At 42.8% G+C, this 72089-nt stretch overlaps 1 protein-coding gene across 1 annotated transcript; it reads right to left on the bottom strand.

Moving 5' to 3' along the window:
- Positions 1-12417: 12417 nt before the first annotated feature.
- On the bottom strand, positions 12418-55733 carry LOC124606589 (facilitated trehalose transporter Tret1-like). Its single transcript, XM_047138575.1, has 5 exons — positions 55410-55733; positions 41028-41297; positions 25236-25544; positions 20256-20364; positions 12418-12689 (listed from the first exon to the last, which is right to left on the bottom strand). The coding sequence occupies exons 1-5, from the start codon at positions 55731-55733 to the stop codon at positions 12418-12420; spliced, it is 1284 nt and encodes a 427-aa protein (XP_046994531.1).
- Positions 55734-72089: the final 16356 nt, after the last annotated feature.

Genomic DNA, 72089 nt, shown 5'->3' with positions numbered 1-72089 from the left:
ACCTTGGGGAAGATCAGTTTGGATTCCGTAGAAATACTGGAACACGTGAGGCAATACTGACCTTACGACTTATCTTAGAAGAAAGATTAAGGAAAGGCAAACCTACGTTTCTAGCATTTGTAGACTTAGAGAAAGCTTTTGACAATGTTGACTGGAATACTCTCTTTCAAATTGTAAAGGTGGCAGGGGTGAAATACAGGGAGCGGCAGGCTATTTACAATTTGTACAGAAACCAGATGGCAGTTATAAGAGTCGAGGGGCATGAAAGGGAAGCAGTTGTTGGGAAGGGATTAAGACAGGGTTGTAGCCTCTCCCAGATGTTATTCAATCTGTATATTGAGCAAGCAGTAACGGAAACAAAAGAAAAATTTTGAGTAGGTATTAAAACCCAGGGAGAAGAAATAAAAACTTTGAGGTTCGCCGATGACATTGTAATTCTGTCAGAGACAGCAAAGGACTTGGAAGAGCAGTTGAATGGAATGGATAGCGTCTTGAAAGGAGGATTTAAGATGAACATCAACAAAAGCAAAACGAGGATAATGGAATGTAGTCGAATTAAGTCGGGTGATGCTGAGGGCATTAGATTAGAAAATGAGACACTTAAAGTAGTAAAGGAGTTTTGCTATTTGGGGAGCAAAGTAATTTATGATGGTCGAAGTAGAGAGGATATAAAATGTAGACTGGCAATGGCAAGGAAAGCGTTTCTGAAGAAGAGAATTTGTTAACATCGAGTATAAATTTAAGTGTCAGGAAGTCATTTCTGAAAGTATTTGTATGGAGTGTAGCCATGTATGGAAGTGAAACATGGACAATAAATAGTTTGGACAAGAAGAGAATAGAAGCTTTCGAAATGTGGTGCTACAGAAGAATGCTGAAGATTAGATGGGTAGATCACATAACTAATGAGGAGGTATTGAATAGGATTGGGGAGAAGAGAAGTTTGTGGCACAACTTGACCAGAAGAAGGGATCGGTTGGTAGGACATGTTCTGAGGCATCAAGGGATCACCAATTTAGTATTGGAGGGCAGCGTGGAGGGTAAAAATCGTAGAGGGAGACCAAGAGATGAATACACTAAGCAGATTCAGAAGGATGTAGGTTGCAGTAGGTACTGGGAGATGAAGAAGCTTGCACAGGATAGAGTAGCATGGAGAGCTGCATCAAACCAGTCTCAGGACTGAAAACAACAACAACAACATGCTACAAATATAGCACCATTCTTATTCGTCATCTATCAGAGATCGTTGGGACAGCGGAAAGCTCCACAGGAGTGGAAGAAGGCCCAGGTCATAGCAATCTGTAAAGGGGATAGAAAATCGGATGCACATAATTAGCGGACAAATTTCACTGACATCGATTTGTTGTGGAATCACGGAACATATTTTGTGTTCAGACATAATGACCTTTCTAGACTCTGAGAAGCTCATTTGCAGAAACCAGCACGGTTTCAGGAAACAGCGGTCATGCGAGACACACCTGACCCTCTTTCTTCATGATATACAACAGGCTCTAGATACCAGCTCCCAGGTTGATGCCGTATTCCTCGACTTTCGAAAGGCGTTCGACTCAGTTGCGCGCTGTCGCTTGCTCCACAAAGTGCGCGCTTACGGTCTATCGGATGACATAGGCGGTTGGATTGAAAGTTTTCTAACAGACAGAGAGAAGTATGTCGTCCTGAATGGGGAGACTTCAACAGAAACAAGCGTAACATCAGGTGTGCCCCAGGGCAGCGTAATAGGTCCGCTACTTTTTATGATTTACGCAAACGATCTGGTTGATGGTATTGACAGCGGCATTGGACGGTCTGCCGATGATGCTGTCCTCTACAGGAAAGTAGTATCACACGAAGGTTGAGAACAAATCACAGGATTTGCAGAAAATAAGTGCCTGGTGTAATGACTGGCAGTTATCTCTCAATATTAGTAAGTGTAACCCACCGCGTATAACAAAGCGAAAATCCCCAGTACAAAATAAATGCCCAGCCTTTGGAAGCGGTAACATCCGTCAAGTATCTGGGTGTGACTACTGAAAATGATCTCAAATGGAACGATTAGATTAGACAAGCAACGGGTAAGGCGAACTCTAGATTGCGGTTTAGTGGTAGAATTCTGAAGCGATGCACTCCTTCAACAAAGGAAATTGCGTACAATACGTTAGTTCGTCCGGTCGTTGAGTATTGTTTGTCTGTATGGGAAGCTTACCAGTTGGGTCTGATTCAAGAGATTGAGGAGATCCAAAGAGGAGCGGCAAGATTCGTGACTGGTACATTTAGCCATCGTGAGAGCGTTGCAAATCTCATGGAAAGTTTGATGTGGGACACACTTGCAGATAGACGACGCGCTAAACGGAAGAGCTTACTCACTAAATTCCAAAATCCGATCTTCGCCTCGGATGTAGAGCATATATTACTACCACCAACTTTCAAATCGCGAAATGGTCGCCATTCAAAGATAAGGGAAATAAGAGCTCGTACTGAGGCGTTCAGACAGCCGTTTTTCCCTGGAGCGATCCGCGAGTGGAACAGAGGGGGAGAGGGGAAGGATATGACTTTGGCCCGAATTGTCCCTCCGCCACACACCACTTGGTGGTTATCGGAGTATATATGTAGATGTAGACCTTTAGAAAAAATTTATTGCAAAACTAAAACTTGTTGTCTGCCTATTAAATCATCTATGGGCCTACGATATTTATTTTTTGTAATAAATTTTGCTCTCCCATGTGATTAATTACTGAAACTGATAAAGGAATGGTAAAATCTATAACCTCTACAAGCAAGCCATGTGAATAGATAATTTTACTTATTCACGTCTCAACAATGAAATTAACTAACCCAGACCAATAAATAAAAATATTACTAAAACACATCATAATTACGCACAAGGAAGCAACGCAGAAACATCTGTGCCTATTAATCTTCACTTCGCAAATTAATCTTTATCAAATCAAATTTCAAAATTCATTTTTCTCTGTATCTATATCTCCGTGCTCTGCAAGCTATTTCACACCACTCAGTACCACGGCCAACATAATATTCCCCCGCTAGCGTCTCTAGAATGCCACTGCAAGGACAAAGCCACTGGCAACGAAGAACCACACTGCTTGTACTCAAAACCTCTGTGGCGTGATATATCGACTGCTGAAAACAACTGTTTGAAAAATATTTAACCTACAAATATGAAATATGATACATCCAATAAAACTATGGAGCCTTCATCACTTTCCCTAAATACCAATAATAAACTAGAAACCTAACAACGGTTTTGTCACTATATGCTCACGTTAGTCTCAGGTCCAGTATTTCGAGGGAGGCAGTTAACTGACGATGTCTGCTATCGTTAATGGAAATATATTAACGAAGTGCACCCATTGAGAAGTTTATAATTATTTTGCATGTGGTGAAACAAATTTGTTCCAGGTATATATAAACAAAAAAGCATTGTATACTAAGCATAAACCGAATGAGTAGTGCTTTGCTGTCATTGAGAGCATCGTAGATATTCATAGGCGCTTGCAGAATGTCCCACTGTTCTTACTTCTGCTACTTCTCACAACTTTAGTCTTTCTTCGATTGGTATTGTGTATTTAAATCGGGGACCTAGAAACGACGGGGAGGGTTCGTCCCACCGTAGCCCTCAGTGGTTCACAATCCCACAACAGACCACAGCAGTCCACCCACACCACCGCCGTCCCACACTGGGTCCAGGGTTATAGTGCAGTTCGGCCCCCAGTGGAAGATGTCTTGATTTATTTTCAGTCTTACTTCCATTGCCAATTGCAACATTAGGACTGCCTCTCTGGTGCCTTTACCTTTCCTAAAGCCAAACTGATCGTCATCTAAGACATCCTGAATTTTCTTATCCATTCCTCTGTGTATTATTCTTGTCAGTAACTTGGATGCATTAGCTGTTAAAGTGATTGTGCGATAATTCTCGCACTTGTCGGCTCTTGCAATGTTTGTAACTGTGTGGATGATGTTTTTCCGGAAGTCTGATGGTATGTTGCCAGTGTCATACATTTTACACACAAGCGTGAGTAGTCGTTTTATTGCCACTTCCTCCGAAGATTTTACAAAAATCTGATGTAATGTTATCGATCCCCTCTGCCTTATTTGATTTTAAGTCTTCCAAAGCTATTTCAAATTCCGATTCTAATACTGGATCCCCTATCTCTTCCCTATCGACTCCTGTTTTTTCTTGTCGTATCACGTCATCAGATAAGCCCTCCACGTCATAGAGACTCCACAGTTCACTTTACACCTGTCTGCTCTCTCCTCTGCATTTAACAATGGAATTCCCATTGCACTTTTAATGTTACCGCCCTTGCTTTTAATTTCACCGAAGGTTATTTTGACTTTTCTATATGTCGAGCCAGTTTTTCCGACAATCGTTTCTTTTTAAATATTTCATATACCCATTTCGCCTTAGTGTCCCTGCCTGGACTGTGAGTTTGTAAAGAGTTTGTACTGAAGGAAGATCAGGGAAGTCAGGCAAGTACATAGGATGGTGATAAAAAATTTCAACGTTTACATGACAGCAAGTTCATAGATAGTACAAAACGCTGTAACAGACATTTAATGGACCTAAAAGATGACGAATCGTTGATGGTGGGTCCGAGGAGACAGGTCAGACATGTAGACAGGCCATTTTTTGCGTAATGAAGGCTGTAAAACTTTATATCTCCGGGACACTACACTTCATACACATTGGCCTTGAGTAAAATCACTTGTGGGGTTGCAAATATTGCTCTGAAAATTAGTCATATATGCGTTAAATGAGAGACATTTGTCACCTCTGAGTGTGCTAGATAAGGTAGTTTGGTCTGCCCAGATGGACACTGATTTAAAATCTGAAGCAAGTCTGAACAGTGGTAAAAGGCAGCTGATGCCGCTGCCGAAGTGACTGTCACATAATTCGCCAGCAGCTCAGCACATGAGAGACTCTCCAGTGCAGTACAGCCAACGCAGAATATCGCCTCCACCTAATGGACAATGCAGTGCAATCTAGCATGCGGGTAAGAATGATACAGCTCGCGCGTGTACGAGTGTCTTGGGTAGCTTAAGCACAGATAGAATTAATGTACATAGCGTCCTTCAGAATGTTATCAGCTGTGGATAATGTCTTCATATGTAAATTCCTTTCAAATACTATTCATGTCCTTGCAGCCGATGCACATCGCAAATTTTATTAAATGCTGTTAATGCACTCAGATGTACGTTCTCAACAATGACTGGTAAATGGATTGTCTATAATCAACTTATGAACAACAAATGCAGTACCACAACTAGTACAGGCGTCCATTTTTACTGTAACTTGCATTCTAAGTCAAATCCTTAACGTCTTAGGCTATTGTTATACATCTTTAGATGCCGAATGTGTTTCTTGTCAAATGGTTCAAATGGCTCTGAGCACTATGGGACTTAACATCTTAGGTCATCAGTCCCCTAGAACTTAGAACTACTTAAACCTAAATAACCTAAGGACATTCACACACATCCATGCCCGTGGCAGGATTCGAACCTGCGACCGTAGCAGTCCCGCGGTTCCGGACTGCAGCGCCTAGAACCGCAAGACCACCGCGGCCGGCTGTTTCTTGTCGACAAAAAATATATTTTACTGAACGTTTATTTTGACACCAACAATGCTATCCTGTTGGTCCTTCTGTATTGTTATATCTCTTCTGAAATCCTCTGATTCTGACACTGGTCTGCAAGGGATCCGCAGGAGGTCACCTTTTATACACAAAATATACTGTGATAATAGTATTTCGGTGCAAGTCTAGAACGAAAAATGTTATGCATTTCTATAAAATATTAGGTACATTCTGTCGAACGCCACGACTTTTGTTAAGTGTTTCTTAAAACGGTTTTATGCCATCTACCTAACAGATCAGCCGATTGTTATTGGTAGGCATTTATCATCTTAAATGACGGATTCAACCTTTAGTTGCAACGGTTGAAGCTGAGTACCACGTTGTCCAAAGAAGAAAAAAAAGAAACAAATCGCTTGGAGTCCAGGTACGACCTGAACTGAAGAAAGAGGTTCAAATGGTTCAAATGGCTCTGAGCACTATGGGACTTAACATCTATGGTCATCAGTCCCCTAGAACGTAGAACTACTTAAACCTAACTAACCTAAGGACAGCACACAACACCCAGTCATCACGAGGCAGAGAAAATCCCTGACCCCGCCGGGAATCGAACCCGGGAACCCGGGCGCGGGAAGCGAGAACGCTACCGCACGACCACGAGCTGCGGACCAGTAAGAGGATGAAAACTCTCTATCAGAATTTAAGAATATACACTCCTGAATTAATGAAATTAAGCGTTGTCCTGGTAATACTGGGTATTTGCCATGTTTCTGATGCTTCTTTATTAATGGCAAGTATACTGTAATTAACTCTACTATAATAGGACGACAGCCACTAAGCGCAGTGAGACTTTCGAAATCCCAAGCGTCTCATAAAAGTGGGCTCACAGTATAATGAATGAAGATCTATATTTGATGAAGCTCAGCTAGAGTGAGTATGACGTTTTAGACTTCAGATCGAAAACCGTTTCAAGTAAGACACTCAAAATAATGTTTAATAATTCTGAATCAAGGAACAGTTGAAGCTCGTCCAGTATACGGTTTTTTTGACTGCGAGTGGTTTTTGTGTAAGAGGGAGAGCTTGAAAAGTATTATGTTTACAATTCTTGTAATGTAAATCTCTCACGAGGTTACCTTAGTATCAGTATCAAACTGCGGAAGTAGTTGTAAGATTTTTTTCGAACACAGATAGCAAATATATTTAATAATCACTTATTATATATAGTAGAAAATATCGCGACGAACAGCTGAAAAGAAAAATCGCAGCAGGATGTTGAAACAGAGACGCTCATAAAATTCGGTCATCTTCCCATACAATAAGCCCAGTCTTATCTGATATACGTAATGCATCAGTAACACATGGAAGTTTTCCAGAGAGATTGAAATATGCCACTGTTAAAACCGTCTGTAAGCACGATGATATGAGAGATGTCAACAACTATCGATCTGTTTCACTACTGCCATCATTTTCCAAAATTTTTGAGGTGATGAATTCCAGAATTGTATCTCACATGAGTAACAATAATATCTTCAGGAAATCACAGTTTGGATTTCAGAAGTGTTGCTCAACTTAGAAAGCCTTTTGCATGTTCGCTCACCAAATATAAAAGGCATTAAATAACAAAATAGCCCCTGCTGGTGTTTTCTACGATCTGTATTGAAACACGTATGTTGTGTGGCGGCGATGGCGAGGCATTGCAGGCATTGTCGTTCCTAGTCTGCGCTTGACCGCGCGAGTATTGCGAACAGTAGTCTGTGGGTAGTCTGTCGGCAGTGCAGTTGTCTGTTGCACTCTGTCGGTAGCAGTAGTCGAGTTCAGTTGCGAATGGCAGTCTGTTAGCACTAGTAGTCGAGTTACGAGACAGTTCAGTTGCGGGTTAGCAGTTGTGTGTGAGCAGTCGGCGGGCGTCGACATGGGTCTCTGGTCAAGATGCTGAATGAGGTATATTGTTAATTATGGTAACAAAGCTGCATTGCGCACACCAGATAATGTAATGTATTTTTATTGTAATCAATTCTCAACAAGTGCCCCAATAATAATTTTGTTTTCAATGCATTCTGACAAAAGAACCATTTAATTGAACGAACGAATTCCTTCCATTTCCTTTAAAGAAAAGTTTCAGTTAAATTTCAAAAAAAAAAAAAAAAATAATACTTGCAATGCGTTTCCTCCAAGCCATGGCCAACAATAAGAGCAGAACTTTGACATGCAGTTTCGAATGAGGTAAGAAATTAATTATGATTTTTTGCACAGGGCCAAAGACTGATATTTCGGTCTAATTGAGTTATCATTATCACTGAGATTTTCTTATCACTGAATTGACTTTCATTTTGTGGGGAGCTTACACTAGGGTCAGATTGCTAATTTTTATTTAATTGTCATTGTCATTAAATTTATTTGCTGGGAGGTTACATTAGGTTGTATTCTAGTTAACATTCAATTATTGTGTTTCAAAATTTCTCTGGGAGGTTAAACTTAGCACAATGTCCATTAGTATTTAAAATAATATCTTTTAAATTTTTGTGGGGAGGTTACACTTGGCGACCACTCATTTATTATTTCTGTCTTTCAAAATTTCTGTGGAGAGGTTACAGTATGAGACATCTGACTGTACGAATCACAATATTCTTCTGGATCAACTGAGGTTTTATGGACTCGACGGTACAGGCAAGAAACTGATAATTTCATGTCTAACCGAAAGAATGCAGAAAGCTGCACTTAGTAACTTAACCAGTGTAGTTAGAGGACATTATTATGAACGGGGAGAATAGCCATATGAGGTTTCTCTAATGCTCAAGATTAAGTCTGTTATAGTTCCTCATATATATAAATGATGTTCCTTCTAACATACAAAAACCAGAATTAGTTGTTTTTTCGGATCACACTAGTACTGTAATCCACTCAAGGGTACATAAAGCAACAGAAAAAACGATAAATAATGTTCTTAAAACTATCATTGTCTGATTGTCTGTGAATGGCCTCATCTTCTGTTTCAAGAAGACACAACATATTCATTTCTGCACATCTAGATATACTACACCAATGATTAGTGTAACACATGGTGAGCAAATAAAAAGTAAGGTAGAAATCTTAAAATTGTCATGTGTCCATATTGACAAGAATTTAAACCGGGAAAAACAAATATTTTGAACTCCTAAAGCAACTTAGTTCAGTAACATTTTCACTTAAGAATCATTGCGAATCTTGAGGAGAGAAAAATCAATAAGCTGACATATTTGGCGTATTTTCATTCAATAATGGCACATGGAATTACGTTCTGGGGGAACTCAGCTTTATATATGAGAGAAAACCTTTACTGCTCAGATACGTGTCCCAGGAATAATGTGTGTTGTGCACCCACAATCGTGTTGTAGAAATTTGTTTAACTGACTATTGCTTCATAGGATATTTATCCTGTTATGAAGTTTATTGTAAATAACCCATTGCAGTTCAGGTGGAACAATGATGAACACAATTACGTTCCTAGATGAAGAAATTACATTCTTTACACCACATCAATGTTGTCTCTAGCGCAAAAAGAGGTTCACAAAGCAGCAACCAAAATTTTTTATCAGTTACCAAACGATATCAAGTGTTTGTCAGACAGCAAAGTAAAATTTGAAACCAAACTGAAAAAGTTTCTCTTTGATGACTCCTTCTATTCCATAGAAGAATTTCTGTTATTGTAATGTGAAAAGGTGATGGATGGGAATTACTATCATACATCTGTATGCCTTTTCTTCTTAAAAAAAAAGAAATAAAGAAAAAAAACTTGTAAATGATCAACATGCAGCCATATTTACAAAATAGTTTTTGATGTGGATATAAAATGACTCGTTGCACGTCATTATGATTTACTGCGCAAATGATTCACGAAACATGAAACTAACTTACAAATTAGGTTTGAGTGCAAAAGGTCTCAGTGGTTTCAGTAAATGTAATGAAAAGCGTAAACCTACATTGTATTGAATTGAAGTGTTCATGCATTTAGGTAATTGAAAGTTGCTGATTAAGGAAAAATCCTTTATTGTTAAGTATTACAAGTATAATTTTTCATTGATAACTAGTTTCTGCTAAATTAACCATGTTCAGATCTTATAAAGTTTTTTTATAGTCTTCATTCTCCTGATGTGGCACATTGATGTTGTTGTCTGACATAGACAAATTGTATGGAATCGATCTGCGTTTATTGAATCAAAATGTTTATTCAATAAATACAGATCATTTATCTCCAATTTGACTACGTGAAATAACAACGTATTTTTTTCCTGCAGGTGTTTCTAAAGCAAGAAGCGCTGCAAATGTACATAACTACAGTTATCTGAAATATTTTACATTTCTCTCCGTTGAAAACATAAGACGTGTCCTACAAGATTCAGGTACCAATAGATTGTCACAACAAGGACTTTTAGCATTTCTGAAAATATTTTTCATTCACGGTTGTTGCCTTATGGAAGCTCACAGAAAATTCAAATGAAGATTCATTATTCGCATTGTTCCTTCAAAACAGATCATGAAAGGACATGTAGAGAAATTATATCATGAGCACAATGTTAACCAACGTCTCCAAACACAGCTCGCTGTCCACAGAATTTCTAAACTGTTAGTCCATTACTAATAAACAGTACTCAGAAACTGACTCGCCACCATTGTCAACAGCTTGGCATCAACACATCATGCGTGAACGAAGGCGTAAAGGCTGACATACACACATAATTCAGCTTGTTCAGAGTTTACTACTAACTGGATCAACTAGAGGTTGCAAATTAATTCCACATGCTGTTCGAAAACTCAAATTTTTACAAGAAGCTAATGGTAATATACGAGGCTGACCGTATAAAAGAACCAACCAGAAACCACTTTCATGAATATATTTTCTTGGCCGACAAGTGAGTTTGATGTGCAATAATTGCCCATAGTGTGTTCCACGTTTTCTTTCTTTTTTTTTCTTTCGAAAGTCAAAAAGAGAGTACCGGTGCTCTGACTGTTGAATCTTATCGACACATTCTCGACACTCCTTCCGCCATTGTTTGCTGTGGATGTTGCCTAACACGTGGTTCCAAAAAATTGGGCAACTGTTCACTGTGCCAGTTTCGAAGAGATGTTCCGGGAAGTGTGACTTCTGGATACGGCAACTTTAGCTGGCGGCCCGGATCACCGGATCTCACTATTCTGCATTGTTTTTCCTTTGGAGTCTTCGTCGAAGAAAGACTTACGGTCTTGAGCTGTCACTGTAAACACAAGAGAAGATCCAAGAATGTGATGTTTCATGAATTCTTCTATGTCGAGATGTAAATCGGGCTACACGCTTAATATTGTCCCTCGCACATAGCCCCATTTACCAGCCACTATCTGCTACTCCACTCAACTGCAGATTTTATGTTGACAGCCGCGAATAGTCATACTGCAGCCTTAGAAATCACAATGTATTTTGAGTTTTCTGAGTTGTCATCTATCAGCGGGAAACTGTGGCAATTCCTTGCTGTGACTGCTGTTTCTATCTGCAGTCAGAAATGGATACGATCCTTTACATTACGGCATCGAAGTAATGTCTTCACTCTTTTTTCTGCAGCTTCCTCATTCAGCCCTTACCGAGCTGCTGAAATGTGGCGGTCTAACACCCTACCGCATGGATTTCGTGGGCGATTCCCAACACAGTAAACGTGGCAGCAGCATACGTGGCAGTCATCTGTCCCCATTTCCCATGTGGACCTCCTCGAGAATCTAGATGCACAACGGAATCACAACCATTTGTTTACGGAAAAAGAAAATCTATTATGACTTGCTGACTCTGCATACAGTGTTACACGATGGAGCTTCTGTACAATCGGAAGAACAAAGCGATGCTGTAGCGTAGAGTGTACAACTATTCTTAATCCCAAATACGTCAGTCGAAAAAAAGGAAAATACCATTTTCTGCGCTAGAAGAGAGAGAAAACAGTGTGATATCTCAAGGATGAAAAAGTTTGCTTTCCATGATTGAGTCTATGGCTGCGACATCGCTCCACATTTAGTCACACAGCTACGAATTCTACATTTCATACTGCAGCCTGCACAGTAATGCGACGAACTTCTAAACAGCAGATTTTCTGTATTGAAGTCTTCTACTGGCCAGCGACGTTTCTGTGAAAATGGATTAAAGTTGAGTCCCTTGCTAGAAGTAGCCTTCTACAAGTGGCATTTTGTGGACCCTATGCTTATTCCACCGTATAGTATGCCTCCTACGAAAGTGTGGCGCGTGTTTGTGCTACCAGCAGTTTGCTAGTTCTCGCAATAGCCACCATACTCGTTCTGACGGAGCCTGGATACATCTTGTATAGGCGGACATCCGGCCTCTCTGTCAACACCAGAGATGGTGGCTCAGCATCCCCAGACGAGACTCTTCCTCTCTGTCGCACTCATGTACTGAATTATGCATCGTTAGATGACTAGCCTCTACTCCTATTTTCTAATTCTTCACACTGTTTAAAAGGACACCGTCAGTTTTCACGAAGTACAGAGCATGCTTGGTAACACATATACCGCTCCCTGAGTATTTTTGTGTTGTAGATCACACGAAAGCGTGATCCTTCTACCTTCAAAGACATAAGCCATATGATCCGCAGCAGTTAATTTCTTAACAGCGAACGCCGCATCTCTATTTTGCACGCATTAATGCATGCACTGTGCGTTATTACCATTCTTAGACGAATCATGTTAAGAAGTGTTGCCACCTTCTTATTCTGCATCCAAACATTTGGGAAAATGCAAAACACACTTCTTCCTCTCCATTTGTCAGTGCAGGTATCTGGCTCTCATAGCGGTGTTAGTTACCACACTTCGTATGTCACGATTATTCCTCGCCGAGCATATCCTGTATTTCTTCTAAAGTCTTCCCATTTGTTTCGGGCACTAGGAAGTACACGTAGAACGAAGCGAGGAGTGCACACCCGGAGAAGACGAAAAACGGGCCGTAGTTCCCAACGACGGCGACGATGTCCCCGAAGAATCTGGTGACCAGGAAGGACGTGAACCACGTCACGAAAGCGGCCATTGGCATCGCCACGGACTTTGCATTCGGCGGGAAGACTTCGCCAGTGACCGTGTAAGGAAGACAGCCGTAACCTGCAACAGACACACAACATAGTCAGAGAAAAATTAAAGAGACATCAGACTTCCGTGGCTCCTGCTGAAAACGTGGTATGGTGCGACAGTATTCCACACGAGAGAAGAAAGCAGCAACCCTGGTTCCCGAGGAGATTTTTATTTCTGTTGTATGACCAAAGTTGGGAAGAAACGTGCCTACGTATGGTCCTAAGCCTCCTGTGTGCTGATGTCCTGGGCTACATTCCACATCCACAGTGTTTTATAAACTGAGTGTACAGGGACCAGGAAGGGGCTGTATGGAAGAAGAGATACTTGTTCTGGGTGTACACACTATTTATTCATCACAAAATTCTCAAATATGTGCAGCAATGATCGTGTGCAATTCTACTAATCGACAGATATAAAAGTACCAAGCGTTACGGGAAATAATGTGGGTTTAGCAATAACTGCACAACTTGATTCATGTTGTGGTTGTCACAAAGTTGATAGGAAAGTACCCTGTTGTTGTTACTGTGGTCTTCAGTCCGAAGATTGCTTTGATGAGGCTCTTCACGCTACTCTTCAGGGTGAAAAGTATTTAAACCGACAAACTCTGGGAGGTTGTAGGGGACATCAAAACAAATATTTCTCCCTAGTGTCTTTTTTTCCTATGAGGAGTATTTAAACCGGTGGAGGCCGTATTACGCTCTTCAGCTGATAGAGGCCGTATTACGATCTTCAGTCGTTAGAGGGCGTATTACGCTCTTCAGCTGTAGGCAAATGCTGTCCACCAGTGTAGTAGTTCATTGTCTCTGTTTACTAATGGAGCGATACACCTGGAGTGAGTACACTGACATGCTTGGTGCGTACTACGTAGCGCACCACAACAGACGAGCTGCACTGCGGGCTTATCAACAAAAATATCCTAACGCCGTATCCCGCATCATACGACGTTTGCTGCTGTGTGCCAAAGTCTGCGTGAGACCAGGCCATTTAGCAGATTACCTGGACAGGGACGCCGTCGCACGGTAAGAACGCTGCAATTTGAGGAAGCTTTCTTGCAGCATGTGGAGCGGGATCCTTCAATCAGCACTTATGCAATTGCACGTAACGTGGGGACGAATCAGATGAACGTAAGAACTGTCCTTCGAGAGCAGTTGTTACGTCCATTTCACTAACAGCGTGTCCACAACCTGGAACCAGTTGACTATCCACCCAGAGCACAGTTTTCGCAGTGGTACCTGGAACAGTGTGAAATGCATCCTACATTTCCATCCTCTTTGTTGTTTACCGATGAAGCAGTGTTCGGGCGTGATGGAGTCTTCAGGATGCACAATTCGCATGGTTGGAGTGAGGATAACCCATATGCCACAGTTACTACCGCTCATCAAGTGCGGTTCTTCGTTAATGTGTGGGTCAGTGTTGTTGGGGACTGTTTAATTGGGCCGTATCTGCTACCTAGCCCATTAAATGACAGGCACTATTACAATTTTCTCTCCAGAGCATTGCCAGAATTGCTGGAAGACGTGCCGCTCCCTACAAGACAACGCATGTGGTTCCAACATGACGGGGCGCCGGCACATTTCAGTCGTCGTGTGCGTCGATTCCTGGACAGACGGTTCCCAGAAACGCGGATTGGCAGAGATGGTCCTGTACCATGGTCTACTCGATCCCCAGATATGTCCCCTCTTGACTGTTTTGTGTGGGGAGAGATGCGCAACCTTGTTTACGCAACTCCTGTTGCATCAGAAGAGGATCTGGTTGCCCGGATAGTAGCAGAAGCAGGAACAATTCAGGATACTCCTGGGGTTTTTACCCGTGTCAGACAGAACATGATCCGACGGTGTAACCTTTGTTTACGTGTCAATGGAGGCAGTTTTGAAAATCTACTGTAATTGAAATTGGGCTGTGTTAATGTGTTGTCTCTTGGTCATAAGAAAATGGAAAAGTATTTGTTGGTTTAATTAATTTGCCGCCAGAGACATCTTCCTCTACCGGTTTAAATACTCCCCATAGGAAAAAAAAGACACTAGGGAGAAATATTTGTTTTGATGTCCCTTACAGCCTCCCAGAGTTTGTCGGTTTAAATACTTTTCACCCTGTATATTGTGCAAGCCTCTACATCTACGGCAACCATATGAACCCGCTTGCAGCACCCGTCTCTTTGTATCCCTCTACAAATTTTGAAGGTTCCTTAATGTCTTGGAATGTGTGCCATCAACCGATTTCTATTTTTAGTTTTTAGTTGAGTTATACCACAATTTTCTTTTCCCCCCGAACTCTATTCAGTACCTCCTTATTAGACATGCGATCTACCCATATAACCCTCAGCACTCTTCTGTGGCAGCACATTTCAAACTCTTCTATTCTCTTCTTCTCCACACTGCTTGTTGTCCACGCTCCACTTCCGTACAAAACAACACACCAGACAAATGCCTTCAGGAAAGACTTCCTAACACTTTATATTCGAGGTTAACAAATTTCTCTTCGTCGGGAAAGTGTTTCAATCACGGCCATTCCGTATTTTATATCCTCTCTCCCTTGGCCGTCATAAGTTATTCCCCCAGGGTCACCTGATTTAACTCGACAACATTCCATTACCTTGCTTTGCTTTTGTTGACGTTCGTCTTAAATCCTCCGTTCAAGACACTGTCCATTCCGTGCAACTGCAAAGTCCTCTTCTATCTCGGGTAAAATAATTACAATGTCATCGGCTAAACTCATACCTTTTATTTCTTCTTCCTGAAATTTAATTCAGTCTCGAAATTTCTCATTGGTTTGTTTGGTTCAAATGGCTCTGAGCACTATGGGACAACTTCTGAGGTCATCGGTCCCCTAGAACTACTTAAACCTAACTCACCTAAGGACATCACACACATCCATTCCCGAGGCAGGATTCGAACCTGCCACCGTAGCGGTCGCGCGGTTCCAGACTGTAGCATCTAGAACCGCTCGGTCACTACGGCCGGCTTGGTTTCTTTCACAACTTGCTCAATGTACAGACTGAATAACATTGGGATAGGCTACAAACCTGCTCCACTCCATTTTCTGCCATTGCTACTCTTACAAGCACTTCGACTCTTATAACTGCCGTCTGGTTTGTGTACAAGTTGCAACTAACCTTTCACCCTCGGTATTTTACCCCTGCTACGTTCAGAAATTTAGAGAGTGTATTCCAGTCAACATTGTCAAAAGCTTTTTCCGAATCTAGAAATGTTGTAAAGGTAGGTTTGCCTTTCCTTAATCTCTTCTAAGATAAGTCGTAGGGTGAGTATGTCTCGCGTGTTCCGCATTTCTCGAGAACCCAAAACGATCTTCCCCGAGGTCGGCTTCTACCAGTTTTTCCATTGGTCTGTAAAGAATTCGTTTCTGTGTTTTGTAACCACTATTCATTTTGTAACCACTACTCACTAAACCGATAGTTCGATAATATTCACATCTGTCAGCCCCTCCTTCCTTTGGAATTGGAACTATACCGTTCTGTCACATTAACGTGACCACCTGCCAGAAAGCTGAATAACAGTCTTTTGCAAAGCGGGCCGCTACGAGGTGTGCAGGTAGAGAGTCAGTGAGATTCTGGAAGGCACCGACACCTATGTAGAGTCATGCCGTCTCTAGAGCCGTGGTCAGCTATGTTAGGATTTTCGGTTGAGGATCCATGGCGCGAACAGACTAATCGAGGTGGTCCCACAGATTCTCGCCTAACTTTAAATGCGGTGAGTCTGCGACCAGAAGAGTACGGTAGACTCATTCTGGCTCTCTTCAAAACACGCACGTCCACTGCGACTGTGTGACACGTTCCATCATGGTGCTGGTAGATGCTGCACTTGGAGGTGGGCGTGGTCCCCAAGGATAGATACGAACTTGTGTTGATCCACTGCGTCTTCCAGAAAGACAAGATCACCCAGCGAATGCCACGAAAACATTCCCCAGGTCATAACGGTTGCAGAGTGTTTGCTTTTTGACGTTTCGCGCCACACACACCAACAGCCATCTCTCCAGTGGAGATTCATCTGAAAAGACCGTCTGTAGCCATTGAGTGGGAGTCTACTTGAGTTAGCGGTGTGCAAATTCCAGCCTTCGTCGCCGATGTTTTCCATGTAGTGTCCATTGTAGATTGAGCTCAATCTGCAGTGGACACCACAAGATCCTGAAGGAGATTCCAGCAGAGGGGTCGAATCATCGATTTTTGAAGAAATATGACGGAACCTAACAACCCAGAAGTTCTTAACTTCAATCTCAGAATTATCTGTACTCAATTTAGGTAATCCACAGCAAATTTATGCTTGGATGGCCGAGAAGATGGTTTTGTATTTTGGTGAAGTGAAATAGTAAAAAGTTCACTTCGAAGAGGGTTGGATACTGAATGACAATATTGGCTCATAGACTACTATTAACCATTTATCGTTACGTTCATGAGGCCAAACAACAAATACGAGCCTCTAATTGGAAGCGGCTGTGTTGATGTGTAGCACATACTGAAAATGTAACGACCCCGACAACAGAGAGGTTCTTCAGGTTTTGGCAGTTCCCATATGGGTTGTCTATCTGCCTTACTACCATATCTGCACGTATTCTGAACTTCCTGTTAACATATTTTGCACCTACTCTTTTCACATTACAAACAATTGTTTAAAGGTAGTTTCTACACACACGAAAGCCATAAATGTGTTTTGGCTTTTCTTAGTTTTCCCTTCTTTCACCAAATAAGTCTTTCACATACTTAAAGCACACCTTCACGTGGATTATTATTTTACAAAGTCAAACTCATGCAGTATTGGTATTATGTAATTGCGAATAGTGCATGAATTTGATTTTGTAAAATAATAATCCACGTGAAGGTGTGCTTTAAGTATGTGAAAGTTGCCGTCGTCGGATTAAACACAAGAATTAGGCATCTGCCTATTCGATCTTCACAAAGTTTATGTCCATCTTTTCTTTGTTCGACATACGAGATGTGGCTAGAAAAAAACCAGACTGATGCTGGAAAAACATTTATTTACAATTATTTACAATTCCATGTTATTTCCTTCAATGTACTCTCCTCCTCGGTCTCTACACCGCTCCATACGAATTTTCCACTGTTCATAGCAATGCTGCAGATCATTTTCGGTAAGTCCATACATTACTTCCGTCGCTTTTTCTTTTACTGCTTCAACAGTCTCAAATTTAGTTCCTTTCAAAGCTGACTTGACTTTAGGGAAAAGAAAAAAGTCACAGGGGGCCAAATCAGGTGAGTAGGGTGGATGATCTAAGATGGGAATGTTGTGTTTTGCCAAAAACGTCTTCACTGACAACGCACTGTGAGCTGGGGCATTGTCTTGGTGAAGGATCCATGACTTTTTTCTCCACAAATCGTTCCATTTTCTCCGTACTCGCTCACGTAGGGTAGCCAGGACGCTAATGTAGTAATGCTGATTCACTGTTTGTCCCTCTGGTACCCAATCAATGTACACAATCCCTTTGATGTCAAAAAAACAATCATCATTGCCTTGAATTTCGAATTTGACATTCGTGCTTTTTTTTGTCGTGGAGAACCAGGAGTTTTCCAATGCATCGATTGGCGTTTAGTTTCGGGATCGTAAGTAAAAAACCACGATTCATCGCAAGTAATAACATTTTGTAAGAAGGTGGGATCACTTTCAATGTTTTCCAGGATGTCAGAACAAATCATTCTTCGGCGTTCCTTCTGTTCAATTGTGAGACACTTTGGAACCATTTTTGAACACACTTTGTTCATGTTGAAACTTTCATGAAGAATCTGCCTAACACTTTCCTTGTCAACTCCTGTTAACTCAGACACTGCTCTGATTGTTAAACGGCGATCTTGTCGAACAAGTTTACCGATTTTTTCAATGTTTGCATCAGTTTTTGCTGACAATGGTCTTCCAGTGCGAGTGTCATCACTGGTGTCTTCGCGGCCATCTTTAAATCGTTTAAACCACTCAAACACTTGTGTTCGCGATAAACAATCATCGCCGTACACTTGTTGCAGCATTACAAACGGTTCACTTGCAGATTTTCCTAGTTTGAAACAAAATTTGATGTTAACACGCTGTTCTGTCTGTACACTCAACATTTTCCGACGCACAGACAAAACGTCAACTACTTAAAACAGACTTTCAGCCTTATTGCATTCGTTTTATTGTTTCACCAGTACTAGTCCGGTTTTTTTCTAGCCACACCTCGTATGCTTCTCCTCCCAGTAGGGTTAAAGTTTAGAATGTTCTGGGGTAGTCTTTTATCTATCCTTTTATTCAGTTGTTGTTTCCAACATTTCTATATTCAATTATTTCCTCGCTAATAGCATGTACATTCAACGCATTACGAACGTTTTGATTTTTTTTTTATTAAGTCTCTTCTTATGTAGCGCTTCATTCACCTCAAGAATCTCATCTCTGTTGCTTGTATGTTACTGTCAATTCTCTTTTTATCTATCCAACTATCGCCAAAGCTTCACAAAATGAGGTTTTTGTATATTTTCAAATTTTGCAGTGAATTTCAAAAAACAATACTTCGTTCTTCCAATAGCACTCTACATTCATTTCTTCATTCATTGATCGTGTTTGGCAGTTCCCATCAGAAACATCAGCGATGTCGAACGCGTAAAGGTACACATTAACAGAAGCGTAGACACCATTAGAACGTTATTCTGTACATATTACTAACATTAACCTTACGTATATTGAGTAATACTGCTTGTATTTACACCGGTGAAATGTAACTAGTAGTGTAGTGAAGTTGCTATTTTGAAAAAAATGGTTGACGTTTCTTCAATTGTAATAAATAGCTGATGATAGACTTCTAGTGATAACGTCATACTTGCATGAGGATATTGTATGTTTGAAGAAAACAATTACATCTGTGACAACGAAGGTTTATTCACAATATACTACTACTTGTCGCACAGATTTTTTAATGCACACTGGGAATTGCAATACAGCTAATAGCAGTTTCAGTTACTGAATCTGAATAATCGGACAATTTGTAGAATGAATACATTTGTAGAATGAGTACATTTTAAATTTTCTTTAAAACTGGAAGAGATTCGTAATTTTTTCGTTTCTGTTAGATCGGAAGTAGTTGAAGATATTTACATCAGAGTACATAACTCAGCTCTGAGCTTGATAAGGTGGCAAAGTCTGAACCAAAATTATTTTTGTATTTTACATTAGCGAACATTTCAGCTGTGATTGTATGTATGTATGTATTAAACCGGGGACGTAGAAACGACGGAGAGGCTTCATCCCGCCATAGCCCTCAGTGGTCACAACCCCATAACAGGCCACTCAGCTGCGACTGGTATCATCAGTACCAAATTCCATTAACGTATAAAAGTACTGGGGACAGAGTATCAGAATTCTGAGATGCTGGAAGATGCTTCTGCTGCAAGTGTGGTTATCTACTTTCCACTATTATCTTTGCACTGCCCCAACAGATAACTCCATGAAGTAACAAATAGCATAAATTTGCTATTTAAACTGAACTGAACTTCTTGATTAGTTTATCTGTATCTTGACCCCTATAAGTGATGCAAGCCCTTCTGTCACAGAATGAAATTCATAATATATGAAGCTAGTCTTAAATGAAGTGCAAGAAGCTTACCTGGCGTATAGACGACGATGTAGAGAATCAGAGAGACGACGGGAACCCATCCGATGTTGCCTACGTACTTCCCGGTCTCACGGAGGTAGAAGTAGACGCCCAGACACAGCTGCAACATCGACAATGTCCACACATTTTAAACAATTGCGTTATAATATCATCTGATTCTCGCCTCTCGCTTCTTCTAAGTACGATTGTCCAGCACATCATTTGTGACTGGGACACATAACCTTACAGGTTAAAAGTGTGGTACATCAACTGGAAAACAAAAGAAACCCTTTCACTAGGGAGTTGAAGCATATCTACATATACATCTACGTGACTGCACTGCGTCTCACACTTAGTTGCCAGACAGAGGGTTCGTTGAACCACCTTCTACTATTCTCTACCGTTCCAACCTGTAACAGCGCGTGAGAAAACGAACACTTAAATCTTTTCGAGCGAATTCTGACCTCTATTATTTTATTACGATGATCATTTCTCTCTATATATGAGTGGGAGTCAACAAAATGTTTTCGCGACCAGGGGAAATGAAATGATCGTATGGCGTTACTGGCCGAGAGATCCCATCTGAGGTTCGGCCGTCTAGCGCGAAAGTTTGAAATTTCGTGAAAAGATCTCACCGCAAAGTAAAAACGCCTTTATTTTAACGACTGCCAACCCAGTTAATTTACTTATCATGTCCATCGCACTCTCTCTCCCATTTTGGCTCAATAAGAGCTCCTCTTCTTTTAAGTCGATCCTACCTGATGCGGATTCCGCACAGCAATACTACAGAAGCGTTGTGTAGGTAGTTTCTTTAGTAGACTTGTTGCATTTTCTTACTGTTCTGCCAATAAATCTTATTCTTAGAGTAAATATCCTTATGACATCGATTTTTGTCCTGTTTTAAGTAACATATTATAGTATTGTTTAGTGTGAACAATGTACAAGCTACAGAAAATATGATTTCGCAAAACCTTACATGTCCGATGCTACCCGACCTTCCCATACCAGCTTACAAGCTGTTGCAATACATAATATTAACAGATTAATTGCGTGTCTGCCAATAAATTGAACGATCTCTTTCCGTTGTGAGACTGACATGTCGATCCCTAGACTAATATTAAATGTACAAAGTTACAAATATATGTAGTAACTGGCAATATATAATATGCATCTTTCAGAATACCTTAATGACGTTAGTAAATATGTTTACACATAAGATTCACAAAAATAGGAGGTGAAGGCTCTTGACGTACTTTAGTGACAGAATTCACGATCGGAGATGTCAATAAATTTTTTAGCACACACACGAGTTGTAGTGTACTTGTGATATTAAATGTGATATTCTCCAGAAAGGAAATAAAGGCAGACAACTAACATTACTCGATATTTTGGCTAATAATAAGCACTAGTCAAAAAATCCTGTCCTTGTCCTTAATGGTCAAACACTGTTTCATTATTCACCCTTACTAAAGTAGCACCTAGCTAATATAATTCCAATGTTTGAATATGAACTACCATAAGGTTTACTTGTTCAGAGGATCTTCGGAAATTATATTATGCTTGTGTTTTTCTGTCGATATAGAGTCCTATGATACCAGAGGTCTTCGACAAACAATCTTTATACACCTATGACCTCTTGCTGATATTGTGTGGACCATCTGTTTAGTGTTAAGTTACCTGACGATGCCTACGACGGTGCAAGGCGGTTCAAAACGAACTACTAAATAAATATTATTGTGGAAAATCAATACTATGTATTTATGATTTTAGTATGTCTATGTTCCTCCATTTAGCGACGGAATATTTCGCAAATAATGTATTATGTACGGCACTGTTTTACTGTATGTCTCTGTTGCGAACAGGTAGCCTGCATCTGATAATGAGACTACAAGCATTGAAATCGGAACTGCAGTCTGAGGCAGTTTCCTTTTTCCTGACTAAGTCACATGACTGCGTTTTCCGTAGACCAGTCAACGATGGAAAGTTTGAATGTATGGTCAGTGATCAGACAGGAATTTGATCTGGGGATACGATGATAGCTAGTGTTGAACGCTGATAATGGGCCTTCGGCGTTGAATCTACGTATGAAAAAATACAAGGGTTATTAGGAAAGTAAGGAACGATCGGTCACGAAATGGATGAAGCTTTGCACAGATGCGTTGGGCACTGTGTCTAGTATGCCCGTCGATCGTATTTCAGTTCTGAGCTCACACTGAGAACGTAAAGATGGCTAGAAATTAGCGTCTCCAGCCAAGTATGAGGAGCCTGGCGAATGATTTCGCCTGAAGCTATGCAATCCACATAACATAGCTGTCATGCAGTTCGTTCTACACTACAATTCTCGGCCGCACTATGCAGGGGCAATGAAGATGCTCCTCCAGCGTCTTCGATGGGAAGTGTTTGATCACCCACAATACAGCCTGAATTGGCTACCCCTGAGGTTCATCTCTGCTCAAGGAACCACTATGAAGACAATATTTTGACACAGACAATGAGCTGCAGTCCAGAGTAGAAAATTGTCGAAAAGCACTGGCGGCTGTCTTCTACAACAAGGGAATTGAAAAGTTGGTACAACGATATGACAGATGTCTAAGTCTCAGCAGCGACTGTGTAGAGAAGTAGCTGGAAGGTGTAGCTAACCGTTGAAAATAAAACAGTTTTGATTTTCACCATGGTTTCCATTTCGCGACCTGTCGTTCTTTACTTTCCCAATAGCCCTCGTAAGTACAGAAATAAAGTGTACCGGGTGAGGTGGCGCAGTGGTTAGCACACTGGACTCGCATTCGGGAGGACGACGGCTAAAAACCCGCTCCCGGCCATCCTGATTAAGGTTTTCCGTGATATCCCTAAATCGCTTCAGATAAATGGTGGGATGGTTCCTTTGAAAGGGAAGGGCCGATTCCCTTCCCCATCCTTCGCTAATCCGATTAGAATGATGATCTCGAAGTTTGGTCCCCTCTCTCGTACCAACCAATCAAATAAAGTGCGGCTATCGAAAAGTTCTAAGCAAAGAAGGGAAAGCAGAAAGGTGGAAGGAGTATATAGAGGGTCTATACAAGGGCGATGTACTTGAGGACAATATTATGGAAATGGAAGAGGATGTAGATGAAGATGAAATGGGAGATATGCTACTGCGTGAAGAGTTTGACAAAGCACTGAAAGACCTGAGTCGAAACAAGGCCCCCAGAGTAGACAACATTCCATTGGAACTACTGACGGCCTTGGGAGAGCCAGTCCTGACAAACTCTACCATCTCGTGAGCAAGATGTATGAAACAGGCGAAACACCCTCAGACTTCAAGAAGAATATAATAATTCCAATCCCAAAGAAAGCAGGTGTTGACAGATGTGAAAATTACCGAACTATAAGTTTAATAAGTCACAGCTGCAAAATACTAACACGAATTCTTTACAGACGAATGGAATAACTAGTAGAAGCCAACCTCGGTGAAGATCAGTTTGGATTCCGTAGAAACACTGGAACACGTGAGGCAATACTGACCTTACGACTTATCTTAGAAGAAAGATTAAGTAAAGGCAAACCTACGTTTCTAGCATTTGTAGACTTAGAGAAAGCTTTTGACAATGTTGACTGGAATACTCTCTTTCAAATTCTAAAGGTGGCAGGGGTAAAATACAGGGAGCGAAAGGCTATTTACAATTTGTACAGAAACCAGATGGCAGTTATAAGAGTCGAGGGACATGAAAGGGAAGCAGTGGTTGGGAAGGGAGTAAGACAGGGTTGTAGCCTCTCCCCGATGTTGTTCAATCTGTATATTGAGCAAGCAGTAAAGGAAACAAAAGAAAAATTCGGAGTAGATATTAAAATTCATGGAGAAGAAATAAAAACTTTGAGGTTCGCCGATGACATTGTAATTCTGTCAGAGACAGCAAAGGACTTGGAAGAGCAGTTGAATGGAATGGACAGTGTCTTGAAAGGAGGATATAAGATGAACATCAACAAAAGCAAAACAAGGATAATGGAATGTAGTCTAATTAAGTCGGGTGATGCTGAGGGGATTAGATTAGGAAATGAGGCACTTAAAGTAGTAAAGGAGTTTTGCTATTTGGGGAGCAAAATAACTGATGATGGTCGAAGTAGAGAGGATATAAAATGTAGGCTGCCAATGGCAAGGAAAGCGTTTCTGAAGAAGAGAAATTTGTTAACATCCAGTATTGATTTAAATGTCAGGAAGTCATTTCTGAAAGTATTCGTATGGAGTGTAGCCATGTATGGAAGTGAAACATGGACGATAAATAGTTTGGACAAGAAGAGAATAGAAGCTTTCGAAATGTGGGGCTACAGAAGAATGCTGAAGATTAGATGGGTAGATCACATAACTAATGAGGAAGTATTGAATAGGATTGGGGAGAAGAGAAGTTTGTGGCACAACTTGACCAGAAGAAGGGATCGGTTGGTAGGACATGTTCCGAGGCATAAAGGGATCACCAATTTAGTATTGGAGGGCAGCGTGGAGGGTAAAAATCGTAGAGGGAGACCAAGAGATGAATACACTAAGCAGATTCAGAAGGATGTAGGTTGCAGTAGGTACTGGGAGATGAAAAAGCTTGCACAGGATAGAGTAGCATGGAGAGCTGCATCAAACCAGTCTCAGGACTGAAGACCACAACAACAACATCGAAAAGTTATTTCGAGTGATCCAAAACAACTTGCAGTAGAGGCACGTAATCGGAGAACGACTCGCCACAGACCCTCTGGTCACAAAAGTGATGCCTTTTGTCCCGACCCCCAACCCAGCGGAGGCGCAGGCGGAGGCGGAGTATACACTTTGGACTTTTATGAAAAGCTAACACTGTGTAGTGCCAGAAACACACGTGAATCAAAACCCTTGTTTTTAGCAAACGGTGTGCGACCAGTTACAGTATAGGCGCAGGGGTCGCGATATGATCCAGACTTTCATCGTACTGCTTGTTTCTCTCCACGTCCTCCGAGCGGTACACAGGCCACCCAGCTTTTCCTCCGTGGACTCACCAGAGCGAAAGACATGCCGCTGGAAGAGAAGATCAGCAGGAATCTGCGGCCGACGCGATCCACCAGGAAGGGCACGATGCACGCCTCCACGAGCATGATGCCGTTGATGATGATGGGAGCCACGCTGTCGCTGACGGCGCCGCCCGCCGCGATGAAGATGCTCTGCGTGTAGAAGAGCACCGCGTTGATGCCGGCCAGCTGCTCGGCGCAGACCACGCCCAGAGAGATGGCCAGCGCGCGGCGGCACCTGCGGGACCGGAACAGGTCCAGCACCGACGCCTCGTTCACCTTGGAGTCCTCCACAGCTTTCTGCGAACAGCAGTATTCCGTCTTTTGAGGTAAGGATGTTCGTTAATCTATAAATACACGCTTCCTGACAAAAAATGTGCAGCACCCAGAAGACGTGCTCGGACGTCATTGGAACATTGTACACGTACACACCACTGGCGAACATGTAAATGATCTGAGCTGCAGTTCTCTATTGCAGGTAGAACGGCCACCAGCATAGTGCGTTGGAGTTGTTGGTGTTTAGTATTGCTACCAGGCCTGGTAGGGTATACAGGGTGGTCCATTGATAGTGACTTGGCCAAATATCTCACGAAATAGGCATGAAACGAAAAAACTACAAAGAACGAAACTTGTCTACCTTGAAGGGGGTAACCAAATGGCGCTAGATGGCGCTGCCATAGGTCAAACGAATATCAACTGCGTTTTTTAAATAGGAACCCCCATTTTCTATTACATAATCGTGTAGTATGTAAAGAAATATGAATGTTTTAGTTAGTCCACTTTTTTCGCTTTGTGATAGATGGCGCTGTAATAGCCACAAACGCGTAAGTACGTGGTATCACGTAACATTCCGCCAGTGAGGACGGTATTTGCTCCGTGATACATTACCCGTGTTAAAATGGACCGTTTACCAATTGCGAAAAAGGTCGATATCGTGTTGATGTATGGCTATTGTGATCAAAATGCCCAACGGGCGTGTGCTATGTGTGCTGCTCGGTATCCTGGACGACATCATCCAAGTGTCCGGACCGTTCGCCGGATAGTTACGTTATTTAAGGAAACAGGAAGTGTTCAGCCACATGTGAAACGTCAACCACGACCTGCAACAAATGATGATGCCCAAGTAGGTGTTTTAGCTGCTGTCGCAGCTAATCCGCACATCAGTAGCAGACAAATTGCGCGAGTATCGAGAATCTCAATATAGTCGGTGTTGAAAATGTTACATTACCCGTACCATATCTCTATGCACCAGGAACTGCATGGCGACGACTTTGAACGTCGTGTACAGTTCTGCCTCTGGGCAAAAGTGAAATTACAGGACGATGACAGATATTTTGCGCGTGTTCTATTTAGCGACGAAGCGTCATTCACCAACAGCGGTAACGTAAACCGGCATAATATGCACTATTGGGCAACGGAAAATCCACGATGGCTGCGACAAGTGGAACATCAGTGACGTTGGCGGTCTAATGTATGGTGTGGCACTATGGGAGGAAGGATAATTGGCCCCCATTTCATCGATGGCAAACTAAAAGGTGCAATGTATGCTGATTTCCTACGTAATGTTCTACCGATGTTACTACAAGATGTTTCATTGGATGACAGAATGGCGATGTACTTCGAACATGATAGATGTCCGTCACATATCTCGCGTGCTGTTGAAGCGGTATTGAAGAGCATATTTCGTGACAGGTGAATTGGTCGTCGAAGCACCATACCATGGCCCGCACATTCACCGGATCTGACGTCCCCGGATTTCTTTCTGCGGGAAAGTTGAAGGATATTTGCTATCGTGATCCACCGTCAATGCCTGACAACTTGCCTCAGCACATTGTCAATGCATGTGCGAACATTACGGAAGGCGAACTACTCGCTGTTGGTCGTCACACGTATTGCAAAATGCATTGAGGTTGACGGACATCATTTTGAGCATTTATTCCATTAACGTGGTATTTACAGGTAATCACGCTGTAACAGCATGGGTTCTCAGAAATGATAAGTTCACAAAGGCACATGTATCACATTGGAACAACCGAAATAAAATGTTCAAAAGGACCTACGTTCTGTATTTCAATTTAAAAAACCTACCTGTTACCAACTGTTCGTCTAAAATTGTGAGCCATATGTTTGTGACTATTACAGTGCCATCTATCACAAAAGCGAAAAAAGTGGTCCAACTAAAACATTCATATTTCTTTACGTACTACACGAATTTGTAATAAAAAATGGGGGTTCCTATTTAAAAAAAAACAGTTGATATCCGTTTGACCTGTGGCAGCGCCATCTAGTGGGCCAACCATAGCACCATCTGGTTGCCCCCTTCAAGCTAGACATGTTTTGTTCTTTGTAGTTTTTTCGTTTGACGCTTATTTCGTGAGATATTAGGCTCGGTCACTATCAATGGACGGCCCTGTATAATGAACGTGAACTGTTATCAGATGTTGAGTGATATCTGTGAAGGATACGTAGATGCCGTGTACTCGTGTGAGACCGCGACATCAGTTCCTGACGGTGTTTGAAAGGGACCTCTCTGCGGTCTCCATTTAATCCGCTGGTCAAATCGTGCAGTGTACAGATCTGTAGGGTATTTAGATGTGACAAAGATCAAACGTTGCACCGTATGGCAATGTGAGGATAGATTCTAATTATTCCAATGTAAATGCAGTAGTTGTAAGGGGAGACCGTGACATTGGGCTTACGGATTTATTTCAAACACCTTTAGTAGACCATTAATACAAGATAATGTGAAGCCAGTAAGGTGCATTACTCTAGCAATTCAGAGAAAATCGCAAGAGAAGCTTTACGAGGCTGTTATGTGAATCGTGTGTGTGTGCAAAGGTGCCCACCGTAAGAATTCCTTGTGGTCACGTGGTTAGCGTTACCGCACGGCTGGCGGGTCGTGGACGAGGCGACAGCTCGAATTTTAACCCGTATTTTTTTTCATTCCTGGTCTCATTATTTAATTTATATAACATTTGAGAAGTAATATATTGGAAAAAAGTACGTGTATTTGCATGAAATTTCAATTTGTCGTTTCCATGTCTGCATGACAAGTAACATCCTGTAACGTGACATGTCGAGAGCACGTGCGACAAATAATTCCACATTACTCTTTTTTTCTGGCACGCTGTGACTTACTAAATCACTGATTGTAAGTAACGTCATTCGCATCATTATTTATCGAGGTCTGACATGGGCTTTCAAAGCCTGCCCCTCCTCCTTGAAAATTTAATTACATACAGTAAGTAGTCAGATAACGTATCAAATGCACTACAACTTCATCAAAATACATGGGGTTTTCTTTCATTATATTACCTCTCAAACGTCATATAAATTAAATACTGAGACCAGTAATGAAAAAAAATACATTAAAAAGTAAGGGTTGGCGGGATTCGAACCGTCGCCTCGTCATCTTGCCTCACACGAACGCTAAGCACATGACCATAATGAATTCTTGCGACCAGTATCTTTGCACAGAAATATAATTTACGAGGGTAATCCCAAAAGTAAAGGACGATATAAGATGAACATCAACAAAAGCAAAACGAGGATAATGGAATGTAGGCGAATAAAATCGGGTGATGCTGAGGGAATTAGATTAGGGAATGAGACACTTAAAGTAGTAAAGGAGTTTTGCTATTTGGGGAGCAAAATAACTGATGATGGTCGAAGTAGAGAAGATATAAAATGTAGACTGGCAATGGCAAGGAGACCGTTTCTGAAGAAGAGAAATTTGTTAACATCGAGTATAGATTTAAGTGTCAGGAAGTCGTTTCTGAAAGTGTTTGTATGGAGTGTAGCCATGTATGGAAGTGAAACATGGACGATAGTTCAGACAAGAAGAGAATAGAAGCTTTCGAAATGTTGTGCTACAGAATAATGCTGAAGGTTAGTTGGATAGATCACATAACTAGTGAGGAGGTATTGAATAGAATTGGGGAGAAGAGGAGTTTGTGGCACAACTTGACTAGAAGAAGAGATCGGTTGGTAGGACATGTTCTGAGGCATCAAGGGATCACAAATTTAGTATTGGAGGGCAGCGTGGGGGGTAAAAATCGAAGAGGGACACCAAGAGATGAATACACTAAGCAGACTCAGAAGGATATAGGCTGCAGTACGTACTGGGAGATGAAGCAGCTTGCACAGGATAGAGTAGCGAGGAGAGCTGCATCAAACCAGTCTCAGGACTGAAGACCACAACAACAACAACAACAATCCCAAAAGTAAGGTCTGCTATTTTTTTGTAAGTACATAGACCTGTTTATTTCTACAATGGTTTACATCAGTTTACGGCTCGAATATTTAGCTATTTTTCAACATAATCACCATTTCTGTTGATGATTTTTGTAGACGCTGTGGCAGTTTTTGTATGTCCACATCATACCAGCTCGTCGCCATGCTGTTATGAAAGTTATGAACCTCTTCTTTCACCTCGTCGTCGGAGCTGAATCGCTTTCCGGCCAGATGTTCTTTTAACCTAGTGAGCAGGTGATAGTCACTGGGTGCCAAGTCAGGGCTATAGGGTGGGTGGGTGGTTATGTTCCACTGAAACTGTTGCAGGAGAGCAACGGTTTGCCGAGCGATGTGTGGGCGAGCGTTGTCATGGAGAATGTGTACGCCCTTGCTCAACATTCCTCTTCTCCAGTTCTGAATTGCCCGTTTGAGTTTTTTCAGAGTCTCACAGTGCCTGTAAGCGTTAATTTTGGTCCCAGTTATTCAGCTCCGACAACGAGGTGAAAGAAGAAGTTCATAACTTTCTGAACAACGTGGCGGCGAGCTGGTATGGCACGGGCATACAAAAACTGCCATAGCGTCTACGAAAATCGACAGAAATGGTGATTATGTCGAAAAATAGCTAAACGTTCAAGAGGTAAACTGATGTAAACCATGGTAGAAATAAACAGGTCTATGTACTTATAAAAAAATAGGAGACCTTACTTTTGGGACTACCCTCGTACATAAAAGACGCGTAAAATTTCTCTTGCGTTTTTCTCTGAATTGCTAGAGTAGTGCTCTTACTACCTCCACATTATTTTGTTTTAATGGGCTACTAAAGGTGTACAAAGTTTGAAGTAAATCCGTGATTCCAACGTCGTGACGTCCCCTTGTTAGTGCCGCGTTAATTAGGAGTGATAACGATTACCTATATTGCTACTCCTACAAATACCAAAAATGTTGTTGTAGTCGCCTCCCTGGAGATTGGTTGGTTGGTTGGATGGTTGATTTGGGGGAGAAGACGAGACGGCGAGGTCATCGGCCCCATCGGATGAGGGAAGGTTGAGTTGGGTTTGTTTTGGGGGAGAAAACCGGACAGCGAGGTCATCAATCTCATCGGATTAGGGAAGGAAGTCGGCCATGCCATTTGAAAAGAACCATCCTGGCATTTACCTGGAGCGATTTAGGGAAATCACGGAAAACCTAAACCAGGATGGCCGGAAGCAGGATTGAACCGTCGTCCTCCCGAATGCGAGGTTTGCTAACCACTACGCCACCTCGCTCGGTTGAGGGAAGGATGGGGAAAGAAAATCGACCGTGCTCTTTCAAAGGAACCATCCCGAAATTTGCCTTAGGCCATTTAATGAAATCAGGGAAAACCTACATCAGGATGGCTGGACGAGGGTTTGAACCGTCGTCCTGCCGAATGCGAGTCCAGTGTGTTAACCACTGCCCCACCTCGCGTGGTCCTCCCCGAAGCCTGAGTACCATTACTTTCTACTCTTGTCTGTCCTGTGCAAGTTTCTTCACCTCTGTATTACTGCAGGAAGGTGTATCCAATCTACAATTTTTATCCCCCTCATCCATTCCTCACCGTAACCATATGGACGATTCATTGATGCCTCAGGGTGTTGTGTGCCAAATGATCCCTTCTTTCAGTCAAATTGTGCCACAATACACTTGTCACCAGTGGTTCTTCGATTACCCATCTAAAGTTTATTATTCTTCTGTAGCACCGCATTTCAAATACTTCTATTCTCTTCTAAACAGTACATTTTCGTACCAGACAACAACCTTCAGAAAGTATTTCCTAACTCTGAACTTCATATTAGTGTCTCTGCTGAATTACAAGATAAACCTACTATCCAACGGCCATAGCATAGTGTACTAAAAAAAAGGTTGGTGTGCAGGATTGGTCTTCCCAGAGCTCACGTGTAAACTGTCTCAGTGCGTCTACGGGAACAGTTAAGAGCGGCAGAAGCGATTTCAGATCAGTTCGCTCAAAAATCCAGCAACAGCTTTTCATTACGTTCAAAGAGGAGTGACTCAAATTTCGCCTTCATAGCGTTATAAATCAGTAGTACTTCTGCCCTAAGATTACACGTGTACTGTAATAGAAGCATAAGGTGATCCCAAACGCTGCCAGTTAAATGCCTAACACCCATGAAAAAAGGACGAAGAAGTATCTTTAGACTCTTGACTACATGGTGAATATCAGCACTGCTAAAAATTGTTGATAAAATCAAACAAAAATATAAAGTTACCACAAAGTGTAAATCTGCGTGCGGAGTTTGTGAATACATAAAGGCGCGAAATTGTTAAGACTACAACAACGAGGGAAACTGCAGCAGATAAAACAGGTTAAAGCGCATACAACATCAAAAAATGAAAAACACTGGATCGTTTGTTTCACATTATTAATTCTTCCATCCTTCTAGAATGCTGTTTCTGCAAAATTGATGTAGACACATCCATAATGGAGATTTGTAGGTAAAATGAGATAGTTAATCTGTATGTAAATCACTTTGCCACTTCTCACTGAATTTAAAAACCTTGAAAGGTGGCTACACTGAGCCACTGCGCCAGAGATTGCGCCAAAGAGTATTATTCAGCCGCCTCCACAGTGCTTGGGGAGAGCTCGTAGTAGTCAGTGCCTGTCGAGGACTCATGTCAGTCAGTTCTTGGGGAGAGCTCGTAGTAGGAGTGTTTGTTGAGATGTGCTAATAGGCAGTGCTTGCTGAGATGTGGTACTGAAAAGTTCTTGTTGAGATGTGGTAGTAGCGAGTCGGTGTGGAGATATTGTAATGATTAGAGTGCCTTTCATCAATATAAATTAAGGTAACAAACTACTTTTCTTTTTTTTCTCATTATTTCAATGTCCTGAATAATGCGTCATTACAGGTTCAGTCAACAAAGCATCTGGCTTGTGTTCTTGTATTAGAGTGTAATTCTGCTTTCCTTACGCAATTATAGTATTTCTATTTTTTAATTACTTCAGTATAAATGATATTTAAAATTTCTTGTCTTGTTGAAGAAGAACCGTGCCAGATGTGTACGTTGAGTCACACTCCCACACACAGAACAATTACACTTGTGCTTTGGTTTCGTAGGTTTTATAGTTGCTGGGGACTTAATTAATTAATTGTGTTAACAGAAAATTTTCATTTCATTCTTTGTTGTTGTTCTATGCAGTCAGATAGCGTAATAATACTAGTCAGGGCCAACCGTATACGAGACTTGCGTAATCGGACAGACAGCTACTAAAAATATTTGCATTTTATTTAATTAAGCCCCCATGCAACCTTTCGTTGAGTCTGTGGCTGTGTGTGCGTACTGCGACCTCAGCTCATCTTTCTGTCTGGAGGTAGCTTACAGGACTGCACTGCTAATCACATACTGTCGAATTCTGAACGATTTTTATGCTTATTTTAAAGGAGTTCGTTATGGTTTCCGGTTCGGCCTTTATGTAAGACTTTGATAACGTTGCAAAGTCTCATTTAATCTGTCACGCGCTTGCGGAATATCACTTGAGATAGCTGTTTGAATCGAAGATTTCTTATCAGAACACAAAATTTAAATCTAGATGGACAGATATTATCAAATTCTGAAAGAAGTATTGGCGCCCGTTACTCAACGATTGCAGGAACATCTATATAATCGAGTAGAACTGGTGTTTACAGGCAGGTGATATGTCGAGATAATTTCTGGGAAACAGTTACGTGATCCTCGCACTTGTACACTGTCCAATCACATTAATGTGACCACCGGTCAAAGGTTTGAATAACCACCTTTGGAAGCGCAGCCTGCTGCGAGATGTGCAGGAAGAAGGTCAGTGAAGTTGTGGAAGATACCGACAGGCTCTAGGTACGGGCTCCCATGTTGATGCCATATTCCTCGACTTTCGAAACGCGTTCGACTCAGTTCCGCACTGTCGCTTGCTCCAAAAAGTGCGCGCTTACGGTGCATCCGATGACATATCCGGTTGGATAGAATGTTTTCTAACAGACAGAGAGAAGTATGTCGTCCTGAATGGGGAGACTTCAACAGAAACAAGCGTAACATCAGGCGTGCCCCAGGGGAGTGTAATAGGTCCGCTACTTTTTACGATTTGCATAAATGATCTGGTTGATGGTATTGACAGCGGCATTACACTGTTTGCCGATAATGCTGAAGTCTACAGGAAAGTAGTATCACACGAAAGTTGAGAACAAATCAATGAGGACCTGCAGAAAATAAATGCGTGGTGTAATGGCTGGCAGTTATCTCTGAATATTAGTAAGTGTAACCTACTGCGTATAACAAAGCGAAAATCCTCATTCATGTACGAGTATAAAATAAATGCCCAGTCTTTGGAAGCGGAAACATCCGTCAAGTATCTGGGTGTGACTATTCGAAATGATCTCAAATGGATCAGATTGCACAAGTAACGGGCAAGGCGAACTCTAGATTGCGGTTTGTTGGTAGAATCGTGAAGGGATGCAGTCCTTCAGCGAAGGAAATAGCTTACAATTCGTTAGTTCGTCCAGTCTTGGTGTATTGTTCGTCTGTACAGGACCCTTACCGGTTGGGTCTGATTCAAGAGATTGAGAAGATCCAAAGAAGAGCGGCAAAATTCGTGACTGTTACATTTAGCCATAGCGAGAGCTTTAGAAATCTCATAGAAAATTTGGATAGGGACACACTTGCAGATAGACGAGGCGCTAAACGGAAGGGGCGGCTCACTAAATTCCAAAATCCGATCTTCGCCGAGGACGTAGAGCATATACACTCCTGGAAATGGAAAAAAGAACACACTGACACCGGTGTGTCAGACCCACCATACTTGCTCCGGACACTGCGAGAGGGCTGTACAAGCAATGATCACACGCACGGCACAGCGGACACACCAGGAACCGCGGTGTTGGCCGTCGAATGGCGCTAGCTGCGCAGCATTTGTGCACCGCCGCCGTCAGTGTCAGCCAGTTTGCCGTGGCATACGGAGCTCCATGGCAGCCTTTAACACTGGTAGCATACCGCGACAGCGTGGACGTGAACCGTATGTGCAGTTGACGGACTTTGAGCGAGGGCGTATAGTGGGCATGCGGGAGGCCGGGTGGACGTACCGCCGAATTGCTCAACACGTGGGGCGTGAGGTCTCCACAGTACATCGATGTTGTCGCCAGTGGTCGGCGGAAGGTGCACGTGCCCGTCGACCTGGGACCGGACCGCAGCGACGCACGAATGCACGCCAAGACCGTAGGATCCTACGCAGTGCCGTAGGGGACCGCACCGCCACTTCCCAGCAAATTAGGGACACTGTTGCTCCTGGGGTATCGGCGAGGACCATTCGCAACCGTCTCCATGAAGCTGGGCTACGGTCCCGCACACCGTTAGGCCGTCTTCCGCTCACGCCCCAACATCGTGCAGCACGCCACCAGTGGTGTCGCGACAGGCGTGAATGGAGGGACGAATGGAGACGTGTCGTCTTCAGCGACGAGAGTCGCTTCTGCCTTGGTGCCAACGATGTTCGTATGCGTGTTTGGCGCCGTGCAGGTGAGCGCCACAATCGGGACTGCATACGACCGAGGCACACAGGGCCAACACCCGGCATCATGGTGTGGGGAGCGATCTCCTACACTGGCCGTACACCACTGGTTATCGTCGAGGGGACACTGAATAGTGCACGGTACATCCAAACCGTCATCGAAGCCATCGTTCTACCATTCCTAGACCGGCAAGGGAACTTGCTGTTCCAACAGGACAATGCACGTCCGCATGTATCCCGTGCCAGCCAACGTGCTCTAGAAGGTGTAAGTCAACTACCCTGGCCAGCAAGATCTCCGGATCTGTCCCCCATTGAGCATGTTTGGGACTGGATGAAGCGTCGTCTCACGCGGTCTGCACGTCCAGCACGAACGCTGGTCCAACTGAGGCGCCAGGTGGAAATGGCATGGCAAGCCGTTCCACAGGACTACATCCAGCATCTCTACGATCGTCTCCATGGGAGAATAGCAGCCTGCATTGCTGCGAAAGGTGGATATACACTGTACTAGTGCCGACATTGTGCATGCTCTGTTGCCTGTGTCTATGTGCCTGTGGTTCTGTCAGTGTGATCATGTGATGTATCTGACCCCAGGAATGTGTCAATAAAGTTTCCCCTTCCTGGGACAATGAATTCACGGTGTTCTTATTTCAATTTCCAGGAGTGTATTATTACCACCAACTTTCATATCACGCAATAATCAGTATTCAAAGATAACGGACCCGAAGGCGCGAAAACGTCGTGGGAAGGGATCAGGACTATAGGGCGAGTGGTTGAGTGTCTCCCACTGGAGGTGATGTAACTTCTGCGTTACAATATGGAGACCTGCGTTGTCACGAAGCAGCACGGAACATGGCGCATCATTCCACAATGGCGGGTTTCGTCAGACTTGTTGCCCCGTACATATCCTTCATTCTCCGACGGATGTCTACTCTTGTTCGTCCTTCGGCAGCCAAGAATGGAATAACTGTAGACTGGCACTGTTTGGACGCATTTGGTAATATCGTTGCCTTAGTTCACTTTCCGAATTTACCGCACGCTCGTCGGAAAGACACGAACTCCGTACTAATCGCTAGCTTGCATTTCGGTGCTCATGTACCCACATTGGAATCGCGCTACGTTGAATACACCACTGGCCATTAAAATTGCTACACCATGAAGATGACGTGCTACAGACGCGAAATTTAACTGACAGGATGAATATGCTGTGATATGCAAATGATTAACTTTTCAGAGCATTCACACAAGGTTGGCGCCGTTGGCGACACCTACAATGTGATGACATGAGGAAAGTTTCCAACCGATTTCTCATACACAAACAGCACTTGACCGGCGTTGTCTGGTGAAACGTTGTTGTGATGCCTCGTGTAAGGAGGAGAAGTGCGTACCATCACATTTCCGACTTTGATAAAGGTCGGATTGTAGCCTAAAGCGATTGCGGTTTATTGTATTGCGACATTGCTGCTCGCGTTGGTCGAGATCCAATGACTGTTAGCAGAATATGGAATCGGTGGGCTCAGGAGGGTAATACGGAACGCCGTGCTGGATCCCAACGGCCTCGTATCACTAGCAGTCGAGATGACAGGCATCTTATCCGCACGACTGTAACGGATCGTCCAACCACGTCTCGATCTCCGAGTCAACAGACGGGGACGTTTGCAAGACAACAACAATCTGCACGAACATTTCGACGACGTTCGCAGCGGCACGGACTATCAGCACGGAGACCATGGCTGCGGTTATCCTTGACGCTGCATCACAGACAGGAGCGCCTGCGATGGTCTACGAAACGACGAACCTGGGTGCACGAATGGCAAAACCTCATTTTTTCGGATGAATCCAGGTTCTGTTTACAGCATCATGATGGTCGCATCCGTGTTTGGCGACATCGCGGTGAACGCACATTGGAAGCGTGTATTGGTCATCTCTATACTGGCGTATCACCCGGCGTGATAGTATGGGGTGCCATTGGTTACACGTCTCGGTCACCTCTTGTTCTCATTGACGGCACTTTGAACAGTGGACGCTACATTTCAGATGTGTTACGACCCGTGGCTCTACCCTTCATTCGATCCCTGCGGAACCCTACATCTCAGCAGGATAATGCACGACCGCATGTTGCAGGTCTTGTACGGCCCTTTCTGGATACAGAAAATGTTCGACTGCTACCCTGGCCAGCACATTCTCCAGATCTCTCACCAACTGAAAACGTCTGGTTAATGGTGGCCAAGCAACTGGCTCGTCACAATACGCCAGTCACTACTCTTGATGAACTGTGGTATCGTGTTGAAGCTGCATGGGCAGCTGTACCTGTACACGCCATCCGAGCTCTGTTTGACTCAATGGCCAGGCGTACCATGGCCGTTATTACGGCCAGAGGTGGTTGTTCTGGGTACTGATTTCTCAGGATCTATGCACCCAAATTGCGTGAAAATCTAATCACATATCAGTTCTAGTATTATATATTTGTCCAATGAATACCCATTTATCATCTGTATTTCTTCTTGGTCTAGCAATTTTAATGGGCAGTAGTGTATTTTTTCTCGTGATGGTATGTGGGCAGCAAAACAGTTTGTTTTCGAAGGCCCTAGAGTCCAGAATCGGTATGCCAATCAAGCAAAATAGCTGTGACCACTGAGACAATCACCAGACCGACACACCAGAGTGATAAAATACTGGCCCTGCTGCATGAAGATGTCCCTAACTACCAGTTGCAGACCCTCGTCCGAAAGGATGCGTCGTCCCTTCACGCCTTTTTTAAGGGACCCGAAGGCGGGGTAATGTTGTGGGAAGAGATCAGGACTATAGGGCGAGTGCTTTAGTGTCTCCCACTGGAGGTGATGTAACTTCTGCGTTACAATATGGAGACCTGCGTTGTCACGAAGCAGCGCGGAACTTGGTGCATCATCCCACAAAGGCGGTTTCCGACATACATGCTGTCCCACACATATTCGTATATTCATTCTCCGACGGATGTCTATTATTGTTCGTCCTTCGGCAGCCAAGAAAAGAATAACTGTAGACTGGTACTGTTTCCACGCGGCTGCTACGGTTGCAGGTTTGAATCCTGCCTCGGGCATGGGTGTGTGTGATGTCCTTAGCTTAGGTAGGTTTACGTAGTTCTTAGTCTAGAGGACTGATGAGCCCAATTGTTAAGTCCTATAGTACTTAGAGCCATCTGAATTTGATCTGTTTGGACGCATTTGGTAATAACGTCTCCTTAGTTCACTTTCCGACTTTACCACACGCTCGTCGGAAATACACTAACTCCATACTAATCGCTTGCTTGCATCTCGGTGCTTACCAATTGTATCGGTATGAAATGAGCGTTCTTTTGTGAAAACGAAACACTAATTTTGAATTGAAAAGTAAAAACATTTTATTCAAAGTACTGGCCATTGCTTTCTATACATTTTGACCACCTTTATGGCAATTTGTGAACACCACGCTAATAGAAATGTTCGTCTTTTGAAGCCACCCATTCAGACACCCAATTTTCGACTTCTTCGTAGGAATCGAAGTTTTCCTCATCCAATGCGTGTCCCATTGATGAAAACAAATGGTAGTCGGAAGGGGGCAAGACTGGTGTATACGGCGGGTGGGGTAGCAGGTCTCAGCCAAGTGTTTTGATTGTATCCTGAACCAGTTTTGCTCTGTGTGCAGGTGCATTGACGTGTAAAAAATTACTTTGCCATGTCTTCTGGCCCATTCTGGTCTTTTTCCGATTAATACATAGTTCAGATTGATCATCTGTTGTCTGTAGCGATTAGTATTCACAGTTTCACCGGGTTTTAGAAGCTCATGATACATCACACATTTCCGATACCACCAAACACAGAGCATTTTCTTCTTGCCGAATCGATCTGGTTTTGCAGTCGATGTTGATGGTTGTCCTGGATTAATCCATGATTTTTTCCATTTAGGATCCTTAAAATAAATCCAGTTTTCATCTCCAGTAACAATTCGATGTAAAATTGATTTTCTTTCATGTCTTTGAAGCAAAATTTGACAAATGGTTTTTCGGTTTTCCATCTATCTTTCATTCAATTCATGTGGCAGCCATTTTCCACACTTTTGGATCTTTCCCATAGCTTTCAAACGGTCAGAAGTTGTTTGTTGTGCAACATTTAGCATTGCTGGAATTTGCTTCTGACTCAAAGTATCACCTTCATCCAATATTGCTTGCCATTCGGCGTCTTCGAACTTTTTTGGTGGTCTTCCACGTTGTTCATTTCTTACATCAAAATCATTGTTTCTGAACCGTTGAAACCATCTTTTGCATGTTGCTTCCGACAGAGCATGATCACCATATGCCTCGACAAGCATTCGATGCGACTCTGCAGCACTTTTTTTCAAATGGAAACAAAAAATTAATGCTTTCCGCAAATCATCACTTTGTGGTACAAAATTCGACATTGTTAACACGATGAAAACATATGATGTTGTTTGTTCCATGACTTGATGTATACTAAATAACTTTGACAGATGTCATACCAGCCAGGCTCGTTCACAACAAATGTTCCCTATCGAGACATTTGTATCTTAACGCTCATTTCATACCAGTACACCTGGTATATACCCCATTGGAGTCGCGCTACGTTGACTACGAGGTGTGGCTAGAAAAAAACCGGACTAGTACTGGTAAAACAATAAAACGAATGCAATAAGGCTGAAAGTCGCGTGGCCTGTCACGTGACTCTCGCTCCGCCTACTGCTCGAGTTTCATCTGCCTCCTGCACTCAGTCTGCCCGTGGCGTCTGTTTTAAGTAGTTGACGTTTTGTCTGTGCGTCGGAAAATGTTGAGTGTACAGAAACAACAGCGTGTTAACATCAAATTTTGTTTCAAACTAGGAAAATCTGCAAGTGAAACGTTTGTAATGTTACAACAAGTGTACGGCGATGATTGTTTATCGCGAACACAAGTGTTTGAGTGGTTTAAACGATTTAAAGATGGCCGCGAAGACACCAGTGATGACACTCGCACTGGCAGACCATTGTCAGCAAAAACTGATGCAAACATTGAAAAAATCGGTAAACTTGTTCGACAAGATCGCCGTTTAACAATCAGAGCAGTGTCTGAGTTAACAGGAGTTGACAAGGAAAGTGTTAGGCAGATTCTTCATGAAAGTTTCAACATGAACAAAGTGTGTTCAAAAATGGTTCCAAAGTGTCTCACAATTGAACAGAAGGAACGCCGAAGAATGATTTGTTCTGACATCCTGGAAAACATTGAAAGTGATCCCACCTTCTTACAAAATGTTATTACTTGCGATGAATCGTGGTTTTTTACTTACGATCCCGAAACTAAACGCCAATCGATGCATTGGAAAACTCCTGGTTCTCCACGACAAAAAAAGCACGAATGTCAAAATCGAAATTCAAGGCAATGATGATTGTTTTTTTTGACATCAAAGGGATTGTGCACATTGATTGGGTACCAGAGGGACAAACAGTGAATCAGCATTACTACATTAGCGTCCTGGCTACCCTACGTGAGCGAGTACGGAGAAAACGGAACGATTTGTGGAGAAAAAAGTCATCGATCCTTCACCAAGACAATGCCTCAGCTCACAGTGCGTTGTCAGTGAAGACGTTTTTGGCAAAACACAACATTCCCATCTTAGATCATCCACTCTACTCACCTGATTTGGCCCCCTGTGACTTTTTTCTTTTCCCTAAAGTCAAGTCAGCTTTGAAAGGAACTAGATTTGAGACTGTTGAAGCAGTAAAAGAAAAAGGGACGGAAGTAATGTATGGACTTACCGAAAATGATCTGAAGCATTGCTATGAACAGTGGAAAATTCGTATGGAGCGGTGTAGAGACCGAGGAGGAGAGTACATTGAAGAAGATAACATGAAATTGTAAATAATTGTAAATAAATGTTTTTTCCAGCATTAATCCGGTTTTTTTCTAGCCGCACCTCGTATAAGCTGCAGCAACAGCCTCAGACGGAAATTTTTGATCGATCCTTAAATTAAGAACGATTCAGTGTGCGACGGAGAAGAGAGGAAGAGGAGACGGCAGATTTGAGAGACGGCAGACGGACCTTCATCTCGCGCAGCTCCGAGGCGACGTCGCGGTCCGGGTCCCGCAGCCAGCGCAGCGCCTTCTCGGCGGCGGCGTCCTTCCCCACGGCCAGCAGGTAGTAGGGCGACTCGGGCATCCAGGCGAAGCACGCCACGGCCACCAGCGGCGACGCCAGCCCGATGATCGCCAGAGTCGCGTACGACACGAACGGGCCCACGCAGTAGTCGATCATGAAGCCCAGCGTGTTGGACGCCTGGATCAGCGAGCACAGGCCTCCCCTCACGTCCGCCTGCGAGTGCAAAGTCACACGTTAGGTGCGACTGCGAACCCTCGCAGCTTAGCTACACAAAATCAGAATTTGGCTTGAATCGCACATTTGGTGTATACCAGAGTGGGAACGAGCAGACGAGCATCAGGGAATTCTATCTACATCTACACTCCGTAAACAATTGTACTGTATGTGGCGGAGGGTACATCTGGTACCACTCATATTATCCCCCCCACCTCTCCACTGTTCCATTCACGAATGACGCGTGGGAAGGACGACTATCGACAAACTTCTGCTAGAGCTCTACTTTTTTCTGTTTTTTTTTTTTTTTTCATGGCACATACACGAAAGGAAGTTGTTCGATCCTTTGCTGAGGACTACATCGGCCAGGTGTTAAGCAGAGCCGAGGAAGCTCGGCAGCTAGCTCGACTCCGCACGCTGCAGGCTCAAGGAAACGACCGCCGAAGGTATGACGCCAGCCACCGCCCTGTTTTCTACCAGCCTGGTGACCTCGTCTGGATCTTCGCCCCTGTTAGGAAGGTCGGTCTCTCTTAGAAGCTCGTTAGGCGCTACTTTGGACAATACAAGGTTGTAAAACAGTTGTCTGATGTTGCTTATGAAGTTGAAGATTTCGACCCCGACACAAAACGACGAAAGAACTTGCCCCCCGTCTAACAGCCGTGTACCGCAAGTCTCTAGAGGAACGGAGGGTTCCAAATGATTGGAAAAGAGCACAGGTAGTCCCAGTCTTCAAGAAGGGTCGTCGAGCAGAGGCGAAAAACTATAGAGCTATATCTCTGACGTCGATCTGTTGTAGAAATTTAGAACATGTTTTTTGCTCGCGTATCATGTCGTTTTTGGAAACCCAGAATCTACTCTGTAGGAATCAACATGGATTCCGGAAACAGAGATCGTGTGAGACCCAACTCGCTTTATTTGTTCATGAGACCCAGAAAATATTAGATACAGGCTCCCAGGTAGATGCTATTTTTCTTGACTTCCGGAAGGCGTTCGATACCGTTCCGCACTGTCGCCTGATAAACAAAGTAAGAGCCTACGGAATATCAGACCAGCTGTGTGGCTGGATTGAAGAGTTTTTAGCAAACAGAACACAGCATGTTGTTATCAATGGAGAGAAGTCTACAGACGTTAAGGTAACCTCCGGCGTGCCACAGGGGAGAGTTATGGGACCATTGCTTTTCACAATATATATATAAATGACCTAGTAGACAGTGTCTGAAGTTCCATGCGGCTTTTCGCGGATGATGCTGTAGTATACAGAGAAGTTGCAGCATTAGAAAATTGCAGCGAAGAGCAGGAAGATCTGCAGCGGATAGGTACTTAGTGCAGGGAGTGGCAACTGACCCTTAACATAGATAAATGTAATGTATTGCGAATACATAGAAAGAAGGATCCTTTATTGTATGATTATATGATAGCGGAACAAACACTGGCAGCAGTTACTTATGTAAAATATCTGGGAGTATGCGTGCGGAACGATTTGAAGTGGAATGATCACATAAAATTAATTGTTGGTAAGGCGGGTACCAGGTTGAGATTCATTGGGAGAGTGCTTAGAAAATGTAGTCCATCAACAAAGGAGGTGGCTTACAAAACACTCGTTCGACCTATACTTGAGTATTGCTCATCAGTGTGGGATCCGTACCAGATCGGGTTGACGGAGGAGATAGAGAAGATCCAAAGAAGAGCGGCGCGTTTCGTCTCAGGGTTATTTGGTAACCGTGATAGCGTTATCGAGATGTTTAGCAAACTCAAGTGGCAGACTCTGCAAGAGAGGCGCTCTGCATCGCGGTGTAGCTTGCTGTCCAGGTTTCGAGAGGGTGCGCTTCTGGATGAGGTATCGAATATATTGCTTCCCCCTACTTATACCTCCCGAGGAGATCACGAATGTAAAATTAGAGAGATTAGAGCGCGCACGGAGGCTTTCAGACAGTCGTTCTTCCCGCGAACCATACGCGACTGGAACAGAAAAGGGAGGTAATGACAGTGGCACGTAAAGTGCCCTCCGCCACACACCGTTGGGTGGCTCGCGGAGTATAGATTTAGATGTAGATGTAGAAGATCAGAGATGCGGTCCACGTCCTTCGAAGAAGCCCTTTAAGGATCCTGCAAGCCAGGGTAAATTCGAAGCTCCAGCGACAGGCAACAAGCGGAAAGTTGACGAAGAGCATAGTGGCAAAGGAAGTTCTAAGACGATCTCCGCCAGGGCGAACATCAGTCATCGGGAGTCGGAGTATGCAGGACCGATGACTCGTTCCCGGACTAGGAGGACGCAACACCGACATGCTGTTCTCTTAAGGAGGGAGCAATGTCGCAGAAAAAGTTGAGCAGCACAGTCAAAGTGCTGTAGTGGTTATGATACTAGACTGTTGTATGGAGGGTAGTGAGTTAGAAACTCACCTAAACTGCAAAATTTTAATTTGTATATCAGTTTTTGATTCCGTAGAAATGTTGGAACACGTGAGGCAATACACCTTACGACTTATCTTAGAAGAAAGATTAAGAAAAGGCAAACCTACGTTTCTAGCATTTGTAGACTTAGAGAAAACTTTTGACAACGTTAACTGGAATACTCTCTTTCAAATTCTGAAGGTGGCAGGGGTAAAATACAGGGAGCGAAAGGCTATTTACAATTTGTACAGAAACCAGATGGCAGTTATAAGAGTCGAGGGGCATGAAAGGGAAGCAGTGGTTGGGAAAGGAGTGAGACAGGGTTGTAGCCTCTCCCCGATGTTATTCAATCTGTATATTGAGCAAGCAGTAAAGGAAACAAAAGAAAAATTCGGAGTAGGTATTAAAATTCATGGAGAAGAAGTAAAAACTTTGAGGTTCGCCGATGACATTGTAATTCTGTCAGAGACAACAAAGGACTTGGAAGAGCAGTTGAACGGAATGGACAGTGTCTTGAAAGGAGGATATAAGATGAACATCAACAAAAGCAAAACGAGGATAATGGAATGTAGTCAAATTAAGTCGGGTGATGCTGAGGGAATTAGATTAGGAAATGAGACACTTAAAGAAGTAAAGGAGTTTTGGTATTTAGGGAGTAAAGTAACTGACGATGGTCGAAGTAGAGAGGATATAAAATGTAGACTGGCAATGGCAAGGAAAGCGTTTCTGAAGAAGAGAAATTTGTTAACATCGAGTATAGATTTAAGTGTCAGGAAGTCGTTTCTGAAAGTATTCGTATGGAGTGAAGCCATGTATGGAAGTGAAACATGGACGATAACTAGTTTGGACAAGAAGAGAATAGAAGCTTTCGAAATGTGGTGCTATAGAAGAATGCTGAAGATAAGGTGGGTAGATCACGTAACTAATTAGGAGGTATTGAGTAGGATTGGGGAGAAGAGAAGTTTGTGGCACAACTTGACCAGTAGAAGGGATCGGTTGGTAGGATATGTTCTGAGGCATCAAGGGATCACCAATTTAGTATTGGAGGGCAGTGTGGAGGGTAAAAAGCGAAGAGGGAGACCAAGAGATGAATACACTAAGCAGATTCAGAAGGATGTAGGTTGCAGTAGGTACTGGGAGATGAAGAAGCTTGCACAGGATAGAGTAGCATGGAGAGCTGCATCAAACCAGCCTCAGGACTGAAGACCACAACAACAACATTCGGTTCGAGTACATTAAAGAAGTATCCATAAATGTCAAGAATCATTGTACTGGAATGTTCTCTAACTTTATATACACCGTATTTGCTCTGGCTGGAGGCAGTTCACTTAGTGCTCTTGTATGTGCAAGTGCTGAATGAACCTTCGTTAAGTGAAGTTAGTGTTCGTCATTCATCTAATTACACCTTCTTCTACATGACGATATCTGTATATCGTTGACAGTATCTCGAGGAGCACGGAAGGGAGTTGGGCGCGGTCCTACGAGTCGAGGAGCGCGTAGGCAGCCACGGCGAAGCAGTGCCCTGAGCGGCTGTCGAAAGCGTAGCGGAGGATCTGGCTCAGTGAGAAGAAGGCACGACAACTCTGAGGGCGGCGGTCACGGTAAGCAGGGTCCGTTGCGATGACTTGAAGCGATTCTTCATCCGTTGGAGTCCAGGGCGTGTTTGGCCTCCCGACACGAAACGGCTGGGTCTGTACCCACGTCGCTTCGATTTGATTGCAGGTCGCAGATGATTTTTTAGGAGATGTTGGTATGATGCACTCTTGACAGTGGTCCCTCTAGGCATGTAATGCTCCAAAATGACGCCTTTTTCGTCCCAAAAGAGAGTCATCATAACCTTTCCTGCTGATGGTTCTGTTCGAAACTTCTTTGGTTTTGGTGATGAGGAATGGCGCCATTCCTTGATCAAAATGGTTCAAATGGCTCTGAGAACTATGGGACTTAACTTCTGAGGTCATGAGCCCCCTACAACTTAGAACTACTTAAACCTAACTAACCTAAGGACATCACACACATCCATGCCCGAGACAGGATTCGAACCTGCCACCGTAGCGGTCGCGCGGTTCCAGACTGAAGCGCCTAGAACCGCTTGTCTGTTTACGAGTTACTTATGACTAGCGCCTGAATTGGCGGCGGATGGTACTGACTGGTGCTCTCTGGTGAGGCTTGTCATCCCTTCCCAGAGAGTTGATGAGTTGATGTAGTGGTGCATTGGATGTTTCATACAATTTTGATGATTTCTGCTTAATGTGATGATAAATGACGGCTGTCGGAGCGTGGACCTATATAGCTGCCTGCGGAAGGTGTAGTGGGACGCGAAATTGAAGCGTCACCCATCCACCAGTGTCAGCCCAGTTTGCAGGTGAATATAAGTTTAATTTAGTTTTTGTTTATGTATCTTTGTAATATTTGTAATGGTTGTGAATTGTCTAAAATTTTGTATTTATTTTTTATGTTTCATGTACGGAGAGGGCGGCGCAACGAACGGAGACAGCATCTTCGCTGCCGGGACCAGAGAGAAAATTGCTGGCCACTATACGTCGCGGGTCGACAGCCAAAGAGCAACAGAAGATCCTGAAACCGAGTTGTTGCGTCGTGCTTCTAAAAATTGAAAATTAAGAATTTGTAATGTTTCTACAACAATGACGTCATAGAAAGTTTAATCATGTTGTAAATGTTCAGTCCTATCTTGTCAAGGCTCAGGTTCACGTCTATATGTAGGAGGATAATAAACTAGTGGATGCTACTAAAGTTTAAACACGTGTTCCGAGAATTTATTTATGAAGAATAATGTTACGTAATTTATTTGACAAGATTATTAACTTTTGAGAACGTTCATCGCTAGTTTGAATCTCGAAAGTTTATTCAATGTGGGTCTAATAGTTATTAAAGCAGATCACTTGCATTAATATAATTTCTGAGAAGAAACAAACGACGTCTAAATTGAAAAGAGTTTGCGCAAACCAACTGGACTGAGTGACGTAATTCTGCGCATACGACTCAAATGACGATGTTTTAATTACAGTTTCGTTCAAGAACCATTCAGAGACAATTTAAAAAAGAATTTAAATAATTTTGAAGTGTGTTGTAACTGACGTAGGTGACGAAGTCTGCACATGGTCATATGTCAAAAGAAAATCATTTACACAAAACTTACGTCGTTACACTACAAAGGATACGGCGCGGTACCACGTGAGCACGTCACTTCGCGCATGCGCTGCGCGCTGTGGCTCACACGATACGTAGTTGCGAAGTTGCCTTCCCTGGACGCAGAGCATTTGCTGGCGGCTAGACTGTATACATTGCCTTGCCTCGTCTATTTACTGACGACCTCGTGGGCGAAATGAAATGATCGTGTGGCATTGTTTGCGGGAGGCCGCCGTATTACAAGGTCTTTTTAGTTGACGCCACTTCGGCGACTTGCGAGTCAATAATGATGAAATGATGATGAATGACACACAACACCCAGTCATCTCGAGGCAGAAAAAAAAAATCCCTGACGCCGCCAGGAATCGAACCCGAGACAGCTTGAGCGGGAAATGAGAAACGAGAACGCTAACACAAGATCACGAGCCGCGGACGCGTCGCAAGTAAGGCAGACAGATACAGGGTTATTACAAATGATTGAAGCGATTTCACAGCTCTACAATAACTTTATTATTTGAGATATTTTCAAAATGCTTTGCACACACATACAAAAACTCAAAAAGTTTTTTTAGGCGTTCACAAATGTTCGATATGTGCCCCTTTAGTGATTCGGCAGACATCAAGCCGATAATCAAGTTCCTCCCACACTCGGCGCAGCATGTCCCCATCAGTGAGTTCGAAACGGTAAGGCTTCTGCTTTAGCCTTTTCCGTAAGATTTTCCAAACCATCGGCTGTGGTACGTTTAGCTCCCTGCTTGCTTTATTCGTCGACTTCCGCGGGCTACGCGTGAAACTTGCCCGCACGCGTTCAACCGTTTCTTCGCTCACTGCAGGCCGACCCGTTGATTTCCCCTTACAGAGGCATCCAGAAGCTTTAAACTGCGCATACCATCGCCGAATGGAGTTAGCAGTTGGTGGATCTTTGTTGAACTTCGTCCTGAAGTGTCGTTGCACTGTTATGACTGACTGATGTGAGTGCATTTCAAGCACGACATACGCTTTCTCGTCTCCTGTCGCCATTATGTCTCACTGCGCTCTCGAGCGCTCTGGCGGCAGAAACCTGAAGTGCGGCTTCAGCCGAACAAAACTTTATGAGTTTTTCTACGTATCTGCAGTGTGTCGTGACTATATGTCAATGAATGGAGCTACAGTGAATTTATGAAATCGCTTCAATCATTTGTAATAACCCTGTATATGCTGGTCGAACTACGCGGGGGCTGCCCGGCATACGTCACAGAAGTAATACGTGGTCCAAATGTTCATCGAACGCACACACTCGGAATTTCAACATTAACCTTTTCCATGATACGCAACACGTCTCTTGGGGTATCCCCATAACGCTCTCACGCTTGCTACACCATCTCGCGACGTAACACGCCGTTCTCCGCTGGATCTTCTCTGTCTTCTCTGTTAATCCTATTCTGTAAGGGTCTCACACTGATGGACAAGACTCAACAACCTGTCGATCACGTTTTCTGAAAACACTTCTTTAGTGAACCCTAGAATATTGCTCAAGACTGTGGGAGCTGTGCCAAATAAGACTAAAGAGATACTAATTCTATACAAAAAAAAAGACAACACGAATGGTCAATGGTTTGTTTGATACAGGGGAGGGCGTCACGGAGATGGTGAAGGAACTGAGTTGGCAACCGTTTCAAGATCGGTGCAAACTATGCCGTGAAAGCCTAATTAAAATGTTTCAAGAATCAACTTTACCTGACGAATCAAAAATATACCTCAATTGCCGACGTGTTAGTTCTATAGGGACCGCGAGGACAAGATCAGGCTAATTATAGCGAGCACAGAGGCGTTTAACAAACATCCTTCTCTGCTCAACATGTAACTAGAATGGGAAGAACAGCTAACGATTGTTACATTGGGAAGTATCTTCCATCGTGCACTTCAAAGTGATTTGCGGAGTATGGGTGTAGATATAGATGAGGATGAGCAGTGGCTCGACCAGTGCAGCTTACTCGAACATATTTGGGTGCACATATAGAACTTCTACAGTTAATGGTCGACGCGAAATGTTGTACCTCACTCGACTCCATTCAAATGAGACAGAACTCATCTTTCAGAGTTCATAGAATAATTTATTATGTTAAGATCACCTAATTAGTACAAACATTCATATTACCAGTTTCAGCATATTATTGCCAGCTTCAGATGTGATAATTAATCCAAAAAACAGTTTGGTCATGATTTGTGGATTAATATCACATCTGAAAATGGCAATAATATGCGGAAACCCCGAATTTGAATGTTCGCACAAATTAGGTGACTTTGGCGTAGCAGATCATGTTGTTGTTATAGTCTTCAGTCCGAAAACTGGTTTGCTGCAGCTGTGCGTGCTAAACCTATCCTGTGCAAACGTCTTCATCTCCGAATAACTAGTGCAGCCTATAGCCATTTAAACCAGCTAACTGTATTTTTTCATCAGTTTTTCTCTGCGATTTTTACCTTTGCATTTTCAGCCAATACTAAACTGACTGTTCCTCGATGCTTTAGGATGTGTTCTATCAACTGAGCCGTTCTTCAAGTCTGTTTGTGCAGCAAATATCTTCCCTCTCCAGTCCGATTTAGCATTTGATCATTAGTTACGCGATCTACCCATCTAATCTTCATCATTGTTCTGCAGCAACACATTTCAAAAGTTTCTACTCTTTATTGACTGGTTTACCATACACACTTCAGATCAGTATAAAGCTATGAACCATGGACCTTGCCGTTGATGGGGAGGCTTGCGTGCCTGAACGATACAGATAGCCGTACCGTAGGTGCAACTACAACGGAGGGGTATCTGTTGAGAGGCCAGACAGACGTGTGGTTCCTCAAGAGGGGCAGCAGCCTTTTCAGTAGTTGCAGGGGCAACAGTCTGGATCATTGACTGACCTGGCCTTGTAACATTAACCAAAACGGCCTTGCTGTTGTGGTACTATGAACGGCTGAAAGCAAGGGGAAACTACGGCCGTAATTTTTCCCGAGGGCGTGCAGCTTTACTGTATGGTTAAATGATGATGGCGTCCTCTTGGGTAAAATATTCCGGAGGTAAAATAGTCCCCATTTCGGATATCCGGGCGGGGACTACTCAAGAGGACGTCGTTATCAGGAGAAAGAAAACTGGCGCTCTATGGATCGGAGCGTGGAATGTCAGATCCCTTAATCAGGCAGGTAGGTTGGAAAATTTAAAAAGGGAAATGAATAGGTTAAAGTTAGATATAGTGGGAATTAGTGAAGTTCGGTGGTAGGAGGAACAAGACTTTTGGTCAGGTGAATACAGGGTTATAAACACAAAATCAAATAGAGGTAATGCAGCAGTAGGTTTAATAATGAATGGGAAAATAGGAATGCAGGTAAGCTACTACAAACAGCATAGTGAACGCACTATCGCATTATTGTGGCCAATATAGACACGAAGCCCACGCCTACTACAGTAGTACAAGTTTATACGCCAACTAGCTCTGCACATGGTGAAGAAATTTCTTTTAGTTATTCAGGTAGTGAAGGGTAAGAAAATTTATTAGTCATGGGTGACTGGAATTCAACAGTAGGAAAAGGAAGAGAAGGAAACGTGTAGTTCAATATGGATTAGGGCTAAGAAATGAAAGAGGAAGCCGCCTGGTAGAATTTTACACAGAGCATAACCTTCTCATAGTTAACACTTGGTTTAAGAACAGGAAAGAAGGTTGTATACATGGAAGAACACTGGAGATACTAGAAGGTTTCAGATGGATTATGTAATGGTAAGACAGAGATTTAGGAACCAGGTTTTAAATTGTAAGATATTTCCAGGGGCAGATGAGGACTCTGACCACAATCTATTGGCTATGAACTGTAGATTAAAACTGAAGAAACTGCAAAAAAAATGGGAATTTAAGGAGATGGGACCTGGATCAACTGACTAAACCAGAGGTTGCACAGAGTTTCAGGGAGAGCGTAAGGGAACAATTGACAGGAATGGGGGAAAGAAATACAGTAGAAGAAGAATTGGTAGATTTGACGGATGAAATAGTGAAGGCAGCAGAGGATCAAGTAGGTAAAAAGACGACGGCTAGTAGAAATCCTCGGGTAACAGAAGAAATACTGAATTTAATTGATGAAAGGAGAAAATACAAAAATGCAGCAAGTGAAGCAGGCAAAAAGGAATACAAACGTTTCAAAAATGAGATCTACAGGAAGTGCCAAATGGCTAAGCAGGGATGGCTAGAGGACAAATGTAAGGATGTAGAGGCTTATCTCACGAGGGGTAAGATAGATACTGCCTATAAGAAAAGAGACATTTGGAGAAAGGAGAACCACTTGCATGAATATCAAGAGCTCAGATGGAAACCCAGTTCTAAGCAAAGAGGGGAAAGCAGAAAGGTGGAAGGAGTATATAGAGGGTCTATACAAGGGCGATGTACTTGAGGACAACATTGTGGAAATGGAAGAGTATGTAGATGAAGATCAAATGGGAGATACGATACTGCGTGAAGAGTTTGACAGAGCACTGAAAGACCTGAGTCGAAACAAGGCCCCAGGAATAGACAACATTCCATTAAAACTACTGACGGCCTTGGGAGAGCCATTCCTGACTAAACTCTTCCATCTGGTGAGCAAGATGTATGAGTCAGGCGAAATTCCCTCAGATCACAAGAAGAACATAATAATTCCAATCCCAAGGAAAGCAGGTGTCGATAGATGTGAAAATTACCGAACTATCAGTTTAATAAGTCGCAGCTGCAAAATACTAACGCGAATTCTTTACAGACGAATGGAAAAACTGGTAGAATCCGAGCTCGGGGAAGATCAGTTTGGATTCCGTAGAAATACTGGAACACGTGAGGCAATACTGACCTTACGACTTATCTTAGAAGAAAGATTAAGGAAAGGCAAACCTACGTTTCTAGCATTTGTAGACTTAGAGAAAGCTTTTGACAATGTTGACTGGAATACTCTGTTTCAAATTCTGTAGGTGGCAGGGGTAAAATAGAGGGAGCGAAAGGCTATTTACAAATTGTATAGAAAGCAGATGGCAGTTATAAGAGTTGAGGGACATGAAAGGGAAGCAGTGGTTGGGAAGGGAGTGAGACAGGGTTCTGACCTCTCCCCAATGCTATTCAATCTGTATATTGAGCAAGCAGTAAAGGAAACAAAAGTAAAGTTCGGAATAGGCATTAAAATTCATGGATAAGAAATAAAAACTTTGAGGTTGTAATTCTATCAGAGACAGCAAAGGACTTGGAAGAGCAGTTGAACGGAATGAACAGTGTCTTGAAAGGAGGATATAAGATGAACATCAACGAAAGCAAAACGAAGATAATGGAATGTAGTCGAATTAAGTCGGGTGATGCTGAGGGAATTAGATTAGGAAAAGAGACACTTAAAGTAGTGAAGGAGTTTTGCTATTTGGGGAGCAAAATAACGGATGAGGGTCGAAGTGGAGAGGATATAGAATGTAGACTGGGAATGGCAAGGAAAGAGTTTCTGAAGAAGAGAAATTTGTTAACATCGAGTATTGATTTAAGTGTCAGGTTCAAAATGGCTCTGAGGACTATGGGACTTAACATCTGAGGTCATCAGTCCCCTAGAACTTAGAACTACTTAAAGCTAACTAACCTAAGGACATCACACACATCCATGCACGAGGCAGGGTTCGAACCTGCGATCGTAGCAGTCGCAGGGTTCCGGACTGAAGCGCCTAGAACTGCACGGCCACCGCGGCCGGCTAAGTGTCAGGAAGTCGTTTCTGAAAGTATTTGTATGGAGTGTAGCCATGTATGGAAGTGAAAGATGGACGATAAATAGTTTAGATAAGAAGAGAATAGAAGCTTTTGAAATGTGGTGCTACAGAAGAATGCTGAAGATTAGATGGGTAGATCACATTACTAATGAGGAGGTATTGAATAGGATTGGGGAGAAGAGGAGTTTGTGGCACAACTTGACTAGAAGAAGGGATCGGTTGGTAGAACATGTTCTGAGGCATCAAGGAATCACCAATTTAGTACTGTAGGGCAGCGTGGTGGGTTAAAATCGTAGAGGGAGACCAAGAGATGAATACACTAAGCAGATTCAGAAGGCTGTAGGCTGCAGTAGGTACTGGAGCTTGCACAGGATAGAGTACCATGGAGAGCTGCATCAAACCAGTCTCAGGACTAAAGACCACAACAACAACTACATGAAGCTTTAATCCAGAAAATTGCCTTCAGTAAATACTTTCTAACAAATTCATGTTGCTGGTCAGGTGGCTGTTTCGAGGAATAGAAAATTTAATAGTTTCATTCATCCGTGTAGTCAACGCCTCGCCGCAGCGGTGACACCGGTTCCCATCAGATCACTGAAGCGCTTTCGGGCTAGGTTAGCCCTTGAATGGCTCACCGTCTGGGTTTGCACTCAGCCCTTCTGAGGCCAGTTTAGGAGCTACTTGACTGACAGAAGCAATGACACTGGTCACGAAAACTGACAACTGCTGTGAGGGCAATGTGCTGACCACATGGCTCTCTGTATCCTCATCCAGGGACACATAAGGGGTAAGGATGACACAGCGACCACTTGGTACCACTGGGTCTTCAGGACCTTTGTGGACGGTGTTTGTTTGAATTTTTGTATGTATTGCTTGAGCTTAATAAACACTTGGTCAACAATAAAAAGCAGTTTTAGAATTATTTCCATTCCATTGTCCAAACTTATGGAAGGTAGTGTATTTTCTAAGATACACCTTACCTGTTACATTTCTCTCGAACACAAACTGATCATCCCCGAGGACGGCTTGTAAGCGTACTGTCATATCGCTGGTTTAGTTGTGGAGTATCTTTGCGGATAGCCGCATCTGTAGTGAGTCGAGCGCGGGACACGGAACTGTTATGTTGTGTAGTGTGTAGCTCTGCATGTGAGAGGCTTTTTTAGTATTCAAGTTGAGGTGTTGCTACAAGTGCTGTTACAGTAAAGTGATGAAATATGGAAGTGATTCAGAGGAAAGTGTGTCAAGAAGTAATGAAAAAATGAGCAGTGTCGTCGATAACATATTTATATGTCCTGTCGTTGCGTGTCACACAGCATCGATCATCCGCGGCGTGTTCGGTCTCCCAGAATGAACTGATGTGAATCCGTAGAAATTAGTTACCATAAAAGAGTGCAATCAAGTGGCAGTGATTTGTAGCGAGCGTGAGGACGTGCGTTCGGTCATCGCGTTTCCGCATTATCAATAATCAGCCGCGCCGCGACGGTTATGCGCACGCTCGTACAAGTGAGAACTGAGTACTGAAAAACTAACTTTACGAACAGTGTGAAAATAACACTAATATTGTCAAGGAGGTCTGGTACCAAATATCTGTGTATGCGTGTCGAGCGTAAGAACTTTCGTGCGATCATTCGGCTTCCGCATCATCAACAATCACCCGCGTCGTGTCGGTTACGCGTACGCTCGTCCGAACGATATTTTGGACTGTTAATCATCAAGATTGTTAATTGGGATAAACATCTACGATTTAGAATGTAAACAGTGCAACCTGCGATTTCCTTTAATCGTCTCAGAATATAGTTTTGTGTTTTAACGTTGAGTGGTTCCCCTTATTCTCTTGCATATTTCGAAAAATAATTTCAGGCAAGCCAGCAGCAGTGTGGAGCAGAACAGTACGACCGCCACAGGATTACCAGGTATGTGGTGTGGACAGAGCACATGGTCACGAAACGAGAAGTCAGTTTAAAGGGACCTCCACGCCCATTTGTACTCCCAGGCGTGTTACAGGCTTCTACCAGTAAATAATTTGGGTCAGTATTTTGAGCCTGTGGTGTGCGTACTGTAAGACCTTTGATACACACACCATCAGATTATTTGACTTGTCGCTCTAGCGAAGTAGGCGAGTGTCAGCAATATGTCTCGTGGTCTTATCGCGGCATGTTTATCTTCTGCTATTAGGTCAGACGATAGAAATGCCACTTGCACGCTTAGAGTAGCAGATTGACGGTGACCAACTTTAAACAGAACTTGATTAATTTTCATACACATTTATTAAAATAACAACAAGCATAAAAATAACTTCACTTGGTTCTGGATGCTATTTTCAATTGACAATCTGAAGTTCCTTTGGTCTTGGTACGTTAATCTTATTCTCACATATCTCTGATATTTGACAAAAGTGTCTATACATTTATCTTCATGGCTATGTGCAGGAATATGATAATCTTATTAGGCGTAGACTGAAACTTGACTACAGACTAATGCAGACTAATGCAGACTGATGCAGACTGGTGCAGACAAATGCAAACTGACTAATCAGAGGTCTGTACACTCGTTATAATGCCTCGTGCATTCAGGTATCACTGCGCGAGTGTGATCCGCGAGGAGAAAAGTTTCTACGTCAGCACCAATCTCATTGGCTGCATTACATATTAATACGCGGATCGGCGGAAGCAGAATTTGGTCCGTCTCTAAGGCAGCGCCATCTCGTAGAGCGGAGACGGACGAGCGCTGCGCCTGCGCTGTTGTGCTTAGCGGGGCGCGCTCTATTGGGAAAGTTGTGTACGCGCTGACTACGCGGAACTATGTACACAACAGAGCCATTACTTTTGAAACTGGTTGGGTTTTAAAGTGACCTGTGAGACTTCAGCAGCGTATGCTGGCATGGCGGCGAAGATGAGTCCGACGCCGAGGCCGGACACGAAGCGCACGACGCACAGCCACGTGGGCTGGAACTCGCAGAAGAGTAGCGCCAGCCAGCTGGCGGCGATGGGCAGCTCGGCCAGCAGCACCGTGTTGCGCCGACCCACGCGGTCGGAGAGCCAGCCGCCCAGCCAGGGCCCCACGGCGGCGCCTAGCGACGCCAGGGAGCCCACCCACGCCGCCTCCGACGCCGTCAGCTGCGGCAGCTTCGGCAGCGCCGGAGACGTCCACGTCAGCACTATGCCCGCCGTTGTCATCGCCAGGTCTCCTGCCAATCGGAACCGCAGGTGAGGGTAGCTTTTAGAAGTGGATAGCACAAAAAAAGCAAGAAGGTTGATGAAATGAAAGCTTCATCTGCACTGAGGCTCCTCGCAGAGAGGGTCGATCCACACCCAAGTCTATCAAAAGTTGCAAGTCATGACCACAAGCAGAGTGTTGCATTAAGAAAATTAGCGTGGGAGAACAAGCAAACAACCTTTTTTAAACGGGGAATCATCACTAAAGATGTACCACATCCTGTTGTTCTTTTTCTACAGGGTGGTTCAGAAGGAACGTTACATAAATTGTGAGGTTATTATAGAGATGAAAATAAACCGAAAAAGTCCCATGAACATGTGTCTGATTTTCCATCATCATGGAACTGGAGCAGGTAAAAGACCACAGACATCCATGAATGAATGTGATAACAAGTGTGAATATTACTTGAAACTTCCTGGCAGATTAAAACTATGTGCCGGACCACGACTCGAACTCGGGACCTTTGCCTTCTGCGGGCAAGTGCTCTACCAAGTGCTCTACAGGGCGTGAGTCGTGCTTGGGTAGCTCACGTGGAAGAGCACTTGCCCGCAAAAGCCAAGGGCCCGAGTTCGAGTCTCGGTACGGTACACAGTTTTAATCTGCCAGGAAGTTTCATATCAGATCACACTCCGCTGCAGAGTGAAAATCTCATTCTGAAATTACTTGTTGGAATGCTGTGTAAGTGTAGTGGTGAGCAGAATAATGGCGGGACAGATGACAGATCCATCATGCAAGAGGTATTCAGTAACATGGCCATCCATCTCAATGCTCTTGTCAACACGTTGCAGCGTGTGTTCTGTTGTACATCGAACATCATTTCGGTGGGCTTTAATGTGGGCAACAAGCTCAGTGACGCGAGCAACAAGCTCTTTGTGTGTGTCCACCTTCATATTGTACACACCCGCTTTTAACCTGCCCCATAAATGGGAGTTTAATGGGGTTAGGTAGGGTGATCTGGCAACCCAGCTAATGAGTCCATCATGGCTAAAAATGGTTCAAATGGCTCTGAATACTATGGAACTTAACATCTGCAATCAGCAGGCCCCTAGAACTTAAAACTACCTAAACCTAACTAACCTAAGGACATCACACACATCCATCCCTGAGGCGGGGTTTGAACCTGCGACCGTAACAGCAGTGTGGTTCTGGACTGAAGCGCCTAGAACCGCTCGGCCACACCGGCCGGTTCCATCATGCCCAATCCATCGTTGAGGACGTGTGTTATTCAGACACTGGAATGTTTGTCTGGTACAGTGAATCGGTGATCCATCACATTGCCGGTACATTCGTCATCGTTGCTCTAATATCACGTCTTCCAAGAGTGCAGGTAGCTCTTCCGTCAGAAAGTGTGCATATGCTGTGGCTGTCATGCAATTTGTCAAGAACACTGGCCCTATCACCAGCTCATCAGTAATACAACACCGGGCTTTCACTGACAACCTAGCTTCGAATCTCGTTTCCCTAGTATCATGTGGGTCCTCCATCGACCATGTATGAGAATTGAGCTTGTTCATTATACCATTGCTTTTAAATGTAGCCTCATCTGTAAATAAAGTGTATTGTAGGATGTCTCTATGTACAGCCAAACATTCACCAAATTGCTGTCTCCTTACTTAGTCACCTGAATGAAGACAATTCACGGGCTGCACATGGAATGGATACAAGCCCTTGGAGTGTAACGTATGCCACAGTCGCATTTGCAGAATATCAAGATGAAGGCTAACGTGTGTATTGTTGGTGAGACTCCATCGTATCATTGCAATCATGGCTTCACTTTCATCAAATGACTAGATGGCCTCACGTTATGATGTTACATGAACCTTGGGCAGTGTTCCTGATTCACGTAATGTTCGAGAAACCTTGGAAAATAGCCCGGCACAGGGTGTTTGTCGATCAGGTAGATGTCTCTGGTATTGTGTCAAAGCCACATGAACAGTGTCATTACAGTACTCATACCCAAACAACATTTCAGCGTATTCTGCATGGGTGAATGTATGTGGCATGTTGGTACTCACAGACACAACGGACTTGCGCAATTAAACAACACTCAAGCAAGAGACACACACTGCCTCACAACTGATCACTGGTCCAATACACAATTGCATAGTCGGGACGCTTTCAGCTGATGCCCGAGTGTGACGTCAAAGTGCTTCCATCTGTTGGAGAAACGCCACACCTCTAGCAGGATGGATCAGTCATCTGTCCCACCATTATTCTGCCCACCACGGCACCTACAGAGCATTTTGGTAAGTAATATTCACACTTGTCTACATATTCGTTCATGGTCATGTGTAGTCTTCAACCCGCTCCGGATCCGTAACGTTCGAAAATCGGATACATGTTCACAGAACTTTTTCGGTTCATTTTCACATATAGAATCACCTCACAAATTATGTGACATTCCTCCTGAGTCTACCTAGATATAAATGATCTTCCTTCATACGAGGGTATGTTGAAAAGTAATGCCACCGAACTTTTTATGCTGCTCTCGATATCAGTTGAGGTGTTACATGTCAAGCACAGTACTCAGCCGTCTTTCCGACTTTGCGGTCGCATGTTGCCTCCCTCTGCTGTTAAAGGGCTCCGAATTGTAGCATATGTGTCTGACCAGAATCTTGTCGACGACTAAACCTGCCCTTACGTTCCCAAGCAATCCAGAGTCAGCCGTTGTCTCATCCGAATTCCCCACAAACCTGCATACTACGCGATTATACTATCCAGACAAATGGAGACCCACGATGAGCCTCTTTTCAAATTCTGTCTGGTGATGATAACGCTCTCTCACACAACTATGAGGCACATCCATGTTCTTTACAGTGATCAGTCAATATCTGGCGTGTTCACGTCCCTTATATGCTCCACCAGGCCTCGAAGAACACTACACACGAACAATAAATCAGCATGACCAAAGAGGGGATTCCAGGCCAAGAGAAGCCTCTAGGTATCAAAAATGAGCCTTTTTTCTGTGCATGTACGTTTGAAGAACAACATTGTATGGTAGTGAACCATGGACTGTGGGAGAAACGGAGTGGAAGACAGTCGAAGCGTTTGACATGTGGTACTACAGGAGTATATTGAAAATCATGTGGGCTGATAAGGAATTCTCCGAGGATTTTCCGCCGAACCCGTGTAGAACGGAGCACATGGAAAACAGTGAAAAGAAGAAGGGTCATGAAGACAGGGCATTTCTTAAGACTTAGAGACAACTTTGATGGCACTAGACGGAGCTGTAGAGGGTAAAAAACAACCAGAAAACTGGTAATCAAGAAACAGTGACTCTTTATATTTGTGGGAATGGAGATAGCTGCTGTACACAGCGCTTCACCTGTTAGTTCTCGGAAGATTACGTATCCCAGCTAGGTTGGTACCCCGTGAGCGTATCTTTACAAGAAGACCATTGATACGCACCGAGAAAAGAAAAGACCCAAAATGGTTCAAATAGCTCTGAGCACTATGGTTTAACATCTGAGGTCATCAGTCCCCTGGAACTTAGAACTAGTTAAACCTAACTAACCTAAGGACAGCACACACATCCATGCCCGATGCAGGATTCGAACCTGCGACCGTAGCAGCAGCGCGGTTCCGGACTGAATGAAGCGCCTAGAACCGGTAGGCCGGCCGAAAAGATCCACTTCGAGTAAAATTGGTCTAATTTTGCTTATAGATCATAACATGGATTGATTCCTTCTACATCTACACGAAAACTTTGCAAATCACACTCAACTGTCTGGCAGAGGGTTCGTCGAACTACTTTCACACTATTTCTTTGCCGACCACTGTCTAACAGCGCGCGGGAAAAACGAACACTTCTGTGTGAGCCCTATTTCTCTTATAATATTGCAATGATCATTTCTTCCTAAGCAGATAGGCGTCAAGAAAATGTTTTCGCATTCGGAGCTGATAGTTCGATATTAAAATTTCGTGAAAAGATGTCGCCGCAACGACTAAGCCTTTGTTTTAGTAACTGCCGCCGCGACTTGCGTATCGTATCCGAGATACTCTCTCCAGTTTTTGACGAAAACACAAAATGCCCTGCCCTTGACAAGCGTAGAGCAGCCAGTCTCTTTAGCAGACTTGTTCCATTTTACAAGTGTTCTCATAAATAAAACACAGTTTGGATTTTCTTCCCCGCGTCGTTATCTACACTACTGGCCATTAAAATTGCTACACCTCGAAGATGACGTGCTACAGAAGCGAAATTTAATAGACAAGAAGAAGATGCTGTGATATGCAAATGATTAGCTTTCCAGAGAATTCACCCAAGGTTGGCGCCGGTGGCGACACCTACAACGTGCTGACATTTGGAAAATTTCCAACCGATTTGTCGTACACAAACAGCAATTGACCGGCGTTGCCTGGTGAGACGTTGTTGTGATGCCTCGTGTGTAAGGAGGAGAAATGCGTACCATCACGTTTCCGACTTTGATAAAGGTCGAATTGTAGCCTATCGCGATTGCGGTTTATCGTATTGCGACATTGCTGCTCGCGTTGGTCGAGATCCAATGACTGTTAGCAGAATATGGAATCGGTGGGTTCAGGATGGTAATACGGAACGCCGTGCTGGATCCCAGCGGCCTCGTATCACTAGCAGTCGAGATGACAGGCATCTTATCCGCATGGCTGTAACGGATCGTGCAGCCACGTCTCGATCCCTGAGTCAACAGATGGGGACGTTTGCAACACAACAACCATCTGCACGAACAGTGAGCCACCACCTGCATTTAACTGCACCCTGTACTCTTCACGACTTCCAAAAGGATCTGTTCCAAATATGGGAAGACTTCTTCCAGTGTGTAGGCAGAGTGCACAGTGGATTTCTTCCTGTCCTTGGTAGCCATGTCCCAAAGAGGCTCCACTGCACGCCTAACATTTTAGGTCCCTACTACCAATAATCCCATCATACTACGTAACTGCTCAGATCTCGCAGGTGGAGAGGCTTCTTCAAATATGGGACAAGCGACTGCATCTGGTTCACGATCTATATCAGCCATAGATAGCGCCATAAAACTGTTTTCCAGACAAACCAGGGAGGCCTTTCGATAGGCCCCTTGGAAAGCCTTTTGGTGCCTGCTTCACCAAGGGACGGTCTCCCAATGGACCACTCGTGAAGACTCAGTGTGGGGTGTAACCGGGGCATCAACATTAGTGGAGCGATCGGGGGATATGTGGGACTTGCTGGACGTCTATCGATTCCCCGCGTCCTGCTCCACACAGTGATGCCCATTGGCAAAAGCCATAAGCTTTGTGACGGAAGACAGCGCCGCCTGGAGCTATGAGCAAAGGATCATCAACTCAGCCTTTGACCAAACACAGAAATCACAGTCCCTACCCATACAAAATACGGTGAAACTCTACGTTACACAATTATTAAAACGCTAGACTGTGCCTAGTAAACACACAAGCACGCAATAAATTTAAAAATTAAACTAGTAACCATCCAGTTAACTGAAAGTGAATCGCTCCTGTTTGAAGCTCGTATAAGTGAGCTTTCTCACTGACTCTCTAACCAACGCTGAAGTGTTCTAACCAAACCAAAAGACCAGCAGCCTGTACAATAATGGGCTCGATGGAAGCGTCTACACACGTGGTGGTACTTCACACTACACTGCTTTTAAAACAAAAGGCTGTACCTACTAAGAACACAAACACGCAATGAAACTTTATTCTTAGAGACAGGTACTGCTATTTAAACGACGATGTCGGTAGTTTCAGGAAGTAGAAAAATAATTTCATTTACATTTTAGTTTTTATTTTCAAAAACTATGAAACGGTAACATGAATGAGTTTTATTTTCATGATTTCCCAACCAAATAAAAATTATTTCATGAATTTTCGGGATTGCAGCCAGATGACGTAGACTTATTGCCACATTTCCGTCGGTATCCATTCGGCCATCGTCAGGTGAGTGTGTTGCCCTGGAGACTGCTAGCTCATATCTATAGCCTTATACTGAAAATTGGTGCAGAGATACATGAGCAAAGGCAACCACTATATGAGCGACCTCTGTCGACCTTTCCGCCCCTTTGAAAATTGCACCATCTATGGTGCGCAGGCGCATGCGTAATGGTGATACTGCATGAGCGCTCTATGTCGGAAAGGGGGTTCACTGAATTAAAACTGAGATGTCAAATTCATAAAATTAACTGTCGCTGGACGTGTCTCTAGTCATAAAATGTTTCCTTTCTGAAGATATTAAAGAAATCACCGAGCCTCACGCCTTGTCCAGTTGAAAGCCGCTGTCATGCTGAATAAGATCTTCTGCCAAACTTATTTCCACTGATTCTTTAATAAATGAATTCCTAAAGGATCTCGCCGAGGTCAAGATATCCGTGACAGAATAATCTATGGAATGTCCTGTGGAGGTGGCGATCATGTTCAGCGCATCTTTCATGTGCTGTGTGCGTTGTCTGACCAACGTAGCCTTTGCCACAGTGGCAAGGTATTCCGTAGATTCCAGCCCTCAACAATACCATGTCATTTTTTGCCGAACCGAGAAGGGAAGAAGTCTTTGTAGGTGGGCGGAAGATTACTTTTACATTTTATTTCTTAAATATTCTGTCTACTTTCAACGAAATATAGCCGGCATATCCGAGGAATACCCTGGACCTGAATCACTCTTGTGGATGGTCATGTTTCTTCCTCCTTAAAGCTATGCAGATCTAAAGAGAAGAGTACCCATTGCGATGGGTGGTGGCAGCCAGACGCCTGCAAATAAAGGTCTTCACATGTGAGCCTACCGCAAACGGAATGCTCTAATTATCCATCCACTTTCCGACTAACCAAAACATCCAGAAACGACAGACTACCGCCCTTCTCCACTTACACCCTAAATTTGATGTTCTCGTGGATCGAATTCAGGTGCTGTAGAAAGCGTGACACTTATTCCTCACAGTGGTGCACACTACAAAATATCATCTACATATCGCCACAAGACTTTTGTTTTAACTTCTGTCGAAGCAAGTGCCGTCTCCTCAAGGTCTTCCATGAGAAAGGTTCGCAACCAGAGAAGAGAGAGGACCCACAGATTTTCAGAGTTTCGTTGTGATATTTTTAGTTTTTATGAAGCGTACGACTTTTCGAAAGATTGTTAATCCTCTTTGAAAATAGGTTAAAATAAGAACAAAATACAGGTACAGTGACCTCGAATAAAAACCAGAGCGCCGTAATTTCATTTATTTTAGCAAGTGAATCATGGGTAGTGAGTTGTGAAGAAGAGCCAGTTCATTTCAGCAAGGGAGTAGTTTTGATATGATCCCTATATTGTGGTCTAGTGTACCCATTTTTTTCTGATGTTCCAACATTATATAACGATTCTTCAGCAGCCGTTGCAGGTCGTGGTAAGGGTGTAAGGGCTTGTTTTCAAAACTGCAGCAGACGTATCTTTGCAGTGTACAGAAGCGAACAAGCGTCCTGAGCGGATATGAACAGTCTGACGGTTCTTGATAGAACGACTTCATACTTACAAATTAAAAGCGCAGTGGTGTGGATTTCGTGAACGGTTTTCGGCTTACAATACCGTCATCAGACTTTAACTGACTGTCGTCATCAAAAAAGGTGCAATACTGCTGAACAACATTCAAGAAACTGTTAAACCTTGAGAGTGAGGTAGATACACAGAGCACGTGCCATCTTTGACAATTCAGTGGCAACCTTACTGAAAATGTTAGACAGTAAATAAATACATGTATGGAGAACGATCGAGTTAAAACATTAATACTAAATGCGAAGATGGGCCAGAAGGGAGGATAACATTAGAAAAGAATTATACTCAACGGAAAATTAGTACATTTGGTAAAACAATCTAATGAAAATATACAGGAATTTAAATTAAATTAACAATCCCAGTAGGCTAATCATTATTAATATCGTTCTTTTCCGAAGAAACATAGTTCGCTGCAGAAATACAGGTGTTTGATGGAAGATAAGAAAAAAAAAATATCGACGAGACTTGTAATGAAAATGTTACACTGACGGCCTAGATCGAGTGTTAAATGAAAAACCCGAAATATTGAGTTTCAGAAGTAGCTGGCTTGGTTAATTATTCAGCGACTGTGAGTTTTAAATATTTTTTATGCGCCAATCTTGTTCAACTGTTGCATCGGACTTTGTGATAGAAAGAAATAAAACAACAAGCATATTCTTTATAATTACTGCAATTAATATTTATCTCAGTGAGATAGCCGTAATGGCGGCTAAACAGATTACACCCAGGCCGGCTAATTCTACCAATGAAACAACCGACACATCGAAAATATAAGATGTTAGAATAGAAATACATAACTAGTAACAGGGAATTAAATAAGTGTTACACAATGTGTATAGTTGATCTTACTTGTCGTGCTTCTCTAATTTCGCACTGTTTTTAAAAAGTTTCCTAATCAGTATTATTAATACTTCACACAGCTTTCAAAAATTCTAGCAGGAGAATGTCTTTAGTACGTCAAGAATAATGTTGTCATTTGCTAATTGAGAGATAAGAATCAAATTCTAATTGCCTGTTATTTACAAGATTACATAGTAGACCAGTTAGTGTAACTGTTGCTCCATCAGATCATTACAGACTCCAAATTACTGTATTGTCATTTCAATTTTCACTTACCTCTTTACAGTCTAGTTCTACTGATTTCATTACTGCTCACGTTCAGTGATCACAATGATTAAGATCTTCATCAGATCTTGATTATATTACTTTCAGACTTTATACACTCCTGGAAATTGAAATAAGAACACCGTGAATTCATTGTCCCAGGAAGGGGAAACTTTATTGACACACTCCTGGGGTCAGATACATCACATGATCACACTGACAGAACCACAGGCACATAGACACAGGCAACAGAGCATGCACAATGTCGGCACTAGTACAGTGTATATCCACCTTTCGCAGCATTGCAGGCTGCTATTCTCCCATGGAGACGATCGTAGAGATGCTGGATGTAGTCCTGTGGAACGGCTTGCCATGCCATTTCCACCTGGCGCCACAGTTGTGTAGGGAAGCAGCCTAATCACGCTGTAGTAAATTCACATCAGTTTCCATTGTGTGCCAGCCAGTCTGCTGTAACTAACTCTGACGTCATAAATGTTGCGCAATACCTTAAAAATCAAGCAAATGACTTAAAACTTTTGTTGCATGTCAGAAGTAATATTAAATTAATGTGTGTTAAATATCAGTTCGATAACTTCAGCCATTTCCGAGATTTGGACGTTTTTCTAAAAAAATCATTGGCGCAACAGAAAAGAGCTAGAGACTTCAAAATTTATATTTAGATTCATCTTTCATAATGATTTAATAAAAACAGTACTTTGGATTTCACAAATTGAGACTTTAGTGGAAATTCATGATTTTCTGGTTTTCGTCTCAAAACTGAAGGAAGCAAGATAGATTAAGTAGGCTAGTAAATAAGGCTAGGATGTTTAGATTTAAATAGGTTGGAGGTCCGCTATGATTATGAAGATGTGTAAAGTTTCTTTTTAATACCTATAAAATTATAGCGATAGCGGATCTCAAAAGGGACAGTTCAGAGCTCATCTGCTGCGTGCTGTGTAATTAGATTAATTCTCTCGCCCAAAGTATTTAACTTAGCCACGTCAAAATTTTATTATCAATACTTACCTGCGTGCTGAATGCACGTTTAAATTAAGAGCTTCTTCGGCCATCAGCCAAAGAAGCTATAAATTATTATGTAACTTGAAGTGGTGCGTTACTAGCCCAGCGGCTAGTCGGGAGAGCGGATTTAATCAGGCGTTCCCTCAGCCGTCCGCACCGCGGCTTTATATATAAGAACACTGCGCGAGGAAGGATGGCCCCAGTTCTCTCCAGACACTGAATGACACGCCATCTGTGTCGGTAGTCGCGTCGCATCAGTGTATCTGCTACAAACAGCCTCGGGTGCCGTATTAAGTTACTAGAGATACGCGGAACCATGAAAACATTTCATGTGAAGTGTTAATTCTGGAATGATTTTCATTATCTAGCTTCAGTTTGCGTATTGTCGTAATTTTCACGTGCCGTCGCGGGACAGACATTCTACCAAAAATTTTGCGTGGCGTTTGATGAAGTATTTTCATCAAATTATGGCGAGCATTCTTTTTAACATTTGATTCGGACATTTATAGTTGCATCAGCGCATTAGACTCTGAACTGTTCTGTTAGTTAGGTTGTAGGGATATTTGTGGTTTTTATTAGTGAATTTCAGAATATACTCACCTATTTTAGAAAACCGTTTTTGATTAGAAATCCCGGACAATCTCCTAATTCCTCAGAGCTATAAGCTGCAGCTATAAGAACATTCTCAGGTAAAGTGGGCACTAGGATATCTATTTACTGGCTCCAAGTTTTATTAAATCACTTTCTGGGGGTCACGGAGTAAACAGAGAGCCAGTGTTGAGAACGGCAAAAAACAGCAATAACAACATTCTAAAAGCTAGAAACTGATTCAACATGCAAGCGTTTATACAGCAATCAGATATTAATTAGACTTTTTACAAACTTACATCCGCCGCCCCACATATGGTGCATCGGCCGGGAAATCAACTAAGTGAAAGTGATTTTTAACTATTCGGATTCGCGAGTGAAATGCGAAGCGCAACTGAGAATAGAACAGTGAATGTGTTACGTGTGCATGTGGACGACGCAATTGGATTAACAACGCATCTGGATTGACGGAGCTGGCACTGAGTCTAGCGGTGCTGCCGGCATCGCGAGAAGCCAGTCTCGCCGCACCGCAGTCGTCCACTGAAGCAGCTGGCGCAGAGCCTGCAATTGCGGGCCACGCAAACACACAACAGCCGTCGGAGAGCCGTCTGCAGTTCAACGGGCCACGTCGCATCAGGAATCCTGGTACGCCGCGCCGGCAACGACATACGTCGTGCAGAAGGAACTAAGTTAAGTGAAAAGCTGTTAAAAATTTTACTAACCTGCACTAAAAGACTGTCGGCGATGGAACCGTCAAAAGAAACTGAGGTTAAACTTAAATCAGAACCTATGTCTGTTGAGGGAACTGTAAATCCAGACAACGGTTCGAGTGTAAATATGCATGAAAGTAGTAATGTTAAGGTGAAATATGAAGTATTGTCTCCTGACAGTAGTGTGGGAAGGGGCAATGATTCAATAATAGAGACTCCTGTAGTAAAGCGGAAAGTAGAAATGATAAATTTAGTGGATGATAGTTTCTCTGATGAATTAAAAATGAAACAGTCATCAGAGATGGTAGAGTTTAAGAAGGAGAAGTTAGATATGACTAATCAATCAGAAGTTTCAGTTAGTTTTGATGATTCTGGTGTTGGAGCTAGTTTTTCGTCACCTGAGTGTGATAAAAAGCCAGCTCGTGAGCAACCCAAAGATGCTGGGGCTGTTGATTTAAATGTTATATTACAAGCAATAGCTGCCAGCAATGCTGAATTAAAGTCTGAAATGGTGGCCAGTCAAACAAATTTTAATAAACGGTTTGAGGCAATGGACAATAAATTAGAATCCAATAATGCTGAATTAAAGTATGAAATTGTGGCCAGCCAAACTAGTTTTAATAAACGATTGGAGGTAATGGACGATACCTTCAAGGCTGGTTGCAATAAGTTGAAAGAGGATCTTGACAGTTTGAATTGTAAAATTGATTGCAATCATGAGGATATTAAGAAAAAGGTTGCTCAACAGTTTTCTGAAATGTATAAAACAGTTAAATCCGAAGTTGCTGAGGTTCGCAAAGACTTCCAAATGGAAGATGCGAAGCTGGAGCACAAGTTAACAGAAAAGATCGAGGCAGAATCTGAACTGTGCTCAGATAGATTTAAAGATGTTAATATAAAAGTAAACATATGTCAAGCAGAAGTAGAAGCAATCAAAACTGACACTACTCATATTGTACAAAGAGTAGATAATGTTGAAATGAAAGTAGAAAATATCAGTACTAACATTGCTAACATTGAAAGTAAAGTAGCTTCAGTAACTTCTGGTAATGGTAGTGTACAACAAGTTGTAGCTGCAAACGCCGCTTTTATCGGGTGTCGGCAGTTCTTGCGGTTTGATCCAGATAAAAATATCCACCCGCTAGATTTTTGGAACGATTTTGAAGATGTGATTCCACCGACTTGGTCTGAACGAGAGAAAATCTCATTTATTAAAAGCCATTTAGCAGGTGACGCCATGCGTTGGTCAGCTGATGTTATGTTGAAATGTAAAACTTTAGCGGAATTTAAAACAGCTTTTATTAATGAATATTGGTCTAGCAATAAGCAAAATGAAGTGTTGAGAGAATTTTGGAGTGGAAAACGCTTCAATGCAGGCAAGGAATCTATTAAAGAGTTTGCTAGGTCATGGATTTCACGTTTGTCACATTTGGCGGAAAAGCTAAAACCAGAAATGATTATACTAGGTCTGGAAGCTAAACTGCCATGGTACTGGCAAACTAGAATTATATCAGCCCCTAGAGACAATCTGGATCGTTTCATTGAGTATTTGGAACGTGTAGAACGTGTTGCTGCCAATGAGGAGCAAGCACGTAATAACCGTAATGCCAATAATAATAATAGTAATTTTAGGAACGAGCAAAATGGCAATGTAAACATCAGAACAGTAGGTGTTCGCCATCCTAAGAGAGGTAAGAATTGGGGAAATAATTATCAGAGCCAACAATGGCGTCCAAGGGATAATAATTTTGTTCCAAACAGAAATATGCATGTAAACAACAGTACGGAAAGTAAGGCTATGCCAGCTAACTATAATGAAACTAAAGGAAACAGTAGTATGCCGAGGCAGGAAAACTAGTTCCCGTCTATGAGGACACTGGCGCTCACCAGGCGGTTACTTTTCCTAAGCCAGTAGTTAAGGGAATTGGTAAGACAGATCAGAATACTCAAACTGAACATGTGGATGAAGAGTCGGTAGCACCTAAGGATACAACAGAAATATTAGATCACTCACAGTATTTGATAGATACCGTGTTAGAAACGCTTTCTAAGTGGGAAGAGAAAGAGAAGGCGCAGCAGTGTAACAGTAGGGATGAGCTACAAAATACTGAATTGACAGGTGAAGAAGCAGAAGAAATTCATGCTTATATTTACGATGAGGATGATGTGCTCTTATCTAAAGTGCCTGTGCAGGATGTTGATAATGTACTAATAGATTTAGGACAGGAGATAAGTAGGAATGTAGAGGGTAGGCTGTTTGGGGTCAATGAACCCAGTAGCTGTGACCAGTTGTCACTTGAGAAGGAAACCGACGATAATGGTGAAGGTGGTTTAGCTGTAACTAATGTTATGCCCGGTCTGGAGGCGCAGAATCGCTCAGACTATAGTAATTTGGGTCATGTTCAGCAAACTAAATGTAATGAAGTCGTGCGGTGTTTCGATTTAAAATTAATAGACAGACTGGAAAAGGCAGCTGAAAATGTAATTCAGGAAACCCCTACACACTGTGACCTAAATGTAATGAAGACAGATGTTGATCACTTTAGTTGGAGACAAATCCAAAAGGAACTACTAGATGAATGTGAGGAACCACCTGTACAACCTAGAATAAGCCACCCTATAATAATAGTGAATATGTTGGGTATCAATGTACGTTGTCTCTTAGACAGTGGAAGTGAGGTGAGTGCAATATCTCAGTCCTTCTTTGATGCATTACCTGGTAAAGACAAACTTACTGTAATGAGGGTATCAGGACTAAGAATAATTGGTGCTACTGGCAAGGTGTCAAAAACAGTAAAGCAAGAAGCTTTGCTACCCTTTAACATAAATGGTAATGTAATTGATCATCCATGTTTAATTGTAAACAATCTCAGTATTGAGGTTTTAATTGGCATAGATTTCTTGTCAAAATATCAGAGTGTTGTTGACTTTGAAAGAAGCCAGTTAAAAATGGTCTTGCCAATAACCGGAGTAATTATAGTACCTTTTAGTGATAAACATGTAGTAACTGATGATGGAACTTGGGAGCTGCCTATACGAGTTCTGAAAAATAGGAGGTATTGGGACGAGGATGTTAATCTTGGTACAAGTAAGCTAAACACAGAAGAAGAAGAAGAAGAAGAAGCAATTATTTTAGACAAAATAGAAACTAAATTGCAGGAAATCGATAAGATTTCAGCTAATCAGAAGGAAGAACTGAGACAGGTTCTAAAAAGGCATCATAAGGTATTTTCAGATCGACCTGGCAGATTCATAGGTAGCCAATGAATGCTGTAGGGAGGAGGTTGTTCTGTAACCTCTACACAGTGTGGCAGCTGTGCAGTCCCAGCTGTGTGAGATCTTCTTTCGCTTTCAGGTCTCACTCATTCTTCATCTTTCCTATCTACAAAAATTTCGACATCTTCTTTCATACATTAAATTTTCCGGTATGGTTATTAATACAGCATTAAGCTAATGAATGCTGTAGGGAGGAGGTTGTTCTGTAACCTCTACACAGTGTGGCAGCTGTGCAGTCCCAGCTGTGTGAGATCTTCTTTCCTTTTCAGGTCTCACTCACTCATCATCTTTTCTATCCACCTAAAATTTCTAACTCTTCTTTACAGCATTAAACCCATGAATGCTGTAGGGAGGAGGTTGTTCTGTAACCTCTACACAGTGTGGCAGCTGTGCAGTCCCAGCTGTGTGAGATCTTCTTTCCCTTTCAGGTCTCACTCATTCTTCCTCTTTCCTGTCCTCAAAAATTTCGACCTCTTCTTTCCAGACATGAAAATTTTCTGTCATGGCTATCAAGCCATGAGTTATATAACAATTCTATCTACCGATTAGTGAAGAAAAATACCTAATGTGACAGACCTAATAGTGACAAACAATAGAGAAGTATGATGTAAATAAGATACAAATGTATTTGAGTAACAATTATGTATAGAACCCTGGTAATATAGTAAGTACAAAGTGTTGTTTTATTGAAATGGTCCACAAACAGTAATTTAAAAAGAAATATGAATTCATGTACAAGCAGGATCTGAAGTGGTAGTGAAACCTAGTGTATGCATTAGAGCTAACTAAGAAATAGTAAAGGAGATTGCTTAGTGTTAGGAAAAATATGCAGATAAGTTGTAAGATTAAACTCACCTGGTGTAGCAAGGAAAGGCAGTGTAATAGAATTGAGCAGTGTTTGTGGTTGAGACGTGAAGGACACGTCCCTGAAGTATTTATAAGGTTGGAGCTGGCCATTATTTTAGTGTAGTGTGTGACAGGATACACCTACACGTATTGAGGTTATGAGTTGGAGGCGTGAATGCGACCATAGGTACCCTTATGTTAGATGAGACAGAGCAGCTCATGGTGTCCTATAGGTTTAAGGAATTTAGCATTAGGCTCGTCCATAATTAATTGATGCACTTTAGTGGTAGCTCTGAGAGAGACTACCTGAGGTTTCAGCGTCCGATCGAGTGGAAATGGATTGCCACGTGAGCAAACTAATCAGCTGCAATACACTATGAATATGAAAGAAATGTGCTATCCTATGCTTTAAATATTAATACAGTGAGTGTTAAATAAATTCACACACTAGCAAAGTAAATAAATAACATACTGACAGACGTGAAACATTATTTTAGCTCAGCATAAATACACTTCAAAGTAAGTAAGTACCTAATTGCAAATGTGGAACTGGTAACAGCAGAGGACCGATAGGTGAATTTAGTAGTCAACTAAACGTAGTGTGTTTTGAACACTCACAACTGTACTACTACCAAAAGTTACTCACATGTACAACGAAGCTGAGAAAACAACCACTAATCATACTCATACTATATCTAAGAATAAGGTAATCAAAAATGAGTCAGTTAAGTAAATAAAATGCAGATTTGTCAGGAATGTACCGAGCATTGGTTCAGTGTTCCGGCCCAGAAATAATAAATTCAGATTAAATATGATTTATGATTGTATGCCTTAGGAGCATAAATTTTCTCTAATACATGACTAAAGGCGTTTTGAGCCATTTGTTTAACGATTTTATGACAGTTAAGTAACCACGAGAGTAAATTTGAAAAAGTTCTGTTAACTTTGTTCCAGGAAAATATTGAAGGATAAAATGTATATATCCCCATTTCATTGTGACCCACCCTTAGATATTAAGTGAACAGAGTCTGAGGCACTCTTTTTGTTTGTTCTACAGGACAAACCAGATAATGGCAGCCTGGTAGCTGCGTGAAAGTGTGGAGTGACTTGGACACAACTCACAGTGACCCCTCCCCTTTCCCCCATGTAATTTAGAGAGAACGTGAAGGACGCACACCATAGCAACTTCCCCTCCTCTACCCTTGTGAATGGAAGTGTAGGACGCCAGCCAAAGCGGCTACAACCACGTGTGTAAAAATTATTTGTGAACTTTTCTTCCAGGTTTAGAA

This window comes from Schistocerca americana, chromosome 3 (assembly GCF_021461395.2).
Source record: "Schistocerca americana isolate TAMUIC-IGC-003095 chromosome 3, iqSchAmer2.1, whole genome shotgun sequence".
NCBI classification, from domain to species: Eukaryota; Metazoa; Arthropoda; class Insecta; order Orthoptera; family Acrididae; genus Schistocerca; species Schistocerca americana.
The sequence above is the reverse complement of the archived record's forward strand: the minus strand, read 5'-3'. Positions and strand labels throughout refer to the sequence as shown.

Coding starts and splice junctions, on each gene's coding strand:
- LOC124606589 (XM_047138575.1), bottom strand. CDS start 55,733: ATGACAACGGCGGGCATAGTGCTGACGTGGACGTCTCCGGCGCTGCCG. Junction 41,298..55,409: donor ACGCTGCTGAAGTCTCACAG/GTCACTTTAAAA, acceptor TTGCACTCGCAG/GCGGACGTGAGGGGAGGCCT. Junction 25,545..41,027: donor CGGAGCTGCGCGAGATGAAG/GTCCGTCTGCCG, acceptor TGCTGTTCGCAG/AAAGCTGTGGAGGACTCCAA.